The sequence below is a fragment of the Ranitomeya imitator genome, chromosome 4 (genome assembly GCF_032444005.1).
Source record: "Ranitomeya imitator isolate aRanImi1 chromosome 4, aRanImi1.pri, whole genome shotgun sequence".
Lineage (NCBI taxonomy): Eukaryota > Metazoa > Chordata > Amphibia > Anura > Dendrobatidae > Ranitomeya > Ranitomeya imitator.
Genome location: NC_091285.1, coordinates 680,369,440 through 680,441,528, shown reverse-complemented (window position 1 = coordinate 680,441,528; position 72,089 = coordinate 680,369,440). Strand labels below are relative to the sequence as shown.

Sequence of the window (72,089 nt, the reverse complement as noted above, 5' to 3'; positions counted from 1 at the left end):
GGACCAGTAGGCACGAGGTAACCCGGGTAAAGCTGCAGGAGGCCGCAGGATAGAACCAGGCCGAACCGGTTTGAGGCAGTGATCGAAACAGGACTGACCCCAACGAAGGATGTCCCCAGACAGCCAATCCAGGACAGGTTCATGGAGACGCAGCCACGGAAGACCTAGTAGAAATGGTGGAGAAAGATTCGGTAACACATAGAAAGAAATCTTCTCCCTGTGGAGTGCTCCAATTTGAAGTTCCACCTCCTCGGTGATGCCAAGAATGGAATCCTTCAGGGGTCTTCCATCTACAGAGATAATGCACTGGGTCATCTCGGAGAACCGCACCTTTCCGTAGATCAACTGTATGGATATAGTTAGTGGAGGAGAGGAATCATTCTCACCTAGGGAGACCTCTCTTACCTGTCCTAGGCGGAAGAGTTCTTCTGGCCTCTCAGCTCCACTGCATTGCTCGGGAGCGAAGCATCCGCTATAACAATACGGATTTCTAGCGGGCATCTCCTGCAGATTCCTCTTCACCTTTACGCGATCAAGCTCCATGGGTCCATCCCCAGAGACAAGAGCATGAGAAGACGGAAACCGAGGTTTCGGTGAAGAAGATGCTGGATGTGGAAATTGCTTCTCGAAGATCCTCTCTCTGGAGCGCTCCTGAAGACGCAGGTCAATCCGAATGGCGAGGGATATGAGATCATCCAAAGTCTCTTGTAGGTCCCTGACTGCCAACTCATCCTTAATTCTTCCAGATAGCCCTCGTCGGAAGGCTCCGACCAGAGGCTCATTGGTCCACTGGAGCTCCGAAGCTAGGGTGCGGAAACGGATGGTATACTGACCGACCGAGAGCGAGCCCTGTTGCAGATTGAAGAAAGACTCCATGGCAGATGTAGCACGACCAGGCTCGTCAAATATCTTGCGGAACGTGTCCAAGAATACCTGCAGATCAGACACGATGGGATCATTCCGCTCCATTAGGGGGTTGAACCAAGCTAAAGCCTCTCCCTCTAGATGAGAGGCAAGGAAAGCCACCTTGGCCATGTCTGTCTGAAAATGCTGAGGCAAAAAATGAAAATGCAGCAAGCATAGGTTGAGAAATCCTCTGCACAACTTGGGGTCACCATAGTAACGAGGAGGCTTGCAGAGACGAGGACAGGGTCTCATGGTGGGCTCAACCGTCAGATGCTGTACCTTAGTTAACCGGTCATCCACAGAGGTCATGTAGTCCAACAAGCGGGTCTGCGTCTCAAGTTGGCGATTGAATTCCAGACGGAGCTCTGCTAGCTGTGTCATGTTGGTGGACTCGGCAACCTGTACAGTAGATAAGCGGGTATCCAGAGTTTGCATGACGGAAACTAGCTGATCCTGGCCCTGACAAAGCGTAGCCAGCTCTCTCTGAACTGAGTATCGGGTATCAGCAGAGTCCATGGCCTGGACAAACTGTTACGCCCACAGGGCATGGGGAGAGATAAAACATGTGGTGGGAGTGGTAAAGACTCTTCCATATGGGACTGTGATGGGTAGAGACTTGCCATTGTTCTGGTCCCTCTGGGAGACCAGAGTTAACCCTCTCAGGGTAAAAAGCATTCCGGGTGCAGAACCCGAAGATCCCGAGTCAGGGACACCTGCCATAGGGGTCGCCACGATAGGGACAGTGTGTAATCCCGATAGGTTTCCCCTAGAGGTGTTGGCAGGAGAAGTGGAAGAGAATCCACCAATTCCTGAGCTGGAGGTGTCACCTGGTAAGTTTGGGACTGCCCAGCTCCAGGATCCCACTCTGACCCGGGCAAGGGAAAGAGTAATCGAGGTCAATGGGGTGGCACAACAACCTGGTGCAGAAAAGGAGTTTCCCCGGATGATGATCAACCAGGAGTTGCTGTACAGGGTTGATAAAATCCGGGATGAGGTGGTGGAACAACTGGTAGTGCCCCAACCCTATCGTCGGGCGGTGCTCGACATAGGCTCACACTCACATGTTGGGGGGGGCACTTGGGGGCCAAAAGACGTTAGAGCGCATATTACAGAGGTTTTTTTGGCCTGGTGTCTATGCTGAGGTTACAAAGTACTGTGACACATGTCTTGAGTGTCAACTAACCTCACCCACCACAAACTACCGGAGTCCATTAGTGCCTCTGCCCATCATAGAAGTACCCTTCGAGCGGATAGCGATGGATCTGGTGGGACCAATAGTAAAATCCGCCCGGGGCCATCAGCACATATTAGTAGTCGTAGACTACGCCACTGTTACGCCCACAGGGCATGGGGAAATATAGTGGACTCACTAGACCACTGATGGAGCAGTGGTAGCTGTATACCCGGTACACAAGAGACAGGAGAATGGCTTCAAAATGCAAAGGTATTTAATTAAATGAAGTTTTAAACAAACAGAAAGAGGTGCCTGAGAGGAGAACCCTCTGGACCACAACACTGAACCACGTAGTGGAGCACCGGGCAAGGTGTACCCCTATACAGGGATTCCCCCGTCACAACAACAGATGGCCTAAATGCCGCAGTACCCGGACCAGAGGGACGACCCGTACAGACCATATAAACAAGACGGTGGAATTCAAGCTCTATCCGTGAAGAGGATCCTGGAAGCTCTGTGTAGTTTCGGAAAGGCTGATCCAGCCAGCAGCAATATCAGGTTAGGTCTGCGAGGAGCAGCTCAGTCAGCCTGGAGTGGAAACCGGGGAGTCCAGAAGGATCCAGAATAGGGAACTGCCAGCGGAGGATACTGAGGAGACAGAGGGATTAGAAAACCAGAAGTAAACTACACTTTGCAGAGCAGAGCACAGCAGAGTGTGGACTGAGCAGAGGGCCATAAACAATAGAATGAACACATTGTCCAGGCACCTTCCATAATGGGAGGATGCCTTTTATGCACAGAGCATCATAGCACAGAGAGCCTTAATAGAGAACAGGTGTTCTGCTGTTTAAAGTATGTGCAGGAAGCGGGGCGCGCCTCCTAAGAGCATTTCCAGGAGACCTGCCAAGAGGATGCAGGTTCTTAGCAGAGAAAGGAGCCGCTGATCGTCTGGAGCCACGGACAGGGTGAGTAGTACCAGTGGAGCTGTGTGAAAGGTGCCGGTCTCCCTTCACAGCAGAGACCGAACCTGCAGCTGAGGGCATGATAGCCACCCAGTATCCAGAGGCGATACCGCTCCGGCACACTTCGGCTAAACTAATAGCCCGTGAACTGTTTGCCATGTTTTGTCACCTTGGGCTTCCCAAGGAGATCCTTACAGATCAGGGAACCCCCTTTATGTCTAAAGTGACTAGGGAGCTATGTAAATTGCTGCAAATTAAACAGTTGCGTACGTCAGTGTACCATCCACAAACCGATGGGTTAGTCGAGAGGTTTAATAAGACCCTCAAGGCCATGCTCAAAAAGGTGGTCGCCAAGGAAGGGAAGGATTGGGATATGCTATTGCCATATTTAATGTTCGCCATACGCGAGGTACTGCAGGCGTCGACGGGGTTCTCCCCATTTGAGCTACTGTATGGCAGGCACCCGAGGGGACTGCTGGATGTAGCGAAAGAGACGTGGGAACAGGAGCCCACTCCACATAAGAGTGTTATCGAGTATGTGGCAAGTATGCAGGATCGGATTGCAGTCGTGCAACCCATAGTAAAGGAGCATCTGTTGGATGCCCAGGCCGCTCAGAGCCGTACAATACGGTCAGGACCTTTAAAGAAGGAGACCGGGTGTTGGTACTAGTACCCACCCCAGAGAGTAAACTCATGGCCAAGTGGCAAGGGCCTTATGAGATACGGGGGAAGCTAGGGGAAGTGAATTACAAAGTGTACCAACCCGGGAAAAGAAAACCCGAGCAGTTGTACCATGTAAACCTGCTAAAGGCCTGGATGGACCGAGAATGTTTGGTCACAGATGCAACTACGGTCATACCATCGGAGGTCCCTCTGGCCCTGGCCAAGGAACCAGCCAGGTGTGAGGTAAAAGTCAATGATTCCCTCACAAAACAGCAGCGGCGGGAGGCTCGAGCTTTGGTACAGCAGAATATAGATGTATTCTCAGAGCTGCCGGGGCGAACCTCAGTGATTCAGCATGACATTGTCACTGAGCCCCGGGTAAAGGTGCGGATGAAACCGTACAGAGTGCCAGAAGCCCGAAGGCAAGCCATCGCGGCCGAGGTAAAGCAAATGCTTCAGTTGGGAGTCATTGAGGAGTCCCGAAGTGAGTGGGCTAGCCCCATTGTACTAATACCAAAACCTGATGGGTCATTACGCTTCTGTAATGACTTTAGGAAGTTAAATGAAGTGTCAAAATTTGACCTGTACCCCATGCCACGGGTGGACGAGCTAATTGAGAGACTGGGGAAGGCCCAGTACTTCACCACGCTGGATCTCACGAAAGGTTACTGGCAAGTTCCTTTAGCAGAGTCAGCTAAAGAAAAGACTGCTTTTATAACCCCAGAGGGTCTCTATCAATACGTTGTCTTACCTTTTGGGTTACATAGGGCTCCGGCCACATTCCAGAGACTGATGAACATTCTGTTAGCGCCACATAGAGATTACGCGTCGGCCTATTTGGATGACATAGTCATCTTTAGTACCGACTGAGATACCCATCTGTCCCAGGTACAAGCAGTGCTGGAGTCTCTTAGAGCCGCAGGGTTAACAGCAAACCCAAAGAAATGCGCGATAGGTCTCACGGAAGCCCGGTACTTGGGATACGTGATCGGCCGGGGGGTTATCAAACCTCAAGTGAACAAAATTGAGGCCATTCAAAACTGGCCCAAGCCTTTAAGTACCAAACAAGTGAGGGCATTCCTTGGCATCATTGGGTATTACCGTCGATTTATACCCAATTTTGCTGGTAAATCGGCTTCCCTAACGGACCTGTTAAAAGGGAAGAAAACGGTGATGGTCAAGTGGAATCCTCAAGCAGAGGAAGGTTTCCAGTCCCTGAAGTCGGCGTTGTGTGGACAGCCGGTCCTCATCAGCCCCGACTTCAAGAAAACGTTTGTTGTGCAAACCGATGCTTCAGAGGTAGGCTTAGGAACGGTGCTGTCACAAGAGGTGAACGGGGATGAGCATCCAGTCACCTATTTAAGCAGGAAACTGACCCCGGCAGAGAAAAATTATAGCGTAGTGGAGAAGGAGTGCTTGGCGATTAAATGGGGCTTGGAGTCTCTACACTACTATTTGCTCGGGCGTCAGTTTCGGTTGGTAACAGACCATTCACCCCTTGTCTGGATTAGAAATGACAACCAAAAAAGACAAAAAAATGCCCCTAAAATATAACTTTTAATTAATAAAGGTAAAAATGACCTAATAGAGTCAGGAGACCGTATTACTTAACCATATAACTTAATACTAAAAAAGGATAGAGGTATCTAGGTGAGGGGGTGCTCTCTCCCTAACTCACCCTACCTTACCGCGGAGGTTGGCACCCTAAAGTCGACATGGCGCCCCCACTCAACGACGGCTCTCCCTTGAGACCCTAATGGGGACTACTTAAAGAAAACACCACCACCAACACCACAAATATTTAAAGTACTAATGTGCTAAACTGTGAAAGTTGTGTGTGTATTTCACAGTGAGCGGTCAGAGCCAGGTGTAGCTCATTGTAGCAGCCACCAGCTCGGGAAACAAGCCCCCTTTTTTGGTCCCCTGATGAACCCCGGTCCATCTCCCGGGGGGAAACGCGTTGGGACGGGCAGCAAAACGATGAGTACCATTAGTACTATTTTTCTCTGACCATGTCTTGAACTTCTGATCATTTTTATCCTGCAATGTACTACGTAACTGGGCTTGTATTGTCACCCCTTATTTAATATGTGTGAGCAGTTTTTTTACTGTGGCTATTGTCACCTATGAATTGGGGAGTTTTGAGTATATCTTACCAATATCTCTGAATGGGACACTCCACCTCTGTTCGGATGTGAACATATTGATATTGACCAATGTATGTGTGAATACCACATGTTGTGCAGCTGACAACAATATTATCATCCTATAGAGTATATTTTTTTCTTTTGAAGAATCTTTGTATCTTGAGATATCTATATGATAAGATATATTAGTCTATCTGAATGCACTTGTTTGATATAGAGTAGAATTCCATCAATATCTCTACTCACAGCTCGCACCCCCAGTTACCAGGGAGCAGGATTCATACCAAGAGAATCCTGAATAATTAACTGGTATATGACAAACACTGAATATACCCTGCAGGTGTCATTTAAGCACTTTAGCACATTAGTACTTTAAATATTTGTGGTGTTGGTGGTGGTGTTTTCTTTAAGTAGTCCCCATTAGGGTCTCAAGGGAGAGCCGTCGTTGAGTGGGGGCGCCATGTCGACTTTAGGGTGCCAACCTCCGCGGTAAGGTAGGGTGAGTTAGGGAGAGAGCACCCCCTCACCTAGATACCTCTATCCTTTTTTAGTATTAAGTTATATGGTTAAGTAATACTGTCTCCTGACTCTATTAGGTCATTTTTACCTTTATTAATTAAAAGTTATATTTTAGGGGCATTTTTTTGTCTTTTTTGGTTGTCATTAGTTATATGCTCCGATTCTATCTTTTTGCCTGGTTGTTTTTCTGGATGAGAAATGCAAAAGAGAGGAATGCCCCTGTCACCATATGGTTCTTGTCCCTACAAAACTTCAGCTTCTCTGTGGAACATCGGGCTGGGAAGTCACAGGGAAATGCCGATGCCCTGTCACGGGCACCATATATGCTGACAAATGTTCAACCCCACAAGTCTGAACATAGGGGGGGGGGGTATGTAAGGCAGTGACCGGTGTCATATGCGAGGGTCGCTATGTATCCCCCAGGATGTGCTTAGAAGCATATTAGATCCGCTGGAGTGCCCTGTGCTCACAGCAGGTTGCCTGTGAGACACAGGGAAGAAATAAAAGTGAGTGTGAACTGGATCAAGTTATTTGACCCAGAAATTATTCAGGAAAACCCGGTATGGGCTTTTATTTTTGAAACGGACTGCAGGCAGGTAGTGGGGCCGGTCCGTTTCCTCCAGCCCAGATCTTATAGTGGCCCATGGCCATAGAATCTGGAGGATAGAAAAAAAAACCCTGCAAGAGAGTTTGGGTGTGTCAGTGTTGGTCTGGGAGTCAGACCTAGCAGGAGGCTTATGAGGAGCTCTTTCCGTGTGGAGCAACACGGGCCTGGCAGAGCCTAAAAAGCCTGACACCCCAGCGTACACGGGGGTGTAATACGTTCACGGCGACAGATTGTGGACTGTCTTTACTTTTCCCGGCTGCATACCGAAGGACTTGTTTGCTTATGTTTTTGGTTTGTGAGTATGCTGTGAAATAAACAAGACTTATTTTGAACTTTATATGGGTCACTGCCTACTCACTGCACACCAAGGACCTCGCTGCATCACGAGGTGTACAACAACCGAAGGCATAGCACCACCGGCGTGGTGACGCTGGCCCTGGTATCACACATGATAGGACTAGATTCATGGCTTATTGGACAATTACTTTGATCTGAGCAGAAGTGTCACTTCATTTCTGCTGCAACACTCAGATCACAGTGGCGAGTGGTGAGCGCTCACCAGGTTTGGGCACAAGGGCTGCGGCCTGGACTCGGTGAGTGCTCATTGGTTATTACAGTGATCTGAACATCACAATGACATGACGGCTCCACACAGATCACAGCAATAACAAGCGACAAAGAGATATTGTAACTCAGCACATAGGGCTATACTACAATATCATGGTGGCGGGCTTCACCTACAGCTGGTCTGCCGCAGTATCGGACGCCAATCTTGTAACTGGCAGATGTAATGATTAGTTATGTTTATTACTATAGATTGTGATGTTTTACTGCTTTGTACAATTCATGTGCAGGAACGATGTCCCTATCTATTGCTTTTGTAGATAATTACATTTTTTACGTCATTATATAGGCAATTTACATTTAATTTATTACTTTGGCCGACTGTAAAACACGTCTGGTGACCTTCAGTGGTACCATCTGGCTGTTGGCACTGAGTCAGCAGTAGACCGGCTGCAATGTAAACTCGATAATGTCTCCCCAACTGTGCGATTTTCATCTTTTTATGCTTTTCTATTTTTTTTTTTCCGATTCTTCCAAGAGCCACAAGTTATTTATTTTTTTTCTGTTGACATTGCGGGATAAAGGTGTTTGTTTTTTTTAAGGGAGAAGTTGGGAGTTTTGAATGATTTAATTAATTTTGCTTTTCAATGTGTGGGAAAACATGAAAAAATATTCCAAGCGCTGTACAAAAAAAAAAAAGACAACAATTTTTAAGTAGATTTTTGGATTTGCCTTCTACGGCATTCATTTTGGGGTAGAAATGATCCAGTGCAATAATTCTCCAGGTGAGAACGATTACAGCAATAGCAAACTTATTATGTGACTTTTTTTTTTTTTTTTTATTACTATTTAAGTGATTACAAAAAACAAACAAAAACAGAAATGAAAAAAAAAAAATCATATTACCATTTTCTGAGACCTGTGTCTTTATTTTGCTTAGCGAATGGTCGTTTTTTATTGATACTATTCTGGAGTCTATACAAAGTTTTCACCGCTTCTTATTGCATTTATGACGCTGAGCTTAAACCCTTCACTACATGACAATTTTCTTTTTTTTTCTGTTTTCGATTTTTCTTCACATTCTTCTAAGAGCCATAATCTTTTTTTTTTTTTACTTTCTCATCCACATTTTTTGTTTTTTTGCGGGTAAAGTCAGCGGGACAGTACATGTAGAGAGCGCTTCGCACCCAGAGGCAGTTAAAGCCGAGCACTTGCAAAGAAGTGTGGGCAGGACATTAGGCCACGGTACCATAAGCCGGACAGCACGCCTGAGCTCTCGTTTGATTCCAGGATTGGTGCAGCCCTCATTGGTTTGGCTGCACAGCCTCATGGACTAGGGGCTCAACAGGTAAAACGGGAGACCGCCCGTTGCCCCCAAAAGCTGGATCGCCGTCTGTAGGACCCCATATGTGGACACTACTCCCGCCGCTGCCAGTACTACAACCCTCAACGGATCATCTGCGGTGGAGGACCATAAGGACACGATAAGTTTGACAATTGGACTGCTGACATCTTACATTTGCTCTTTTTTTCAAATTTAACTGTTTATTTCCCTACGAGGAGTTTTCCCATACCTCCCAACTTTTGAAGCTGTGAAAGAGGGATAAAGTTTGCGGCGCGTTGCGCGCCATGGCAAATTTTAGGCCACGCCTCTGACCACACCCATTCACTAGTCACACCCATATCCACGTCCCAACCACACCCATTTAGCATTGCTGATCACACTGTTCATAAAGAATAATTATAAACAAAAAAATATGGCCACACAGTGCTCCATACTGTATAATGGTCACACATGATGCTCCATACTGTATAATGACTGCACATGATGCTCCATACTGTATAATGGCCGCACATGATGCTCCATACTGTATAATGGCCCCACATGATGCTCCATACTGTATAATGGCCCCACATGATGCTGCATATAGTATAATGGCCACACAGTGCTCTATACTGTATATTGGCCACAGTGCTCCATACTGTATAATGGCCCCACATGATGCTCAATACTGTATAATGACTGCACATGATGCTCCATACTGTATAATGACCGCACATGATGCTCCATACTGTATAATGGCCGCACATGATGCTCCATACTGTATAATGGCCACACATGATGCTCAATACTGTATAATGACCGCACATGATGCTCCATACTGTATATTGGCCGCACATGATGCTCCATACTGTATAATGACCGCACATGATGCTCCATACGGTATAATGACCGCACATGATGCTCCATACTGTATAATGGCCGCACATGATGCTCCATACTGTATAATGGCCCCACATGATGCTGCATATAGTATAATGGCCACACAGTGCTCTATACTGTATATTGGCCACAGTGCTCCATACTGTATAATGGCCCCACATGATGCTCAATACTGTATAATGACTGCACATGATGCTCCATACTGTATAATGACCGCACATGATGCTCCATACTGTATAATGGCCACACATGATGCTCAATACTGTATAATGGCCGCACATGATGCTCCATACTGTATATTGGCCGCACATGATGCTCCATACTGTATATTGGCCGCACATGATGCTCCATACTGTATAATGACCCCACATGATGCTCAATATTGTATAATGGCCACACATGATGCTCCATACTGTATAATGACTGCACATGATGCTCCATACTGTATAATGGCCACACATGATGCTCCATACTGTATAATGACTGCACATGTTGCTCCATACTGTATAATGACCGCACATGATGCTCCATACTGTATATTGGCTGCACATGATGCTCCATACTGTATAATGACTGCACATGATGCTGCATACTGTATAATGGCCACACATGATGCTTCATACTGTATAATGGCCACACATGATGCTCCATACTGTATAATGGCCGCACATGATGCTCCATACTGTATAATGACCGCACATGATGCTCCATACTGTATAATGACTGCACATGATGCTCCATACTGTATAATGACTGCACATGATGCTCCATACTGTATATTGGCCGCACATGATGCTCCATACTGTATAATGACCGCACATGATGCTCCATACTGTATATTGGCCGCACATGATGCTCCATACTGTATAATGGCCCCACATGATGCTCCATACTGTATAATGGCCCCACATGATGCTGCATATAGTATAATGGCCACACAGTGCTCTATACTGTATATTGGCCACAGTGCTCCATACTGTATAATGGCCCCACATGATGCTCAATACTGTATAATGACTGCACATGATGCTCCATACTGTATAATGACCGCACATGATGCTCCATACTGTATAATGGCCGCACATGATGCTCCATACTGTATAATGGCCACACATGATGCTCAATACTGTATAATGACCGCACATGATGCTCCATACTGTATATTGGCCGCACATGATGCTCCATACTGTATAATGACCGCACATGATGCTCCATACGGTATAATGACCGCACATGATGCTCCATACTGTATAATGGCCGCACATGATGCTCCATACTGTATAATGGCCCCACATGATGCTGCATATAGTATAATGGCCACACAGTGCTCTATACTGTATATTGGCCACAGTGCTCCATACTGTATAATGGCCCCACATGATGCTCAATACTGTATAATGACTGCACATGATGCTCCATACTGTATAATGACCGCACATGATGCTCCATACTGTATAATGGCCACACATGATGCTCAATACTGTATAATGGCCGCACATGATGCTCCATACTGTATATTGGCCGCACATGATGCTCCATACTGTATATTGGCCGCACATGATGCTCCATACTGTATAATGACCCCACATGATGCTCAATATTGTATAATGGCCACACATGATGCTCCATACTGTATAATGACTGCACATGATGCTCCATACTGTATAATGGCCACACATGATGCTCCATACTGTATAATGACTGCACATGTTGCTCCATACTGTATAATGACCGCACATGATGCTCCATACTGTATATTGGCTGCACATGATGCTCCATACTGTATAATGACTGCACATGATGCTCCATACTGTATAATGGCCACACATGATGCTTCATACTGTATAATGGCCACACATGATGCTCCATACTGTATAATGGCCGCACATGATGCTCCATACTGTATAATGACCGCACATGATGCTCCATACTGTATAATGACTGCACATGATGCTCCATACTGTATAATGACTGCACATGATGCTCCATACTGTATATTGGCCGCACATGATGCTCCATACTGTATAATGACCGCACATGATGCTCCATACTGTATATTGGCCGCACATGATGCTCCATACTGTATATTGGCTGCACATGATACTTTGTACCGTATAATGGCCACACATAGCTACTCCTACACACGCAGCTGCGCGCTGTACACTTTGCACATACGGCTCCACTCTGTACACACGGCTCCACTGCATACACCTCATACACACACGGCTCCACTCCATACACCTCGTACACACACAGCTTCACTCCATACACCTTGTACACACACGGCTCCGCTCCATACACCTCATGCACACACAGCTCCGCTCCATACACACACGGCTCCGCTCCATACACCTCATACACACACGGCTCCACTCCGTACACCTTATACACTCGGCTCTGCTCCATACACATTGCACATGCTGCTCCGCTCCGTATACCTTGCACACACACGGCTGTGCTCTGTACACCTCACTCACACACATGGCTCCTCTCCATACATCTCGTACACGCATGGCACCACTCCGTACACCTCATACACACACAGCTCCTCTCCATACATCTCGTACACACATGGCACCACTCCGTACACCTCATACACACACAGCACCACTCCGTACACCTCATACACACACGGCTCCTCTCCATACATCTCGTACACACGGCACTACTCCGTACAACTCGTACTCACACCGCTCCGCTCCATACACATTGCACATGCTGCTCCGCTCCGTATACCTTGCACACACACGGCTCCGCTGCGTACACCTCATACCCATACGGCTCCTCTCCATACATCTCGTACACACACGGCACCACTCCGTACAGCTCGTACACACACGGCTCCGCTCTATACACATTGCACACGCTGCTCAGCTCTGTATACCTTGTACATGCATGGCTCTGCTCCGCACACCTCGTACACACGTGGCTCTGCTCTGTACACCTCGTACACACGTCGCTCCGCTCCGTACACCTCGTACACACACGACTCTGCTCCATACACCTTTCACACTCTGCTCTCATCCGCACACCTCTTACACACATGGCTCCTCTCCGTACACCTTTCACACGCTGCTCCGCTCCGTACACACGCGGCTGTGCTCCGTACACCTCGTACACATGGCTCCGTACACCTCTTACACGCGACTCCACTCCGTACACCTTTCACATGCTGCTCCGCTCCGTACACCTCGTACACACACGGCTGCACTCTGTACACCTCGTACACACGGCTCTGTACACCTCTTACACAGACTTCGCTCCATACACCTTTCACATACTGCTCCGATCCATACACCTCATACACACACGGCTCTGCTACATCCACACTGTAAACACCTCCTGACCTTACACATACACTTACCCTTGTCCGGCGCCATGGCAACGAACCAGCAGAGTCCTGTACACGGAGGTCCTCCCGATCTATCATGTGATCCCCGACTCCTCCCATCCTGTGACCTCATCACAGGTCCTGTGCGCACAGAGCAGCCATTATGTGGTGTGCTGCTCTGCAGGACTCAGGGAGCTCTCAGCTGACCGGGTGATATACACACCTCCCAACCAGTGCAGGACAATTAATGTCCCGCCCGGGATCGCGGGGCTGACTGTCAAAATCAGGACAGTCCCACTGGATCCGGGACAGTTGGGAGGTATGGTTTTCCTCTTTGTGTTAATTAAATTGTTATATTGTTAACCCTTGCTGTTCCTCCCTTGCGTCCCTGCATTCCACACCCTGCCTACATACACACATGGGACAGATTATTTTCATAAGATACTTGAAAGTACAGTCACCCTTTAACTGCATCCCCCAAAAATCTGTAATTTGTTAAAAAAGGACAAGGTCTCAAATAATAGCATAGTTATAATAATAAAAAGCTATACAATTGCTCATTTTCCCTTTCTACCCAGATAATTCCTCCCTTTTCTCTATGTAGAAACAGGAAGTCTCTTGTCCCTGCATTTATCATTCCCTTCAACTTTTGACCCAGCTGCTCCCTCCTCCTCCTGCCAGGGACTTTTGCAGTGACGACTCATGCAAGGAAAATTGACTTCCTGTTTTTATATAGAATTTAGAGGGATTCAGCTAGTCAATGGAAAAGAGAAGAATTTGTCAGGTAGAAAGACAAAATGAGCAATTGTCAGTACACAGTGCTGTATAATATTATGATAGTAAAATATTAAGAGTATAAAAACTTTGATGGAAGGTGGAGGATGAAGAAGAGGAGAAGGGCTTCCTTAAGCAAAACAGAAGACACCCATGATTTTTTTATAAGTTTATTCATAATTTGCAAACATTGTAATGTTTCGTGCACCATTTTTCCCACATTTTCATACCTGAAATAGATAATTATTGACTCTTTCCACACCCACTTGCATGTAATAAACTCGTGATCTGAGCCGCATCTGTAGTATTTTATTGCTGTGTACTCTGTGCTGCAAAGAGCCCTCTGATAATCGCTCACTGTCCTGGCATTATGACCATGAAGCAGAGATGGGTCGTGGTGGTTTTTGGTTGTGTATCTGTTGGAGGGGTGAGTACAAGACATTATTACCTTTATATCCTGCATAGGGGATCTTGGTGTGTCATTGTAGACCCCTGTAGGGACCCCAGTTACATAAGGAATGAGCAGTGTCACTAATGTTTTAGGTCTGGATGTTGATTGCGTTGAGAAGTCTTCTGGCTTTGAGTGAGATTCTTGGTTTAGAAACAATGATGTTCTCCTTACAGAATAACATAGATGTATATGTGTATATCTATTACAAATAATTGAGGCTTTTGAAATTCAAATTCGCCAGATTCTTAGAAATATATATATAAAAAAATTGCTATCTAGCAAATGCAACTACTGTAAGCCTATAATTTCCCATTAAGAAGATGCGCAACCAACTGAGGTCTCCTACAACCATATTGAATCCCATTAAGGATTTTTTTAATAGAGGTCCTTTCACCATTTTTAGCAGGTGATAATGGCCACACATGGTGGAAAAATGGCTGCAGAGCAGAGTAAAATGTGTGTTTTATTTTTTAATTACTCTGATGCATAGATATTAGCTTGCAAACTTTAGATTCCAATTTTTGCTAAGTCCATGGGGGCATTAGCAGAGATTCTTATCTGCAGGCGGTTACTTTTTTCCACCCTGTCTGACCTTACCAGTCATAAACAGGAGGTATTTTGAAGAAAAAAAAGAAAACGACCACAGAAAAGGTTAGACTTGGCTTTTTGTGTGTGATGTGGAAAGACATACTGTAATAACTCACAGCTCTGCTCTCGTCGCCGATCTCACTGTCAGCATCTACTGGGATTACAAGCAGGGAAGGGAGGCAGAGCAAGATGTATGTATCTACAAACACCTCTGCATTTGCCGCTCTTGTCTTAGAGCACTGTCAGCAGAGGCGTAACTAGGGTTTTAGTTCCGGGGGCGAAGCTTCTGAGTGGGCCCCTAACGAGGTAACCTTGATTATAACTGGGTGACGCACCCTAATATTGGAGGAGATCCTCAGAAGATGACCGCGCTGTTACTGAAAATAATCTAATATATAATTGCAACTAGGCTCTGTCACAGCTCCCGGCGATTGGTAGCTGCACCTCCACAACCCTATTAAGGTCAGCTGCTCGCATCGAACTATGCTGACCGCCATATTGAAACACCCAAATTATGGGTGTTGCGATATGATGGCTGGGATTCATATCCCCTGCCAAGCCGCGCTGCACCGCTCATTGGCTGAGTGGCAAGGGACTCAAATCCCCCGCCAAGCCACGCGGCTCCGCTCATTGCCTAAGCAGCCCGCCGGCTGAGGCTTGGCGGGGGATTGAAATCCTGCACGGCGCCGCTCATTGGCTAAGCTGGCGGGCGGCTCAGCCAATGAGCCGTGCCGCGTGGAGGTCTGCGGCTATGCCTGCTACAGTGACAGTGATTAACACATTAGCCAATGATGGGACAGTAGTAGTTTCATCATCCGGCTAATGTGTTGAATGTAAAAAAAAACATGCATATAAACTACATACAGTACATACAACATACGGTACATACAGAACATACAACATACGGAACATACAACATACAGTACATACAACAAACAGTACATACAACATACAGTTCGTACGGCGCATACAACATACAGTGCATGCAACATACAGTGCATGCAACATACAGTGCATGCAACATACAGTGCATACAACATACAGTGCATACAACATAGAGTGCATACAACATACAGTACATACAGTGCATACAACATACAGTACATACAACATACAGTACTTACAACATAGAGTATATACAATGTACAGTTCATACAACATACTGTGCATACAACATACAGTATGTAGAGTGCATACAACATACAGTACATACAGTATATACAACATAGAGTGCATACTGACCAATCACCTTCATCCCGAAGCCATTGATGTCCTGTAAAAAAAATTAAAATAATAAACCAACAATATACTCCGATTCCCAGAAATCCACTTAATATGAGTGTCCCACAATGCTCTCCCGTGGAGAGCTGCCACATCAGCTGATGCGACTGCTCTCCAGGGGCCCCGGGATACAATGACAGAAGGTATTCTTATGCACTGTATCCTGGAGCCACTGTGAGTATAGTTCATACTCTCACTTGCGGCACTGTTGTGTGGGAAAATTCCCAAGCAGCATTGCCATAAAGTGAGAGCAATGAACTCAGGTAACCTCTTCAGTGATGCACTGCAGGAGCCATTGTCTCCTGTCAGTGTGTCACTGAAGGTCTATAGAGCTGTCACATCTCCTGATGTGACTGCTCTATAGAGGAGATCATCATGAGACACTCACTATTAATTGGACTGCGTTGGACAGGGAGTATACAGTTGGTTTATTATTTTTTAGTTTTTGCAGGCAATCGAGGGCGTCGCAGGAATTAGGTGTTGTTGTAAGTATGGTGAAATTAACCCCTTAATCCCATATGACGTACTATCCCGTCGAGGTGACCTGGGACTTAATTCCCAGTGACGGAATAGTACGTCATATGCAATCGGCCGCACTCTCGGGGGAGCGTGGCCGATCGCGGCTGGGTGTCAGCTGACTATCGCAGCTGACATCCGGCACTATGTGCCAGGAGCGGTCACGGACCGCTCCCGGAACATTAACTCCCGAAACACTGCGATCAAACATGATCGCAGTGTTCCGGGGGCATAGGGAAGCATTGTGCAGGGAGGGGGCTCCCTGCGTGCTTCCCTGAGACCCTCGATACAAGACGATGTGCTCACCTTATACCGAGTGTCTCCTCCCTGCAGGCCCCGGATCAAAAATGGCCACGGGGCTACTTCCGGGTCCTGCAGGGAGTTGGCTTACAAGCGCTTGCTCAGAGCAGGCACTGGTAAGCCTGCAGCCCTGCTTGTCAGATTCCCATATGTAGTTATGTATGTAGTATGTATGTATGTTGTATGCATGTAGTATGTATGTAGTATGTGCCATGTATGTAGTATGTATGTAGTATGTAGCATGTATGTAGCATGTATGTATGTAGCATGTATGTAGCATGTGTGTAGTATGTAGCATGTATGTAGTATGTAGCATGTATGTAGTATGTATGTAGTATGTATGTATATAGTATGTACTGTATGTTGTATGTAAGTTGTATGTATGTAGCATGTTGTATGTATGTAGTATGTATGTAGTATGTTGTATGTATGTAGCATGTATGTAGTATGTATGTAGTATGTCTGCATGTAGTATGTATGTAGTACGTGTGTATGTAGTATATATGTATCTAGTATGTTGTATGTATGTTGTATGTATGTAGTATGTAGTATGTATGTAGTATGTATGTAGTATGTTGTATGTATGTAGCATGTATGTAGTATGTATGTAGTATGTATGTAGCATGTATGTTTGTCTTTTTTTAGCGGGGGCCCACGCCAATTGTTTCCACCATTTAACCCTTTAATTTAATAGCTAGACAGCCCAAATTTTGCACATACACACTACTAACATTAGTAGTGTGGAATCTGCAAAAAAAAAAATGGGGATATGAGATGGTTTACTGTAGGGTTAAAGGGTCAAATGGCGGAAAAAAATTGGCGTGGGCTCCCGCGCAAATTTCTCCGCCAGAGTAGTAAAGCCAGTGACTGAGGGCAGATATTAATAGCCTGGAGAGGGTCCACAGTTATTGCCCCCCCCCCTGGCTAAAAACATCTGCCCCCAGCCACCCCAGAAAAGGCACATCTGGAAGATGGGCCTATTCTGGCACTTGGCCACTCTCTTCCCATTCCCGTGTAGCGGTGGGATATGGGGTAATGAAGGGTTAATGTCACCTTGCTATTGTAAGGTGACATTAAGCCAGATTAATAATGTAGAGGCGTCAATTATGACACCTATCCATTATTAATACAATAGTATGAAATGGTTTAAAAAACACACACACAATTTTGCAAAGTATTTTAATGAAATAAACACACAGGTTGTTGTAATATTTTATTCCACTCTCAATCCACCTGAAGACCCTCGACCTGTAACAAAATAAAAATAATAAACCAACAATATCTCATACCTTCCGTCGATATGTCCCACGATGTAAATCCATCTGAAGGAGTTAAAATATTTTACAGGCAGGAGCTCTGCTATAATGCAGCTGTGCTCGTGCCTGTAAAACCCCGGGGAATGAAGGTAATGTAGGTCAATGACCTGTAGTTACCTTCAGTCGTGGTGATGCGCCCTCTGCTGGATGTCCTCATATGACCTCGAGCGTGGGAACTTTTCTGAATATTTTCCCAGCCTCGAGGTCATATGAGGACATCCAGCAGAGGGCGCATCACCGCGAATTAAGGTAACTACAGGTCATTGACCTACTTTCCATTCATTCGCTGGGGTTTTACTGGCACGAGCACAGCTGAATTAGCAGAGCTCCTGCCTATAAAATAATTTAACCCCTTCAGATGGATTTACATCATGGGACGTGACAGATCATCGGAAGGTATGGGATATTGTTGGTTTATTATTTTTAATTTGTTACAGGTTGAGGGTCATCAGGTGGATTGAGAGTGGAATAAAATATTACAACAACCTGTGTGTTTATTTCATTAAAATACTTTGCAATATTGTGTGTGTGTTTTTTTAACCATTTCATACTATTGTATTAATAATGGATATGTGTCAGAATTGACACCTCTCCACTATTAATCTGGCTTAATCTCACCTTACAATAGCAAGGTGACATTAACCCTTCATTACCCCATATCCCACCGCTACACGGGACTGGGAAGAGAGTTGCCAAGTGCCAGAATAGGCGCATCTTCCAGATGTGCCTTTTCTGGGGTGGCTGGGGGCAGATGTTTTTAGCCAGGGGGGGGGCAATAACCGTGGACCCTCTCTAGGCTATTAATATCTGCCCTCAGTCACTGGCTTTACCACTTTTCTGCGATTTAACCCTTAAATTTAATAGCTACAGCGCCCAAATTTTGCACATACACACTACTAACATTAGTAGTGTGTAATATGCAAAAAAAAGGGAATATGACATGGTTTACTGTATGTAAACCATGTCTCATATCATGTTGGGTTTAGGAAGAAGAAATGAAAAGCCGGCAATTGAATTACCGGCTTTTCTGCATTATCGCGCTGAAGTAAATATAAATATATATATATATATATATCTACTATATAAAGCTGAATGTGTGTATGTGTGTATGTGTGTATGTGTGTATGTGTGTGTGTGTGTGTGTGTGTGTATGTGTGTATGTCCGGGATTGGCATCTGCACCGTCGCAGTTACAGCCACAAAATTTTGCACAGTCACACATCTGGATCCCGAGAGCGTCATAGGCTATGTTATGAGGCGAAATTTTAACCCCGCGCGTTCCAATTCACCAAACAATTTTGCCCCTATCTACATAATGGGGAAAAAAGTGAAAGGAAAAGTGTTGGAAGCGTCGCAGCTACAGCAACAAAATTTTGCACAGTCACAAGTCTGGACCCTGAGAGCGTCATAGGCTATGTTGTGAGGTGAAATTTTAACTCCGCGCTTTCCAATTCACCAAACTATTTTTCCCCTATCTACATAATGGGGAAAAGTGTTGGAGGCAAATTGACAGCTGCCAGATGTGAACAAGGGGGACTTAAAGAATGAGAGCGATGGCGCAAAAGAGTATATACCGTACAGTTGCTAAGGTGGGGCCCCGACATGAGATACTCACCACACATGGGGATATGAACACACACACAAAATGCGCCACACACTACCACGTGCTTGAACACATATACCACCCTCAGCACACATTTCACCACACATACACCAACCTCGCCACATAAAAGTCGAAACACAAAAGTCGCCGCTCAAAACTCGCCACGCGCAAAACTCGCCACATGCAAAAACTAGGCTCACGCAAAACTCGCCACAAGTGCAAAACTCACCTCATGGAAAACTCGCCACACGCAAAACTTGCACACGCGGAAAAATTGCCACATGCACAAAATTTGCAACACATGCAAAAGTTGCCTCACACAAAACTTGCACATACTCAAAAGGCACCACACATAAAACTCACCACGCGCAAAACTCGCCATGCGCAAAACTTGCTGCACACAACTTGCTACACTAACCTGTCACATGCAACTCGACACACAAAAAGTTGCTACACGCATGTTGTCACACAAAACTCATCTCACAAAAGTCGCTACATGCATGTCGCCACACACAACTCAACACACACAACTTGACAAACGAAACTCACCCTAAAACACACACAAGTCTGGTATTAGCCTTCAAAAATAAAAATCTGATTAATAAGCAGACAAACTACAAGAGCAACAAATGTACCATATAGGAAATACAGCAGCTGTCAGTCACATGACCTGTCTATTATGTGTATGTGTGAGCTCATATATACTGCCAAGGGGAGGGCTTCCTGTTGGCTGGGGATTTATCAGGCTGCAAATTTATCTTACAAATACTGAGGTAAAAATACTGAGCAAATAACGTGTTAACGAGGTCTAATACAGGAGATCACACAGGTATATACTATATACAGGGGAGATGACACACAGATATATACTATATACAGGAGAGATGACACACAGGTATATACTATATAAAGGAGGAGATGACATACAGGTACATACTATATACAGGAGGAGATGACATACAGGTATATACTATATACAGGAGGAGATGACACACAGGTATATACTATATACAGGAGCAGATTACCTACAGGTATATACTATATACAGGAGGAGATGACATACAGGTATATGCTATATATAGAAGATGACATACAGGTATATACTATATACAGGATGAGATGACACACAGATATATACTATATACAGGGGAGATGACACACAGATATATACTATATACAGGAGGAGATGACATACAGGTATATACTATATATAGAAGGAGATGACATACAGGTATATACTATATATAGGAGGAGATGACATACAGGTATATACTATACGTATATAGGAGGAGATGACATACAGGTATATACTATATATAGGAGGAGATGACATACAGGTATATACTATATATAGGAGGAGATGACATACAGGTATATACTATATACAGGGGAGATGACACACAGCAGGAATATACTATATACAGGGGAGATGACACACAGGTATATACTATATACAGGAGATGACATACAGGTGTATACTATATATAAGGGAGATGACAAACATGTATATACTGAGGTGAAAATGAGAGGTGTGAGGTGAAAATGAAAAGGTGTGAGTGCAAAATGAGAGAAGTGAGGGAAAATAGTGTAGTGATCGGAAAATGACAGATGTGAGGTCGAAATGACAAGTGTTAGGGGGGAATGAGAGGAGTGAGGGAGAAAATGAGAGGTGTGAGGGAGAAAATGAGAGATGTGAGGGGGAAAATTAAAGATGTGATTGGGAAAATGAGAGGCGTGATGGGAAAATAAGAGAAGCACATGAAGAAAAGGACAGCACCACAGCAATTGTGAAAAGACAGCTCCAAAGTTTATTCTGCCATCTGCTAACGTTTCGGTCCGTGGACCTTTTTCAAGCATAGTGAAAAGACAATACAACCACCATTATATACCCTTAGGCCAAACCCATTAATTAACAAACAACCAATGGTGTGGCTCCATATAACTGGAAAAAATACATCATAGTGCAACATACATATATACATATAAAAACAGTCCCACATTGCCAGCCCCCTATATATACTAGCCGCTAACATAGTCCAACTACCTCTGATCGCTCGCCACTATTGTGTGACACTCGTAAATCCCCAATAAGTCCCCAAAGTCCACAATGTAAACAAATATCACTCGCACCAATCCGGGTACTGCATCCACGATCGTCATGGCATTGTGGGCGTGTTCAGAACAGGAGCAGTCCAATCAGCTCCTAAATCTTAAATCATGTGATCGACATACGCCCAGCATGCAGTGCTCCTCACCGCACTAGTTCATAGGCTGCTGGACCACATGTCAGTAGTAAACAAACACCGCCCACTCTTGTCCAATGGTGCACATTGTATTGTACATGTCCGTGACATTATCCCTGTCCGTAGCTTATATGCGCATGTCGCAGTCCCGGACTCCAGTACAATCAGCACACTGAGTCCATATAGTCAGCGACTGCGCATGACAGAGGAATTCTCCATAAATCTCTTCATGACAGATGGTTCCAGTGAGCGGTCCCATAGCGCTATAATGACGGACTCCAACATAGTCAGCACACTGAGTCTATTTAATCGGCAACTGCAAAGTAATGCTCCATAGACTTCTTCATAATAGATGACTCCAGTGAGCGGTCACATAGCGCTACAATCAGCGTGCAAAAGTACATCCAGGCTCATAGCTAGGTATAGTGTTTTTTCACCCCAGGTCCATAGTATACAATGGTATACAATATGACATTTCTCCACTGGACACCTTATATATTTATCCCCAATATCGACTATTCATATATTATGTGATCCGTCATTTTAAATATTTACATCTATTCATACGGGCCTGTAATGAAAAACGACATATACCGAAAAAACAACCATCATAATAGCTTAAACTCAGTCCGTATAAAACTCCTTGCAAGGACATACATACATTACAAACACCTTTGGTACCAGGGATTCCCAGCCCGTCTCCCATATTGGTAATTGCCCAGCCTCAAGCTGCTTAGCATTTGCGATCTGACGAGAGCAGGCACATTAACTCCATAGACATCTAAATTTTTTTATCCTGGAAAAAATACATCCAAGCATAAAAAGGAAAAAGGAGGGGAAAAAAAACACAATATATAAAAAAACGGATTAAGGTAGATATCAGGCAAATAGCCACACTCTCCTCAGATCAAATTGATCAAGAGGCTACATTTGTATATAGATTCAAGATTCAAAGAAGCTTTATTGGCAGGACCAAATACACATCAGTTTTGCCAAAGCAAGTGTATAGAGGCAATAGGGATAGGGACTGTGGGGATGTTGGGTAGGAGCTGTAGGGGAGGTGGATGGGGCAGATCTAGGGTGGGGGCTATAATCCATGGCATAGGGGAGGTGGATGGGGCAGGTCCAGTTTGGGGGCTATAGTCCATGGCATAGGGGAGGTGGATGGGGCAGGTCCAGGTTGGGGGCTATAGTCCATGGCATCATAGTTCTCTTTCTCGCAGTCTATGACATTCGCTCACATACCGCGCTGCTATCTCCACTGCTCTCTCTTCTTCTCCCAGCAAGATATATGTTTTCTCTTCCTCCTTCATGGTGATGAAGTCTGGGAAGAGATGTGAGAGTCTCCTGAAGTGAGTGTCCCTCACTGCTGAGTATTTGGAGCAGTGTAGCAGGAAGTGGGTTTCGTCCTCTATGGCCTCCTGATCACAGTGTTGGCACAGTCTTTCCTCCCTGGGCTTGTAGCTCTGCCTGTGTCGGCCACATTCGATGGCCAGACTGTGGGCACTGAGTCTATATCGGCTCAGGATCTGGCGGTCTCTGGGGTCCGGGAGTTTCTCCAGATATGGGGCCAGTCTGTAGTCTCTCTGTAGGCTCCTGTACATGGTCAGTTTCTGTGAGCTGATGATATCATTCTTCCAGTCACTGACATACCTCTCCTGGCCTTCATCTGCCATCTTCCTATAGGACAGATCTAAAAAGCAACTGTTAATGAGACCACCCCTAACAAAAATAAACAGTATATAATAGAATTAAAAACAATAATACACCGATAAGGTACCACAAATGACCAAAAGGACCTTACAGGAGACAACTTTGTTGATAATCAATATTTAAGCCTTTTGGAGAGAGAGTATCAAGCTCATAGATCCATTTCAATTCTTTTCTCTTCAGAAGAGAGACCCGATTGCCACCCCGTCTTGGCATAGGTACATCATCAATGACTCGGTATCTGAGCTGATTAACCGAGTGCCCGAACTCATGGAAGTGCCTAGGTACTGGAAGGTCAATCAAATTCGTTCTAATAGTACTCATGCTTTGAAATTCTCGCTTTGACCTCCATTGTGGTGTCCCCTACATAGTAGAGACCACACGGGCAGCTAAGGATGTAGACCACAAAACTACTTCTGCATGTATATCGTTTCCATATCGTATACTTTTTTCCAGTGTGGGGATGATAAAAACATGCCCCTTTGATTAAATTATTGCAGCTTGCACATCCGAGACAGGGAAAATTACCCAGGCTCGGACGGCTTAAAGTAGTCTGCGGATCCCTCCTTGAGCTGCCCACATCAGACACCACCAACTCGTCCTTCAGATTTCTATTTCTCCTATATGAGAATAATGGGGGCGACTGAAACTCACTCACATTGTCATGTCCCCTCCCCAAAAGTGACCAGTGCCTTCGAATCACATCCGAGATCTGGCCACTCAAACCATTAAATGCTGTCACAAATGGTATCCTCTTATCAGATTCTATAGCAACCTTGGGAGTAAGGAGCTCATCTCTTCCTTTAGACAATGCTTTAGTTTTGAATGTATCTAGGTCCTCCTTAGGATATCCTCTCGCCAGAAATTTTTGGCACATCTCATTAAGCCTCAAATCTATAAGAGAGTCACTCGAGACAATCCTCCTGACTCTTAGGAGTTGGCTCCATGGGAGGGACTCCACCATTCTCCGTGGATGTTCACTGGAAAAATGTAAAACATTATTCCTGTCTGTCTTTTTGACAAACAGGTCAGTATATAAAAAACCTTCACTCTTATAGACGCATGTATCCAGAAATTGCATCCTGGTCTGAGAGCACTCCATTGTGAAACCCAACCCAGGGTAGATATTATTCAAAAAAGGTGGAATTGTACGAGCTCATCATAATCACCATCCCAAACCAGGAAGATGTCGTCGATGTAGCGCCGCCAGCCCCTAACACGGCCCCAAAACTGCGACTTGTACACGTGTTCGCCCTCCAGGACAGCCATATAGATGTTAGCATACGTAGGGGCCACATTGGACCCCATGGCTGTCCCGCGGCGCTGCAGGAAGAAATCATCCCCAAAGAGAAAAAAATTCCTCTCGAGAATGAACTCCAGCAGCGCCAGGGCGAACCGTGCACAGTCCGGGGCCATGTCGGAGCCGGCCAGCGCCACACCGACAGCAGACAACCCCCTGGCATGCTCGATGGAAGTGTATAGAGATGTAACATCAAATGACACCAACCATGTGGTATCCCCGACCTGCACACCCTCCAAGGACCTAATGAAATCACTAGTATCCTTCACATAGGAAGGTGTAGTAACCGCAAATTTTCTCAGTAAATCAGGGGTCCCCAACCTGTAGCTCGGGAGCAACATGTGGCTCGCGGTCCCATGAATTGTTGCTCGCGGCTGTCTGTCAGCTTGGTGCATTAGCTCCAGTTGTAGCAAACAGTTATGAAGAGCACATCTGAAAATACTGAATTTTGTGAGCAGCCCTGCACAAAAGAGCAGATTTGGATGCACATATACTGGTCTTAGGGGTTTTGAGATGATTTAAGTATGGTACGCTGGAGACAAGATGACACCACCTGTCAGAGGAGGTGCTTGAAGCTGGATGTGACATTGTCTTGGGAGTGCTTTATAGGAGAATACTGAATGGGGGTATTGTAGAAACCCATGGATCTTTGTATACTGCTTTGGGATGATTGATTTTTGTGGAAAAGCTTTGGTTACCATTATGTGAGGGGGGCGGGAGCTGAATGTGGCTCGCGACCCTCTCAAGGCTGGATGTGGCTCGCGACCCTCTCTCAGAGCTGAATGTGGCTCTCAAGGTCGGAAATGTTGGGGACCTCTGCAGTAAATGATCCAAAAAGATTGCCACTTTATTACACAGAGACCCCCTGCCCGACACAATCGGGCGGCCAGGGGGCCTCTGAAGATCCTTATGAATTTTTGGGAGGGTGTACAGGACGGGAACCACTGGGTGTTCAACTGTAAGATATTTGGCCAACTTAGCATCAATTAGGCCACTATTCAATGCCTCCTCAATTATTGTATCCAATTCTGATTTAAACCTCTGGGTTGGGTTCACCTGTAGCCTCTCGTAGACCTCTGTATCTGAAAGCTGCGACCTTATCTCATCCAAATACTGGGCCGTGTCCATCACCACCAAGGCTCCACCTTTATCGGCTGCCTTGATGGTGATGGATTTATTACTTTTTAGAATCCCAATCTCCTTACGCTCTGCATATGTTAGGTTCCAGCGACTCGATCTCTTCCCCTTTTGTTTCAATTTAGCCAAATCGGCCTTTACTAGTTTACAAAAGGTCTCCACAACAGGATCCTGTGTTGGAGGCACAAAATCACTTTTATTGTGGAGGCCAAACATATCAAGGGAGAGATGTGTCTGGGGATTCAAGGATACAGTCCTTTCTTTATCTGCAAAAAATACAGCCAACTTTAAACGTCTGAAAAACATGTACAAATCATTATCAATGTTAAACCAATTAGCTCTACTCGTAGGGCAAAAAGAAAGCCCTCTAGAGAGCACCTTAATTTGTAAGTCTGTGAGAGTTAATGAAGAGATATTTACCACCAAAGAGGGAATCTCACTTATTTCTTCCTCATTTTGGACCTCGTCACCGAGCCTTGGTCCCCTCTTCCTGTGTTTCCTGCCACCCCTGTGGCTCCTCCGCCTTCTTGGGATGTCACCGTCTCCTTGGCTAAAAAATGAGTTGTATCCAAAATCGTTACACCGCCTTCATCCGTAGAGTCAGACTCACCACCTGTAAAGCCAAAAGCCGCTTGCGCATTTGCCCCTCTCTGAGGCCTCCTCGGTCTTTTGGGAGCACTTCTAGGGCGTCCATGCCCTGTTGTAGATCTATTCAGCGCAGGGTTCCTGAATTGCCAGCCGTAAATTCTGCCATTGCTATAATCGTCCATATCTCTAAACCATTTAGATCTTTTAACATCCTCCAGTCCTGTTTTAAATTTGGACAGATTTTCTTCCATCTTGGAGTTAATGTGACTCAAGTCATCAGCTGAGGTGATTGACAGGATAGCGTTTTTTGTCTCATCCTGCTTAGTTTTTAAAGTCTCAATCTCTTTCCTCAGGAATTCTATATTCAATAGCATGATGTCAAAGGCATATTTGTTGCCAATCGCTTCAAACTTAGCGCAGAATTGCACATTGCCTGGCATCAGGGTAGGTCTCAAATTAGGCCTTAATCCCCTAGGAATTCTCTTGGCCTTAAAGTACTCTACCAACGTTCCAGCATGCAACTCTAACGAGATGATTTTCTTCCTTTCAGCCTCCCATCTTTTTTTCAGCATTTCAATAGAGGGCTGTTTTAAATATGAGTTGTCAGCCTCAGCGTCCAATATGATCCTTGCAGCATCCTCATCGGTGTAATAAAAACAGGCAGACGCTGGTTCACCATTGCTCATACCAGCACATATATCCATATTTAAAAATAGCAAAAAATGCAAAAAAATGCAAAAGAAGGATGCAGGCCAAACAGGACCCAAACAATGCAAGTATCAAATATAAATAGTAAAGCCGCACCCTATAATGGCAATGTCTCTATGGACAGCAGAGTGCACGTCCTCACCAGGGGATCCATCCCAGTAGGTAAATCCAGAAGCACATGAAGAAAAGGACAGCACCACAGCAATTGTGAAAAGACAGCTCCAGCTCTGCAGATGGCAGAATAAACTTTGGAGCTGTCTTTTCACAATTGCTGTGGTGCTGTCCTTTTCTTCACGTGCTTCTGGATTTACCTACTGGGATGGATCCCCTGGTGAGGACGTGCACTCTGCTGTCCATAGAGACATTGCCATTATAGGGTGCGGCTTTACTATTTATATGGGAAAATAAGAGAAGTGACGTGCTATAACTAACCACAGATATTTACTATGCCCAGGCAACGCCGGGCTCTTCAGCTAGTATATATATATATATATATATATATGTGTGGCTCAAATATATATATATATATATATATATATATATATATATATATACGGATTACATATTTCCCATTGACTTGCATTGGGTTTCGTGTTTCGGTCGATCCCCGACCCGACTTTTCGCGATAATCGGCCAATTTCACTTGACTCGACTTTTGAGAAAGTCGGGTTTCGCGAAACCCGACTCGACCTTAAAAAAGTAAAAGTCGCTCAACCCTAGTTGTGGGCAATGACACGACACCTTTCTTCCCGATCTCTTCAGGGTCTGAAAGAGAATTCACATGGGAGGTAGAAGTACATGACCTTCTATTATCAGCCAGAGTCACTTGAACAACTTCTTTGTGGCTTTTGCTCCTCCGGCGACTGGAGGACTTGCTCTTCTTGTGGGGCTCTTCTTTACTGAATGCCCTTACTTTTTCAGAGTCACAGTCACCCCCGGACTCTGTGTCACAGCTTGGTGAACCCACAAGTCACTCTCTATCTGGGTGTCAACTCCACTCGTTTTATCTACCACATCATTATCAGTCACATTGTGGTACACTTCAGGGGACCTCAGGTCAGTGATTTGGGCAAACGCATCTTTTCAACTGGTCACCTGTATGTCTGACCCAACAGTTTTGGAAGGTGCTACTGCCACCGTCGTGTCACTAAGTTGGGCCTGTCCACCACTTTCCTTGGTCATGCCTACCTTAGGACTGTCAACTCTAGGGGGCACATTCTCCACATTACTACCTCCCATACACATTTCTACTGAGACTTTCCCTTTAATCCACCAATCCCATAGAGCTTCCAAGTCCCGCCCTATTACCATCCTGTATAGTAAGTCCGGGACTACCATCACTTCCTTGTACGTGAACCCCTCAGTCGCGTCAATGTAGAGGTAGGCTGTCAAACGTCCTTTAACGTCCCCACCGGAGCCATTCACTCTCGACCCCATTCCAGGCAACACAGAACGTTCAGGAGGGATCCTCAGCAAAGACACTCTACTCCCAGGGTCTATCAGCCCCATCACAATTTCCCCATCTAGCCAGAAGGGACAGTGATGTGTCAGTTCACTGACCAAGCTATCCACTGTATAGAATGGTCCTGCATAGCAGGAGCTTTGATGCTCCTGGCTACAGTCCAATGGAGTATTCGCTGCTGCCTCTTTTTGGACTCCGCCCCTTTTGGGCAACTGCTCTGTTTTTGGACATCACCCCCTTTTGGGACTCCACCCATTCTTGGGCAACTATCCCTGTTCGGGTTACCACCCCCTTTTGGGTTCCACCCCTTTTTGGGCAACTATCCCTGTTCACGTTACCACCCCCTTCTGGGACTCCACCCCACCCTGGGCAACCATCCCTGTTCGTTTACAGCCCCCTTTTGGGATTCCACCCCTTTTTGGGCAACTATCCCTTTTCGGGTGACCGCCCCCTTTTGGGACTCCACCCCTTTTTGGGCAACCATGGGAGACCACACAGTTCCCCATGCTCTGGGTTACCTTACAGGAGCTCCTGCTCCACACGCTGACTCCTGTCAGTACTCTCTCTCTCAGGGAAGCTGCCGAACTGGGATCATCGTCCTGGGCAACGCCTTGCTCACCAGGCCACCTGACAGTCCAGATCCTCAGAGGGGTTGTAGCTCCCCCAAATGCAGTGCCATCACGGACTCTGCACACACAGCCTCTCTGTGTGCTATTCAGGATGTCCATCCCCACCTTGGACCATCCAACACACAGGTCCCCAGGTCCAAGGCCTCCCCATGTGCTCTTCAGGGATCCGGTCCTACTCCTAAGACCTCCCAACACAAAGGCCTCCCAGGAATTGGCACACAGACCACTCAGGTCCATACAGAGGAACCATGTGACCTACACCCTGGTCACATTATCAAGCTGTAACCACTCTCATAGATGGGTTGTGTGTGTGTGGCTAGTTCGACCCACCCAGCTCTCAAACTAGCCCTGCCAGCCTCCCTCTAAAACAACACAATTACTTGTTGGACTACAGGTCCTGGAACAACCTTACTTCAGGCTGACAGTGCAGAGTATCTTCCTCTGTGACACACATATCGGCCATTCACAATAATGCCAGACTTTGTCTCATCACCACAGTTATGCCTGCGATTGCCATGCATTCCTATGGCCTCAGTACACCTCCATGCGTATTCAGGGGAGACCATGCAGTGCCCCTTACCTGTAACAGGGGAAACTGCACAACAACTTACATAGATGGCAGCATCGGGACCAAGACAGTAGCACCAAGAACAGGACGGCAGGGCCTGGACCAAGACGGTGGTACTGGGACCAAGACGGAGGCACTGGGACCAAGACAACAGCACCTAATCTACAAGGAATTAAAAAAAAATCTGCACAGAGTACAGAGTGTAAAGACAGAATGACATTTCCACATCTTCTATACTTACATATAGACGGCAGCACTGGGACCAAGACAGCAGCACTGGGACCAAGTCGGCAGCACTGGGACCAAGACGGCAGCACTGGGACCAAGAGAGCAGCACCTAATCTACAAGGAATGGAAAAAAATCTGTATAGAGTACAGAGTGCAAAGACAGAAAGACATTTTCAATGCTACTATACTTACATATAGATAGCAGCAGTGGGACCAAGACAGCAGCAGTGGGACCAAGACAGCAGCAGTGGGACCAAGACGGCAGCACTGGGACCAAGACGGCAGCACTGGGACCAAGATGGCAGCACTAGGACCAAGACGGCAGCACTGGGACCAAGACGGCAGCACCTAATCTACAAGGAATGGAAAAAAATCTGTATAGAGTACAGAGTGCAAAGACAGAAAGACATTTTCACATCTTGTATACTTACATATAGATGGCAGCACTGGGACCAAGACAGCAGCACCGGGATGGCAGCAACAAACAGTCTAGAAGCAACAGAAAAAAAACGTAAGTACAGAGTACAGAATGCAGTGAGAGACAGACATTTTCAAAGCTTCTATACTTACATCCAGAGTCTTCTGCCTTCATCCAATGTCCTATGTCCGCATCCAGAGGCTTCTGCCTTCATCAAATGTCCTGTGCTCGCATCCAGAGTCTTCTGCCTTCTTCCAATGTCCTGTGGCCGCATCACGAGTCTTGAGAGTAATGGACTTCCTGTCTCCAGGCCACCTTTTACACATAGTAATTTTCAGGTGATTACATAATTTCCAAGGTAAAATTAGTCAGAAGTACGCATGAGTATCGAACGCAAGCGTACGCATGTCCTTGCGTAACAATAAGTTCCCATAGACTGTAATGCGTTTTTTGACGCAATCATCCACAATCGTCAGCATGCGATTGAGCAATATTTGCCACCTCAAAAAATGCAACATGTTGCGTTCGCTGGACCCCGCCGCACACCTCCAAATGACGCACGCTAACGCATGCGTAAGTGAACTCATGCAAATCCATGTCACTGCTTACACAATGTTAAAGATATGTACGCGTGATGCATGTGGATCGATGCGGATCATGCGCTGCGCACACAGATGCAAATGTGAACCCGGCCTAAGACCTCCCACTTTGGTGACCTCACATAAGGGCTGTTTTCTGGGAGTTACACATAGATTGGAAAGTTATGGATAACTCCTTTTCTTCATATCTTTGGCCTAGAAGCCTAGAGGCCAACGATATTGGCATTATTTTTTCCCCTGCAATTTTATCATTCTTTAGAGTCCAAACACAGTATGTCTGTGATTTGCTGATGGGCAGAAATTAATTTCCCAGGTTTCTGATGGCCCTAAATGCCACAAAACGCTGCTCTGCGTAACCCCAAGTGCCCAGATCCTGGAAATCCAATCTTCATATTTCTGGGATTAATGTGTCTAATTCAATTTGACTATAAATATTTTGCTTAGACAAAGGAATCTTTGGAGGGAAAACACAGAAATGATGGTACCTTTAACTAAATATTTTGTTGCACAACCTTTTGAGGCAATCACTGCAATCAAATGATTCTTGTAACTGTCAATGAGACGTCTGCACCTCTCGACACATATTTGGCCAACTCCTCAAGAGCAATCAGCTCCAGTTGTCTCATGTTTGAAGGTTGCCTTTTCCAGACGGCATGTTTCAGCTCTTTCCAAAGATGCTCAATAGGATTTAGGTGAGGGCTCATTGAAGGCCACTTAAGAATAGTCCAATATTTTCCTCTTAACCTTTCTTGGGTGTTTTTAGCTGTGTGTTTGGGTCAGTTTCCTGTTTCAAGACCAATGGCCTGCGACTGAGATCAAGTTTTCTGACACTGTGCAGCACATTTCTCTCTAGAATCCCTTGATAGTTTTGAGATTTCATTGTACCCTGCACAGATTCTACAGGCAGCAAAGCAACTCCAGAGCGTCCTCCATGTTTCACAGTAGGGACAGTGTTCTTTTCTTGATATACTTCATTTTTCCATCTATAAACATAGATCTGATATGCCTTGCCAAAAAGTTCTTTTTTTGTCTCATTTATCCACAGGACATTCTCCCAGAAGCTTTGTGGCTTGTCAAAGTGTAGTTTCGCAAATTCCAGTCTGGCTTTTTTATGAATTGTTTTCAACAATGGTGTCATCTTTGGTCATCTCCCATGAAGTCCACTTTGGCTCATACAACAACGGATGGTGCGATATGACACTGATGTTGCTTGAGCTTGAAGTTCACCTTTAATCTGTTTAGAAGTTTTTCTATGCTCTTTTGTTACCATTCGTATTATCCGTTTCTTTGATTTGTCATCAATTTTCCTACTGTGGCCACGTCCAGGGAGGTTGACTTTGTGACACCCCAAGGTCCGGGTTGTCACAGTGGCATTGCTTTCCTCACAGGGAGAGTGATGTCCTGCTTGGTGTGATCTGACACTGATGTTGATTGAGATTGAAGTTCACCTTTAATCTGTTTAGAAGTTTTTCTGGGCTCTTTTGTTACCATTCGTATTATCTGTCTCTTGGATTTGTCACCAATTTTCCTTCTGTGGCCACGTCCAGGGAAGTTGACTATGTGACACCCCAGGGTCCTGGTTGTCACAGTGGCATTGCTTTCCTCACGGGGTGAGTGATGTCACCCTTGGAAGCGAAGGAAGATCTTCTCTATCAGGTAACCGCAATTAATTACAAGTGACAATTAATAAAGAAAATTAAAGATCCATAATAACGATGAGGCTAAGAGACATTTGTATATAGTCCATAGGAAAGATGTAGCCAATTGGCCAATAATTCCAGGTAAGAGATGGAGTTCGTTCTGTGTTAGAAATGAATGTCCATTGCAAGGCCCTTTGTGCAGTATAGGCATATACTTTTCACCATGCAGAAAGCAAATAATTGCAGACAAATTAATAAGGCTGAAATGCACTATGAGACTGAGATGCACTAATATAATGATATAAAAACAGGAAAATAATTAGCAAAAGAACAATGCAAACATATATAAATAAAAACACCCAAAACCCATAAAACAATATCGGATAAACAGATGTCAAAATATCTACAAAAAGGCACCAAAGCCTAAGCTTTCATTTAACCCCTGGGGGCCATGGTACCCAACCCATATATCCAGCGACTTTCGATCTGTGCTAGGAGTCTACTTAAGTTGCCACCCCCATGGAAACCGAATCAATACCCCTCACCACAAGACCCACAGTACTACAATTTTGAAACATCTTGAAGTGGTGGGGTAGAGTTTTTGAACTAAAGTCGTCCTCACTGGTTCTAGCCTTCTCAATGTCTCTGCAATGTTCTCTAATCCGGACCTTGAGTTCACGAGTAGTGAGGCCGATATAAATTTTACCACAGGGGCAGGTGGCATGGTAAATGACACCTCTGGTAGAAAAATTGATATATTTCCTGATATCACATTTTTTTTAATAATTGTCAAAGCCAAGAAAACGTTGAATGGCTTTTACCCCAACGGGCCGTGGCCAGTCGAGAATGGCTGACACCTTTGGAGTATCCATCTTCAGACCAGAATTCGAGACTATAAACCCAAGGAAGGGTATACTGGACTGCTCAAAGACACACTTCTCAATCTAGTTGATTCTCACTTATACATTGTAGAACCAGATGGATGTCAAGTCGATGAGTGGAGAGATCAGGAGAGAAGACGAGGATGTCGTCAAGGTAGACTACGCCACTAGAATAGAGGCTATCTCGGAAGACATCGTTTACGAATTCTTGAAATACAGCAGGAGCGTTACAAAGGCCGAAAGGCATAGCCAGATATTTGTAGTGACCGTCGTGGGTGTTTAATGCGGTCTTCCACTCATCCCCTGCATGGATACGAACCAGGTTATAGGCTCCTCGAAGATCAAGCTTAGTAAATATTCCTGCTCCTCTAAGATGATCAAAGAGCTCTGGAATAAGTGGCAACGGGTATTTGTTCTTCACCGTAATGTTGTTTAGACCTTTATAATCAATGCATGGACGAAGAGAGCCATCCTTCTTCTTAAGGAAAAAGAAGCCTGCTCCGGCAGTGGAAGAGGATTTCCAGATGAAACCTCTAGCAAGACTTTCTCGAACATACTCCGACATGGCTTGAGTTTCTTCATGAGAGAGAGGATAGATTCTTCCTCAAGATGGCATGGTGTCAGGAATGAGATCTATTGTAGGGTCGATGCAGAGGAAGATTCTCCATCTCCCTCTTGTCGAAGACAACTGAGAAAGAACTGTATACTGAGGGCAAGCCAGAAGGAATGGGGGAAGAATGAAGAACACCAACAGGACGCACCGGCAGCAGACACGGAGCCTGACAGGAATCCCCCCAATGTAGAATGTTGCCATTATGCCAGTCCACGGTGGGCTCGTGGGTCCGCAACCAAGGTAGACCGAGAAGAACTGAATGTGAAATACTGGCTAAAACATAAAACACAATTTTTTCCTTATGCAGGACCCCTACCTGGAGCTCCACTATCTGCGTGACTTGAGTTATAGTCTCCTGCAGGGGCTTGCCATCCACAGAGGCGAGGAAGAGGGGTTTTTCTAAAGTCCTAACGGGGACAGAAAATTTACTAACCTCTTCTAAACTAAGAAAATTTCCCGCAGCACCGAAGTCAATATAGGCTAGTAAAGAAAAGGGTTTGCCAGAAGCATGCAACAAAACTGAAAGAGTGAGGGGTAGAGAGGTATCACATGCACCTAGGGAGGGCTCTCTTAGCTGGCTTAGGCGGAGGAGTTTTCCTGCCGTTCCGGACAAGCGCGAAGAAGATGAGAGGCACTTATGCAGTAAAAACAAAGACCTTGGGTGCGTCTCTCTTGGCGACGTTGTTCAGACATTTTGAGCTGATCGATTTGCATCGGCTCCGGTGCCAGTACTGAGGTGGTCAACCTGAGACGAGGACTAGGTGGTCTACGTGAAGACAGTGAAGGCCGAGGAAACCTTCTTTCATGGGCTCTCTCCTGAAAACGAAGATCAATACGGGTAGCCAAAGAAATCTGATCCTCCAAAATGGTTGGGGCATCGCGACCCGCTAGCTCATCCTTAATACGCCCAGATAAACCTCGCCAGAATGCTCCCACCAGAGCTTCATTATTCCAACCTAAATCGGAGGACAGGGTACGGAACTGAATAGTGTACTGACCTACAGTTAGAGACCCCTGATGCAAATTAAATAAAGACTCAGTGGTAGAGGCCAGGCGACCTGGCTTGTCGAATAATCGATGAAAAGTCTCTAAAAAATTAGCTAGTTGCGAGACCACAGGGTCGTCACGCTCCCAAAGAGGATTTACCCAGGCCTACGCATCTCCCTCCAGGTGAGAAATTATGAAGGCTACCTTGGCAAGATCAGTAGGGTATGGTAAAGGCAAAAGCTCAAAATGGAGGTGACATTGATTTAAGAATCCCCGACATAATTTGGGATCACCGTTATAACGTGGTGGTTTAGCCAGACGGGGATGAGGATGAGGAGCCGAGGCTGGAACAGGAGCTGATGCGGCAGACTGCAAGAAGAGAAGCCGAGTGTCCACAGAGGCCATGTAACTTAGGATATGGGCTTGAGTGTTTCGCTGTTGAGCCAGTTCTTGTTACAGACTGGCCAACTGGGAGGCATTCCCGGGATCGGCTGTCGTCTGTCACAATTCACATTCTCCCCTGCTGAAGATTCTTCCGTTTCAATGAAGGACTAATTTTTAGGATGGTGAGTGCTCTCATTTTTCTTATTCCATTGGGATTTTTTTGCATGCCCTTGTTAAACTTTACTGTATCTTAACCTTTGCTCTGCCGCCTATTCGTTACTGCATCCTGCTCACATGAGAATAAAGATGATCCTTCTACAATGTGACAGGCCTTGAGATATTTGTAGACAGCTATGTCTTTTCTCAATCTTCTTTTTTGCAAGGTAAACATTTCCAAATCCTGTAGCCGTTCCTCATAGGACATAGTTTGCAGACCGGTCAGCATTGTGGTTGCTCTTCTCTGAACTTGCTCGAGTTTGTTGATGTATTTTTTAAAATGTTGTGCCCAATAATGACTTCACGTGATCTAGACTGTATGCTTCTGTTATAACATCCCAGAATTGCATTTGCCTTTTTTGCTGCTGCATCATGTTGACTCATGCTCAGTCTGTGATCTGTTAGTATACCCAAGTCTTTTTCACTTGTGCTGTTGCTTAGCCCTATTCTTCCCATTCTGTATATGCTTTTTCATTTTTATTGCCCAGATGTAGTACTTTGCATTTTTCCATGTTAAAAACCATTCTGTTAGTTGCTTCCCACTGCTCCAGTTTATTTACAGTATATATTTTTGAATCCTCTCTCTCTCCTCTTTAGTATTAGCTATCCCTAATTTAATCAGTGTACCCTCAATTCCTTCATTTAAAACATTGACAAAGATGTTGAACAATACAGGGCCCATGACACAACCCTGTGGTACCCCACTTGAGACATTCTTCCAACTGGATGTGCAGCCGTTTACGACCACTCTTTGGGTCCAATCACTAAGCCAGTTATGGATCCACCTAACAGTTGCCTTGTCCATTCCATACTTAGTCATTTTTTCAATAAGGATGGTGTGAGATACTTTGTCAAATGCTTTGCTGAAGTCAACATATACTATATCTACAGCATTTCCCTGATCCACCCAGTCAGTGATTTTGTCATAGAAGGAAAATTAAGTTAGTCTGACATGACTTATTAGTTACAAACCCATTAGTTAAAAAACCCATAAGTAAGACGCTGGGTGAGAAGGAGACAACTGTTAGTGCAATAGTAAAAATTGTAAGAAAATGGACGAAATACAAAATGACTGTAAATCGACATTGATCTGGGGCACCATGCAAATTCTCTCCTCGTGGGGTATCCTTGATCATGAGGAAGGTGAGAGATCAGCCTAATACTACACGGGGAAATTTGTTAATGATCTCAAGGCAGCTAGGACTACAGTCAAAAAGAAAACCATTGGTAACACATTACACCATAAATGTTTAAGATCCTGCAGTGCCCACAAGGTCCCCCTGCTCAAGAAGGCACATGTGCAGGCCCATCTGAAGTTTGCCAATCAACACCTGGATGATTCTGTAATTGGGAGAAGGTGCTGTGGTCAGATGAGACAAAAATTAAGCTCTTTGACATTAACTCAACTTGCCGTGTTTGGAGGAAGAGAAATGCTGCCTATGACCCAAAGAACACCATCCCCACTGTCAATCATGGAGGTGGAAACATTAATTTTTGGGGGTGTTTCTCTGCTAAGGGCACAGGACTACTTCACCGCATCAGTGGGAGAATGAATGGAGTCATGTACCGTAAAATCCTGAGTGACAACCTTCTTCCCTCCGCCAGGATACAGGATATTAAAAATGGGTCATGGCTCAATCTTCCAGCAAGACAATGACCCAAAACATACAGCCAAGGCAATAAAGGAGTGGCTCAAAAAGAAGCACATTAAGGTCATGGAGTGGCCTAGCCAATCTCCAGACCTTAATCCTATAGAAAACTTATGGAGGGAGTTGAAGCTCCCAAGTTGCCAAACGAGAGCCTCAACATCTTAATGATTTAGAGATGATCTGCAAAGAGGAGTGGACCAAAATTCCTCATTATCAACTACAAAAAATGTCTGACTGCTGTGCTTGCCAAAAAGTTTTGTGCCACCAAGTACTAAGTCTTGTTTGCCAGAGGGATCAAATAATTATTTCTCACTGCAAAATGCCAATAAATTTATATAATTTATACAATGTGATTTTCTGGATTTTATTTTTGATATTCTATCTCTCAATGTTAAAATTAACCTACCCTTAAAATTATACACTATTCATGTCTTTGTCAATGGCCAAACTTACAAAATCAACAAGAGATCAATTATTTCCCCCACTGTATGATGCTCAAGTGTATAATGGACCCGTATATAATGCTCTAGTGTATGATGGGCCCCATATATGATGTTCAAGTGGATAATGGGCCCCATATATGATGCTCCAAACATAAAAAAAAGAAATACTCACCTCTGCTTGCTGGCCGCTGCACTTCTCCGGACTCTCCCCACTCCACCGCGTTGCCATCTTCCGGCTTTCTGCACTGTGACTGCTCAGGCAGAGAGAGCACAATAGTAATGTCATCGAGGCCTCTGACCTGAATGTCACAGTCAGAAGATGCAGAAGACGCCGCAGTGGGGCAGCGGTAAGTATAGCAAGTGTCAGGACCCTGATCAATCGAGGGGGGGGCATTGGCTTATGCCGGCACTGGCATTAGCACAGGGCCCCCATGGTGCGCCGGGTGTTGATGCCGGACCTGCACACCGATACAGTTAAGGGTAGAGCACCCAAAGTCAGGGGCCAAGGGATACTGCTCTCTCTGCAGTCTTCCAATTTCAGCTCTACTGAATACAGTACTAGGAGACCTCAGAGTGTTACACGTCTTTACAGGAAAATTAGAGGTTTTGAACTATTGTGATTTGCGATGATTTGGGATTCATTTACTGGAAATCAAATTTTTGGGGAAAATTTGCTGAACCTGGAATTGTTTTTTTTTTTTTTAAATGTGATCATCTCTGGGATACACACATGGAACTGGCAGAGAGACACATATACTGTTGATACTTGTTACTCCAGTGCTGGATTCACAGCTACACTGCTCAGTACTTCTGTATAATGCCATCTATGCTGCTGTTCCATGTTATAGATGAGGAAAATATCAGTAGATTGCTATGTTTGTTTGTGGGAAAAGGTTTGGTTGAACGCAAACTTTATTCTCCTAAAGACTTGATCTTTCTAGGGCTAGCAGCCCAATGGGTGGTTCTAATCAGTGATTAACAAGCATTGTCTGCATCAGTTGGTCTTTAACATGTTTTTCAGAATTTTCTAATGTATAAACTTTTTAGTTTATTTTCAGCTTCCTAAATATGGATGCTATGAAAAAATATAAACTACCATCCCCTAAGAAGCAGATTCCTATCAGCATCCACCAAACTACAACTGTGTCTACGCACACCATTAACCCCAAGTTCAAAAATGTATTAAAGCTTATTGATTGGCCTGGACCCCCATCTCCTGTCAGACATTATAACTTCTCTACCAGTCCTAATAAATGTAATTATAAACTACTGAGTCCACGGGAAGTATATAGAGTTGGGGAGAAACTGGAAGTGATCATCACAGCTCGGGATCACAATGGTCAACAAAAGCAATATGGTGGAGACTTCTTCAGGGCAAAGCTCCACTCACCAGCGCTTAAAGCTGGAGTGACCGGACAAGTCAAGGACTATAATAATGGAAGATATTTGGCGACATTCCTTTTTCCATGGCCAGGGAAAGCTCAAGTGCAGATCAGACTGATTCATTCCAGTGAAGCTGCTGATGTTCTGAAGAAGAAAAGAGAGGAATTTCCAGAAAAGGTAATGTACAAGAGAGGAAGCCCAGCAGATTCATAAACAGTAACAGGATTCACAAACATTTAGTCTTTTGGTTTAGTAAAATTTCCTTCTCCTCTTACCTCAGAATGTATCACAGAGGTCATCAAGCATGAAAATTAAGGAAATAATTTGTTTTTACATATTTCTACTTCTCCAAAGCCTGTATAAATAAATGCAGCATAATTATTAACCTGCCCATTATGTGAAAAGGAAAAACTATGTTAGGGGTCGAGTTCCCGCCTCTGCACAGGGGGAATCTCGGGCCATCTCCGCTGCGGTCTCCCATTCTTCTCCTGCCGCAGTGGAGCCTGCTCAGCGGAGACACCAGTCCCAGCGTCTCGCTCAGTCTGACTCTGTACAAAGAGTTACTGCTGCTTTTCCTGCTTCTGCCATTGAAGTCAGTGCTGGGCAGTGGCGAGCAGATACTTCTGGGATTAAGTCCTGCTTTTCTTGTTCTGAGCATGCCCAGAGTAAGATCTCTCAGTGGAGATCGAGGGTCACATGTTCAGATACTGCAGCTAAAGCCATTGGTCCTTCAGGAAGGTCCTGTAGGTGCTCAGGCTCTGTGGCAGCCTCTCATTGGTCCTTCTAGGAAGGTCCTGTACGTGCTGCAACTATTTAAGGCTCGCATGGCCGCACGGCCATGCGCTAGTATCTTTCTATGTTATAGGCTTTGCGCCAGTGTGGTCATGTAAGATTGTGTTCAGGGACCCGGCTGAAATAAGCCCCTAGAATGCTGGCAACTCCGGCGAAGAGATTGTGTTTGTATGTATTCAGGCACCTGGCTGAAATAAGCCCCTAGAATGCTGGCACCTCCAGCGAGTAGTTTTGTGTGCATGCATGACCACTGACTGCTCTCAGTTGGGTAGTTAGCCTGTGCCTCTGTGAAGTCTAACAAGGCGCAGTGCTTTGCTTTCACGGCTACTCTGTGAAATAACAGAGCTAGTTCATACCGCCATATAGTTCTGCCGTTTGCTAGCAGCAGGTTCTCCTGCATGGTGGAACCCGGGCTGCGAACGCATCAATTTCAATAAAACATCTATATTTACTCAGTGCTTTCCGTTAGCCCTAACAGACTACAATCATTCTGTCCACTACAGCATGTACAAGATTATTACTATCATCATTTGGCCACCAACAGTGGGTACGGAAAGTATTCAGACCCCTTTACATTTTTCACTCTTTGTTTCATTGCTGCCATTTGGTAAATTCGAATTAGTTCTTTTTTTTCATTACTGTACACTCTGCACCCCATCTTGACTGAAAAAAAACAGAAATGTTGAAATTTTTGCAAATTTATTAAAAAAAAGAAAAACGGAAATAACACATGGTAATAAGTATTCAGACCCTTTGCTCAGTATTGAGTAGAAGCCCCTTTTGAGCTAGTACAGCCATGAGTCTTCTTGGGAATGATGCAACATGTTTTTCACCCCTGGATTTGGGGATCCTCGGCCATTCTTCCTTGCAGATCCTCTCCAGTTCCGTTAGGTTGGATGATGAACGTTGGTGGACGCCATTTTCAGGTCTCTCCAGAGATGCTCAGTTGGGTTTAGGTCAGGGCTCTGGCTGGTCCAGTCAAGAATGGTCACAGAGTTGTTCTGAAGCCACTCTTTTGTTATTTTAGCTGTGTGCTTAGTGTCATTGTGTTATGACCAGGCCGAATGTTCCCTGCTATCCACCACCACACGGTGTCCTCAGCCGAAGGAATTATAACACACACACCGGTCTTGGGGATAACAGTTGCTTTTACTTCAGCGGGAACGGGAATTATAACTTGGAACAAATAAAGAACAGTCTCTCATGGGTAGTCCACGGCAATTACAGTTCACACTTAGATGCTGAGATGTGATTGGGGTCTGGAGCTTTAAGAGCACTGGACAGTGTCTTTTGATAACTTACAGGAGGAGGTAGACGCAGCAATGAGAGGTTACAGACCTGTACTCGTGGTTAACGCCACAGTGTGTCACGGCAGGTGCACAAGTACTTATAGGTAAATGTAAAATCTGAGGTGATTCCAGTCAGAAAGCCTTTAGCATGATGTCACTTATAGGTAATTGTAAAATCTGAGGTGATTCCAGTCAAAAAGCCTTTAGCATGATGACACTTTTAGGTAATTGTAAAATCTGAGCTGATTCCAGTCAGAAAGACTTTAGCATGATGTCACTTATAGGTAAATGTAAAATCTGAGCTGATTCCAGTCAGAAAGACTTTAGCATGATGTCACTTATAGGTAAATGTAAAATCTGAGCTGATTCCAGTCAGAAAGCCTTTAGCATGATGTCACTTATAGGTAAATGTAAAATCTGAGCTGATTCCAGTCAGAAAGACTTTAGCATGATGACACTTATAGGTAAATGTAAAATCTGAGCTGATTCCAGTCAGAAAGACTTTAGCATGATGACACTTATAGGTAATTGTAAAATCTGAGGTGATTCCAGTCAGAAAGACTTTAGCATGATGACACTTATAGGTAATTGTAAAATCTGAGGTGATTCCAGTCAGAAAGACTTTAGCATGATGACACTTATAGGTAATTGTAAAATCTGAGGTGATTCCAGTCAGAAAGACTTTAGAATGATGTCTGTAGAGGTTTATAGGGAACCCAGGCTCTTAGGCCTGCAGGAGATCTTGTAGTGAAAACAGCCTCCGCGTGTGTTCTGCTCTCCCTGTGGGCATCTCTCAGACTAAAGAACATTCTAGACTTTCCTGGAAAACAGCTCCTCCTATTGACCATGTGACTAGGAGATGGCCAATAGGACACCGGATTCACATCTCCGATCCTTACAAAACAATAATTATGAGTCATTGTACACTTTCACAATTAAATGACACCAGAACACAGCAAATGAGAAAGGCCTTGCATCTAAAATGGAGGTGACTAGAAATGGAGAATTACTGCTCACAAATGCAGGGAACAATGTAGAGGGGCAGTTAGAGAGTGAGCTGTAGTGTACAGAAGCTACTCACAATGCAGGATTACTTAAAGGGAAGGACACACTCTGGACTGGGTCACTACTATTGTCTTGTTGGAAAGTTAACTCTGGAAGAGGTTTTCATCTCTGTTCTTGGCCGTATTCATGTTTCCTTCAATGACAACCAGTCATCCTGTCCCTGCAGATAAAAAACACCCCCATAGCATGATGCTGCCACCACGTTTCCCTGTTGGGATTGTATTGGGCAGGAGATGAGCAGTGCCTTTTATTTTCTCCACACATAGCACTCAGATTAATCACTAAAAAGGTCTATCTTCATCTCATCAGACCAGAGAATTTTATTTCTCATAGTCTAGGAGTCCTTCATGTGTGTTGAGTCCTTCAAGGCTGTTCTCCCACGATTGCTCAGTTTGGCTGGACGGCCATGTCTGGAAAGACTTCTGATGGTCCCAAACTTCTTCCATTTAAGGATTATGGAGGCCACTGTGCTCTTAGGAGTACTGCAGAAATTCTGTTGTAACCTTGGCCAGCTCTGAGCCTTGCCACAATTCTGTCTCTGAGCTCCTTGGCCAGTTCCTTTGACCTCATGATTCTCATTTGGTCTAACATGCACTGTGAGCTGTGAGGTCTTATATAGACTGGTGTGCGCCAGCTGGACTCCAATGAAGGAGTAGAACCATCTCAAGGAGGATCACAAGGAAATGGACAGCATGAGACTTAAATATGAGTGTCTGAGCAAAGGTTCTCAATACTTATGACAATGTGATATTTCAGTTTTTCTTTTTTATTAAATTTGCAAACATTTCTACATTTCTGTTTTTTTCAGTCAATATATGGTGCAGAGAGTACATTAATGGGAAAAAAATGAAATTTTTTAAATTTACCAAATGGCTGCAATGAAACAAAGAGACAAATATTTAAAGGGGTCCGAATACTTTCCGTACTCACTGTATATACAAGAATACAAATGCTATAGTAATATCTACTATGTACAATAATATAACTACTTTAATCCTGCCCCTATGTACAAGAATATTACTACTATAATACTGCCTTTATTTACAAGAATATAACTACTTTAATACTGCCCCCTATGTACAACAATATAACTACTATAATACTGACACTATGTACAAGAAAATAACTACTATAATATTGCTCCTTATGTACAGAATATAACTACTGTGATACTGCTCCTATGTACAAGAATATAACTGCTATAATACTAATCCTATGTACAAGAATATAACTACTATAATACTGCCCCTATCTATGTACAAGAATATAACTACTATAATACTGCTCCTATGTACAAGAATATGAATACAATACTGCTCCCTATGTACAAGAATATAACTACTATAATACTGCTTCTATGTACAAGAATATAACTACTATAATACTGCCCCTATGTACAAGAATATAACTACTATAATACTGCTCCTATATACAAGAATATAACTACTATAATACTGCTCCTATGTACAAGAATATAACTACTATAATACTGCTCCTATGTACAAGAATATAACTACTATAATACTGCTCCTATGTACGAGAATATAACTACTATAATACTGCTCCTTATGGACAAGAATATAACTACTATAATACTGCTTCTATGTACAAGAATATAACTACTATAATACTGCCCCTATGTACAAGAATATAACTACTATAATACTGCTCCTATGTACAAGAATATAACTACTATAATACAGCTCCTATGTATAAGAATATAACTACTATAATACTGCTCCTATGTACAAGAATATAACTACTATAATACTGCTCCTATGTACAAGAATATAACTACTATAATACTACTATGTACAAGAATATAACTACTATAATACTGCCCCTATGTACAAGAATATGACTACAATACTGCTCCCTATGTACAAGAATATAACTACTATAATTCTGCCCCTATGTACAAGAATATAACTACTATAATACTGCTCCTATGTACAAGAATATAACTACTATAATACTGCTCCTATGTACAAGAATATAACTACTATAATACTGCTCATATGTACAAGAATATAACTGCTATAATAGTGCTCCTATGTACGAGAATATAACTACTATAATACTGCTCCTTATGGACAAGAATATAACTACTATAATACTACTATGTACAAGAATATAACTACTATAATACTGCTCCTATGTACAAGAATATAACTACTATAATACTGCTCCTATGTACAATAATATAATTACTATAATACAGCTTCTATGTACAAGAATATAACTACTATAATACTGCCCCCTATGTACAAGAATATAACTACTATAATACTGCTGCTATGTACAAGAATATAACTACTATAATATTGCTCCTTATGGACAAGAATATAGCTACTATAATACTGCTCCTATGTACAAGAATATAACTATTATAATACTGCTCCTATGTACAAGAATATAACTACTATAATAGTGCTCCTATGTACAAGAATATAACTACTATAATACAGCTCCTATGTACAAGAATATAACTACTATAATACTGCTCCTATGTACAAGAATATAACTACTATAATACAGCTCCTATGTATAAGAATATAACTACTATAATTCTGCTCCTATGTACGAGAATATAACTACTATAATACTGCTCCTTATGGACAAGAATATAACTACTATAATACTACTATGTACAAGAATATAACTACTATAATACTGCTCCTATGTACAATAATATAATTACTATAATACTGCTTCTATGTACAAGAATATAACTACTATAATACTGCCCCCTATGTACAAGAATATAACTACTATAATACTGCTGCTATGTACAAGAATATAACTACTATAATATTGCTCCTTATGGACAAGAATATAGCTACTATAATACTGCTCCTATGTACAAGAATATAACTATTATAATACTGCTCCTATGTACAAGAATATAACTACTATAATACTGCTCCTATGTACAAGAATATAACTACTATAATACAGCTCCTATGTATAAGAATATAACTACTATAATACTGCTCCTATGTACAAGAATATAACTACTATAATACTACTATGTACAAGAATATAACTACTATAATACTGCTCCTATGTACAAGAATATAACTACTATAATACTGCTCCTATGTACAAGAATATAACTACTATAATACAGCTCCTATGTATAAGAATATAACTACTATAATACTGCTCCTATGTACAAGAATATAACTACTATAATACTGCTCCTATGTACAAGAATATAACTACTATAATACTACTATGTACAAGAATATAACTACTATAATACTGCCCCTATGTACAAGAATATAACTACTATAATACTGCTCCTATGTACAAGAATATAACTACTATAATACAGCTCCTATGTACAAGAATATAACTACTATAATACTGCTCCTACGTACAAGAATATTCCGACTTTAATACTGGCACTATGTACAAGAATATAACTACTATAATACTGCTCCTATGTACAAGAATATAACGACATTAATACTGCTCATATGTACAAGAATATAGCTACAATAATACTGCTCCTATGTACAAGAATAATACTGCTCCTATGAACAAGAATATAACTACTATAATACTGCTCCTATGTACAAGAATATAACTACTATAATACTGCTCCTATGTACAAGAATATAACTACTATAATATTGCTCCTTATGGACAAGAATATAGCTACTATAATACTGCTCCTATGTACAAGAATATAACTATTATAATACTGCTCCTATGTACAAGAATATAACTACTATAATACTGCTCCTATGTACAAGAATATAACTACTATAATACAGCTCCTATGTATAAGAATATAACTACTATAATACTGCTCCTATGTACAAGAATATAACTACTATAATACTACTATGTACAAGAATATAACTACTATAATACTGCTCCTATGTACAAGAATATAACTACTATAATACTGCTCCTATGTACAAGAATATAACTACTATAATACAGCTCCTATGTATAAGAATATAACTACTATAATACTGCTCCTATGTACAAGAATATAACTACTATAATACTGCTCCTATGTACAAGAATATAACTACTATAATACTACTATGTACAAGAATATAACTACTATAATACTGCCCCTATGTACAAGAATATAACTACTATAATACTGCTCCTATGTACAAGAATATAACTACTATAATACAGCTCCTATGTACAAGAATATAACTACTATAATACTGCTCCTACGTACAAGAATATTCCGACTTTAATACTGGCACTATGTACAAGAATATAACTACTATAATACTGCTCCTATGTACAAGAATATAACTACATTAATACTGCTCATATGTACAAGAATATAGCTACAATAATACTGCTCCTATGTACAAGAATAATACTGCTCCTATGAACAAGAATATAACTACTATAATACTGCTCCTATGTACAAGAATATAACTACTATAATACTGCTCCTATGTACAAGAATATAACTACTATAATACTGCTCCTATGTACAAGAATATAACTACTATAATACTGCTTCTATGTACAAGAATATAACTACTATAATTCTGCCCCTATGTACAAGAATGTTACTACTATAATACTGCTCCTATGTACAAGAATATAACTACTATAATACTGCTCCTATGTACAAGAATATAACTACTATAATACTGCTCATATGTACAAGAATATAACTACTATAATACTGCTCATATGTACAAGAATATAACTACTATAATACTGCTCATATGTACAAGAATATAACTACTATAATACTGCTCCTTATGGACAAGAATATAACTACTATAATACTACTATGTACAAGAATATAACTACTATAATACTGCTCCTATGTACAAGATTATAATTACTATAATACTGCTTCTATGTACAAGAATATAACTACTATAATACTGCCCCCTATGTACAAGAATATAACTACTATAATACTGCTGCTATGTACAAGAATATAACTACAATAATATTGTTCCTTATGGACAAGAATATAGCTACTATAATACTGCTCCTATGTACAAGAATATAACTATTATAATACTGCTCCTATGTACAAGAATATAACTACTATAATACTGCTCCTATGTACAAGAATATAACTACTATAATACAGCTCCTATGTATAAGAATATAACTACTATAATACTGCTCCTATGTACAAGAATATAACTACTATAATACTACTATGTACAAGAATATAATTACTATAATACTGCTTCTATGTACAAGAATATAACTACTATAATACTGCCCCCTATGTACAAGAATATAACTACTATAATACTGCTGCTATGTACAAGAATATAACTACTATGATATTGCTCCTTATGGACAAGAATATAGCTACTATAATACTGCTCCTATGTACAAGAATATAACTATTATAATTCTGCTCCTATGTAGAAGAATATAACGACTATAATACTGCTCCTATGTACAAGAATATAACTACTATAATACAGCTCCTATGTATAAGAATATAACTACTATAATGCTGCCCCTATGTACAAAAATATAACTACTATAATACTGCTCCTATGTACAAGAATATAACTACATTAATACTGCTCATATGTACAAGAATATAGCTACAATAATACTGCTCCTATGTACAAGAATAATACTGCTCCTATGAACAAGAATATAACTACTATAATTCTGCCCCTATGTACAAGAATGTTACTACTATAATACTGCTCCTATGTACAAGAATATAACTACTATAATACTGCTCCTATGTACAAGAATATAACTACTATAATACTGCTCATATGTACAAGAATATAACTACTATAATACTGCTCATATGTACAAGAATATAACTACTATAATACTGCTCATATGTACAAGAATATAACTACTATAATACTGCTCCTTATGGACAAGAATATAACTACTATAATACTACTATGTACAAGAATATAACTACTATAATACTGCTCCTATGTACAAGATTATAATTACTATAATACTGCTTCTATGTACAAGAATATAACTACTATAATACTGCCCCCTATGTACAAGAATATAACTACTATAATACTGCTGCTATGTACAAGAATATAACTACAATAATATTGTTCCTTATGGACAAGAATATAGCTACTATAATACTGCTCCTATGTACAAGAATATAACTATTATAATACTGCTCCTATGTACAAGAATATAACTACTATAATACTGCTCCTATGTACAAGAATATAACTACTATAATACAGCTCCTATGTATAAGAATATAACTACTATAATACTGCTCCTATGTACAAGAATATAACTACTATAATACTACTATGTACAAGAATATAATTACTATAATACTGCTTCTATGTACAAGAATATAACTACTATAATACTGCCCCCTATGTACAAGAATATAACTACTATAATACTGCTGCTATGTACAAGAATATAACTACTATGATATTGCTCCTTATGGACAAGAATATAGCTACTATAATACTGCTCCTATGTACAAGAATATAACTATTATAATTCTGCTCCTATGTAGAAGAATATAACGACTATAATACTGCTCCTATGTACAAGAATATAACTACTATAATACAGCTCCTATGTATAAGAATATAACTACTATAATGCTGCCCCTATGTACAAAAATATAACTACTATAATACTGCTCCTATGTACAAGAATATAACTACTATAATACAGCTCCTATGTATAAGAATATAACTACTATAATACTGCTCCTATGTACAAGAATATAACTACTATAATACTGCTCCTATGTACAAGAATATAACTACTATAATACAGCGCCTATGTAGAAGAATATAACTACTATAATACTGCTCCTATGTACAAGAATATTCCGACTTTAATACTGGCACTATGTACAAGAATATAACTACTATAATACTGCTCCTATGTACAAGAATATAACTACATTAATACTGCTCATATGTACAAGAATATAGCTACAATAATACTGCTCCTATGTACAAGAATAATACTGCTCCTATGAGCAAGAATATAACTACTATAATACTGCTCCTATGTACAAGAATATAACTGCTATAATACTGCTCACTATGTACAAGAATATAACTACTACTAGATTGTGGCCCGATTCTAACGCATCGGGTATTCTAGAATATGCATGTCCCCGTAGTATATGGACAATGATGATTCCAGAATTCGTGGCAGACTGTGCCCGTCGCTGATTGGTCGAGCCAACCTTTATGACATCATCGTCGCCATGGCAACCATTATAACATCTACGTCGATACTGTGCCCGTCGCTGAATCAGAAACGTGGGATTTCTACGTCCTTTATGACATCATCGTCGCTGTGCTCGTCACTGATTGGTCGAGGCCTCACGGCCTCGACCAATCAGAGACGCGGGATTTCCAGGACAGACAGACAGACAGACAGACGGAAAAACCCTTAGGCAATTATATATATAGATAATACTGCTCTTGTGTACAAGAATATAACTACTATAATACTGCCCCTTTGTACAAGAATATAGCTACTATAATACTGCTCATATGTACAAGAATATAACTACTATAATACTGCTCCTATGTACAAGAATATAACTACTATAATACTGCCCCCTATGTACAAGAATATAACTACTATAATACTGCCCCTTTGTACAAGAATATAGCTACTATAATACTGCTCATATGTACAAGAATATAACTACTATAATACTGCTCCTATGTACAAGAATATAACTACTATAATACTGCCCTTATGTACAAGAATATAACTACTATGATACTGCCCCTATGTACAAGAATATAACTAGTATAATACTGCCCCTATGTACAAGAATATAACTACTATAATGCTGCCTCTATGTACAAGAATATAACTACTATAATACTGCTCCTATGTACAAGAATATAACTACTATAATACTGCCCCTTTGTACAAGAATATAGCTACTATAATACTGCTCCTATGTACAACAATATAACTACTATAATACTGCCCCTACAGACAAAGTACATTGTATTTTGTTCAATGTGACTTCTCATCCATTATCACGCATTGCATATTGTGTGACTTTCTAGAGCGACTGGATGGAGATTGATATTATTTTTCTATTTCCCCCATCCTCCTCTCTTCCACCTTTCTGCTTCTGCTTTTCAGGTATCTTTTAATGGGTATTTCCAATTTAATGGCAGCAGTGAAGTGATGGAGTGTAATCTGGAGGTGTCAGGAAAAGATGTATGCACATATAAGGACCCCATTAGTGGAGGCATCTGGCAGTGTGTGAGACCACGGATGCTCCCGTGTAACTCCTTGGTCTATCACTCTATGGGTAGATATCACAAAGTTACAAACCGGCTGGAGGACTTTTTACTGAGTGGGTGAGTGAAGGAAATAATGTCCCAAAATAATATTGTCATTTTTTATTGTTATTGTGTGCTGACATGCAACTTTATGCCCTTGGCTTTGATATCTTAAGGTCCTACAGTTACATTTAGCAGGAAGTGGCCTAAGAAATTCTCGCCATGGCTGCCTTAAGTATCTGCATATTAGACTGTGCCTTAGGTCTGGCCTAACAGAGGAGCCTTTCACCACTTCCTATCTGTATTCTGACTTTCTTACATTTGCTGCAGTAAACACTGGAGCTTTCTATCAGTTTGGTCTTCTGTGAGGCAGGTGACACCAACTATGGTCCACAAAGGAACAACATATTTGTTGGAGTCCAGTGTGATTGAGGCCCTCAGTCTTGGGTTACGGCCAGTTGTAATACAATGAAAAAATGGAAAAAAATATATGGAGAGGGGCGAGAAACTCATCTCTTACATTTCCGCATATTATATGAAGGTGGGGGCAGGGGTGGATTAAGGGTAGCCAGGGCCCCGGGCTGTTCAGACCGGTGACGGGGGTCATCTGATGGGGGTCATGTGACGGGAGGTCATGTGACGGGGGTCATGTGACGGGGGTCATGTGACGGGGGTCATGATATACCCGAACCAGATTATTCCAGAAAAATGGCCGGGCCCTACTCTACTGTAACCTATTAAATATTTGTTAAAATCTGCAATACAATTTAGGTATATTTTGACCAATAATATCACATACAAGGAACAAATACCACCGCACCATGACCAGACCACAAATTACAACCACAGTGATCGAATAATATCACATACAAGGAACAAATACCACCGCACCATGTCAAGACCACATATTACCACCACTTGGTGACCAAATAGCACATACAAGGGACAAATACCACAACACCATTTCCAGACCACATATTACCACCACATAGTGACTGAATAATACAATACTGATCAGTAATAAAAAAAAAATAAAAACACAATACTATCACCATAAGTGCCAGTATTCACAGGAGATCTGTAGTTAGTATGCAGTGTTTGTGTAGAGGTAATACAGAGATCACTGGTGGTATTATACACAGGAGCTCTGTATATAATGTATAGGTAATACAGTGATCACTGGTGACATTGTACACAGGACCTCTGTATATAGTATACAGTGTATAGTGTCAGTGTATAGGTAACACTGACTCACCAGTGACGTCTCTAGGTGAAGTCCTTCATCTTTCATCCAGCACAGACCGCCATCATTTCTTCCAGCCAGGACTCATTTCTGCAGGAAATAACACAGTTATCTCGAGCTCCGCTTGCAGAACACATTACTTAATTTTTCACAACTTCTACATTACGCCACATGAAGAAAAGAAGGCGATATAGTGTCACTCTGCACAGTAACAGTACCCCCCCCCCCATTTAAAACAGTATACTCAAAAAATAAAATAAGTACATCACTGCAGTAATAATATCCCTTAATTAGCCCCTATGGTAATAATATTCCACACCCTGGCCCCGTTTATCTCATTCCTGACTTCAGCCATATGTTCTCGCATCCTGCACTCATGAGTATCCATTCTACCCCATATGATCTCCCCATCCTGCCCCATCTGTCTCCATCGTATCCATCCTGCCCCATGATCCAATCCTGCCCCATGTCTTTCATTCTGCCCCGTGTCTCCAATCATGCCCCGTGTCTACATTCTGCCCATGCCTCCAGTCCTGCCCCAAGTGTGTACAGCAATCTGCCCCAGTGTGTCCAGCATATTACCCCCAGTGTGTCCAGCAATCTGCCCCAGTATGTCCAGCATATTGCCCCAGTGTCCAGCAATCTGCCCCAGTGTGTCCAGCATTGCCCCCAGACAGTGTCTCCAGCAATCTGCCCCAGTGTCTGACTCCAGCATATTGCCCCCAGTGTGTCCAGCAATCTGCCCCAGTGTGTCCAGCATTGCCCCCAGACAGTGTGTCCAGCAATCTGCCCGTGTGTCCAGCAATCTGCCCCAGTGTGACCAGCATATTACCCCCAGTGTGTCCAGCAATCTGCCCCAGTATGTCCAGCATTGCCCCCAGTGTGTCCAGCAATCTGTCCCAGTATGTCCAATTGTCCAGCATTGCCCGCAGTGTGTCCAGCAATCTGCCCCAGTGTGTCCAGCATTGCCCCAGTGTCTCCAGCATTGCCCCAGTGTATCCAGCATTGCCCCCAGACAGTGTGTTCAACAATCTGCCCCAGTATGTCCAGCATATTGCCCCAGAGTATCCAGCATTGTCCCCAGTGTGTCCAGCAATCTGCCCCAGTGTCCAGCAATCTGCCCCAGTGTCTCCAGCATTTCCCCAGTGTGTTCAGCATATTACCCCCAGTGTCCAGCAATCTGCCCCAGTATGTCAGGCATTGCCGTCAGTGTGTCCAGCAATCTGCCCCAGTGTCTCCAGCATTGCCCCAGTGTCTCCAGCATTGCCCCAGTGTCTCCAGCATTGACCCAGTGTCTCCAGCAATCATCTGCCCCAGTGTGTCCAGCAATCTGCCACTGTGTGTCCTCCAGCATTGCCCCAGTGTGTCCAGCAATCTGCCCCAGTGTCTCCAGCATTGCTCCAGTGTCTCCAGCTTTGCCCCAGTTTCTCCAGCAATCATCTACCCCTGTGTGTCCTCCAGCATTGCCCCCAGTGTGTCCAGCAATCTGCCCCAGTGTCTCCAGCATTGCCCCAGTGTCTCCAGCATTGCCCCAGTGTGTCCTCCAGCATTGCCCCCAGTGTGTCCACCGTTAGGTTATAAAAAAACAAAACAAAAAAAAGCAAACCGAGTTCTCCTCACCTGACCAGCGCTCCAGGCGGCGAGCTCCCTCCAGCAGCGCACACTCGCCGGCGACTGACAATGACGTCAGACACCGGTGACGTGTGCGCTGCGGCCGACTTCAACTGCCAGCCTCCAATTGGCTGGCGGCTGTTAACTATTGACGTGCGTCAATAGGAAACTGCCGCAGCTCCGGAAGGGTCCTGGTGAGCAGATGAGAAGGGGCCATATGCGGGCCCCCTCTCTCTGCCCACCGGGTCCGGGGGCCCATAAATGCCGGCGGGCATTCACAGTCACACTCAGGGGTGGATTATCAGAGGGTCAATCTGTGTGGTAGCCCAGGGCTCCCCCACACCACTGGGCCCTGGGCTACCACCCATATTGACCCTCTGATAATCCGCCCCTGGGTGGGGGTTCTAGCTGGGTGTGTGGACCTGTGCTACGGGGACACTACGTCTGTGCAGGCCGCATGTTACCAATGACTGGAGTTAGCCAGAACCAGATGTTTGAGAGTTCAATGAGGGAAACCAGCAGTCAAAGATAAGATTTTTACTAAACGATAACTTGGTGGGAATTACATACAGTAGATAGTGGGAACAGAGTTTTACGATAATTTCTTTCACAATACGGGGCATTTTTTACACACAGTTCCAATTCCTTCCTCTTTACTCACTTGTCCTTTATCTTCACCGTTACTCTCTACTTCCCCACAGCACAGCTCAGTACTTCAGTCCAGTTAGCAAGAGGTCTATTCTCAATCCACGGTTCCATGACTTCTTTCCCTTTTAGGGTACTACAGTGGCATGTAAAAGTCTGAGCACCCCTGATCAAAATTACTGTTATTTCCGAATAGTTAAGCAAGTTGAAGATGATATGATCTCTAAAAGGGCTAAAGTTACAGATGACACATTTCCTTTCTATTTTAGGCAAAAAAAGATTTTTACATTTTAATAATCACAAAAAGGAATATGGGCAGATGCAAAAGTTTGGGTACCCTTGGAGATTTGTATGCTCAGAAAACTTTGACCAAAGTTTCAGACCTTAGTTAGACTTATAGGGTTATGGCTTATTCACTATCATCATTAGGAAAGTCCAGGTGATGCAAATTTCCCAGCATTATGAAAACCCAGCCTCCTCTAACCTTGTGCTAAAAAACAGCAGCCATGCGTTCTTCTAAGCAGCTGCCTACTGCACTCTGAAAATGAAAATGGTGGAGGCCTATAAAGTAGGAGAAGGCTGTAAAAAGATAGCAAAGCATTGTCAAGTTGCCGTTTCCATAGTTCGAAATAAGCTTATCGGGCTTTGTGTGCCCTGGCCTCCCTTTACATAAAAATCATGTTTCCCTGGTAGCTTACTTACCTCTCCATTTTCAGCGCTGGCAGGACTTTTCCTCTGTTCCTGTAGGTCTCCTACAGTCGCTTGTGAATAAACAGAGACACAGTCCAGGTACTACTCAAAGCACAAAACTTTACTCTCACTTATTTGCAGCACATCCAGATCCGTTACATCGTTAACATCAGATTTCACAATACAAGTCACTTCAGCTTTCCCTTCACTCCTCTCCTTGTCACACGACTCGAGACTGGGTCCTACCGTGTCACACGGTATCTCAGCATCCTACCTGTCCAGATTTCCCGCACTTGGGAGTTCCCTCAGCCGTTTTGCAAACGGTTCTGAGGGCATCAGCCCATGCTATCATCTGCCACATGGCGAGCGACCTGCCCATGTTTCCTGCCGTATCCTTTCACTGTAGCTTTCGTTCCTGAAGCTGCTGGTGCTACTGTTGCTGGGGCTATGCTATGCTGGGGCCAGGCAGGCGCGAAACAGCTGTCGTCAGGCTTGCCGCACTCTGTATAATTGCACCCCCGGCCGTGAAGATGTTTTTGTAAGCAAATAAAGAATACTGACTCGAAGGATTGGTGAGTGCTGCCTCTTCTGTTTTTGTGCTCCTACGCTGGAATTGTTCACTGGCTCTTCAGGCACGAGCACCCAAGATCCGGCTGTTTAACTTCAGACGCAGGAGAGCAGGCGTCGCTATACCCATAAGCAGTGATGCGGTCTGCTTTATCTCTACTTAGACAATATAATTTTATACTTATTTCAAGGGGTTCCATGGGCAGTATGTCCATCTCCTTCAATTTATATAGAGGACAAGTCATTTTATGTAATCATAAGCTATAATAAAATTCCATTTGTTTAATTTTTTAGCATATAGTTTCTTGTTTTATGTATACCTCTTATTGTATTGACCTAGTTCCTTCACCAACAAGATTATCCAGGGATCAGTACCTACAATCAACGTTATACCTGACAACAGCTCAGTAGGTAACATCCTGCAAGAGAAAAGATTACACAACTGTGAAAAGGGGAAAATCATCAACACTTACCATTAACTAGATTAGGATTTATTTTATCTCTCCCCTTTTCTCCCCCATGGATCAGAATATAACAGCTATAATATATCCTATGTTCAAAAAAATAATTTCTGTAACTTTTCTGTAACTCTGTCTACTATATTCATGAATGTAACTATTATATTACTGCTCCCATAATAAAAAAAATAATTACTATAATACTGCCCCTATGTGCAAGAATATAACTACTATAATACTGCTCCTATGTACAAGAGTATACAGTGCCTTGTGAAAGTATTCGGTCCCCTGGAACATTTCAACCTTTTCCCACATATCATGCTTCAAACATAAAGATACCAAATATAAATTTTTGGTGAAGAATCAACAACAAGTGGAACACAATTGTGAAGTTGAACGAAATTTATTGGTTATTTTAAATTTTTTGTGGAAATTCAAAAACTGAAAAGTGAGGCGTGCAATATTATTCGGCCCCTTTACTTTCAGTGCAGCAAACTCACTCCAGAAGTTCATTGTGGATCTCTGAATGATCCAATGTCGTCCTTAATGCCTAATGATGATAAATATAATCCACCGGTGTGTAATCAAGTCTCTGTATAAATGCACCTGCTCTGTGATAGTCTCAGGGTTCTGTTTGAAGCACAGAGAGCATCATGAAGACCAAGGAACACAACAGGCAGGTCCGTGATACTGTTGTGGAGAAGTTTAAAGCCGGATTAGGATACATAATGATTTCCAAAACTTTAAACATCCCAAGGATCACTGTGCAAGTGATCATATTGAAATGGAAGGAGTATCATACCACTGGAAATCTACCAAGACCCGGCCGTCCCTCTAAACTTTCATCTCAAACAGGGAGAAGACTGATCAGAGATGCAGCCAAGAGGCCCATGATCACTCTGGATGAACTGCGGAGATCTACAGCTGAGGTGGGACAGTCTGTCCATAGGACAACAATCAGTCGTACACTGCACAAATCTGGCCGTTATGGAAGAGTGGCAAGAAGAAAGCCATTTCTCAAAGATATAAAAAGTGTTGCTTAAAGTTAGAAACAAGCCACCTGGGAGACACACCGAACATGTGGTAGAAGGTGCTCTGGTCAGATGAAACCAAAATCAAACTTTTTGGCAACAATGCCAAACGATATGTTTGGCTTAAAGGCAACACAGCTGATCACCCTGAACACATCATCCCCTCTGTCAAACATGGTGGTGGCAGCATCATGGTTTGGGCCTGCTTTTCTTCAGCAGGGACAGGGAACATGGTTAAAATTGATGGGAAGATGGATGGAGCCAAATATAGGACCATTTTTGAAGAAAACCTGTTGGAGTCTGCAAAAGACCTGAGACTGGGACGGAGATTTGTCTTCCAACAAGATAATGATCCAAAACATAAAGCAAAATCTACAATGGAATGGTTCACAAATAAATGTGTCCAGGTGTTAGAATGGCCAAGTCAGAGTCCAGACCTCAATCCAATCGAGAATCTGTGGAAAGAGCCGAAAACTGCTGTTCACAAACGATCTCCATCCAACCTCACTGAGCTCGAGCTGTTTGCCAAGGAAGAATGGGCAAGAATTTCAGTCTCTCGATGTACAAAACTGATAGAGACAGACCACAAGCGACTGCACCTGTAATCACAGCAAAAGGTGGCGCAACAAAGTATTAAGTTAAAGGGGCCGAATACTATTGCACGCCCCACTTTTCAGTTTTTAAATTTCCACAAAAATGTAAAATAACCAAGAAATTTCATTCAACTTCACAATTGTGTTCCACTTGTTGTTGATTCTTCACCAAAAATTTAAATTTGGTATCTTTATGTTTGAAGCATGATATGTGGGAAAAGGTTGAACAGTTCCAGGGAGCTGAATACTTTCGCAAGGCATTGTAACTACTATAATACTGCCCCTATGTACAAGAATATAACTACTATAATATTGCCCCTATGTACTAGAATATAACTACTATAATACTGCCCCCTGTGTACAAGAATAGAACTACTATAATACTGCCCCTATGTACAAGAATATAACTACTATAATACTGCTCCTATGTACAAGAATATAACTACTATAATACTGCCTCCTATGTACAAGAATATAACTACTATAATAATGCTCCTATGTACAAGAATATAACTACTATAATATTGCTCCTATGTACAAGAATATAACTACTATAATAATGCTCCTATGTACAAGAATATAACTACTATAATATTGCCCCTATGTACAAGAATATAACTACTATAATACTGCTCCTATGTACAAGAATATAACTACTATAATATTGCTCCTATGTACAAGAATATAACTACTATAACACTGCCCCTATATACAAGAATATAACTACTATAATATTGCCCCTATGTACAAGAATATTACTACTATAATACTGCCCCTACATACAAGAATATAACTACTATAATATTGCCCCTATGTACAAGAATATAACTACTATAATGCTGCCCCTATGTACAAGAATATAACTACTATAATACTGCTCCTATGTACAAGAATATAATTACTATAATACTGCCCCTATGTACAAGAATATAACTGCTATAATACTGCCCCTATATACAAGACTATAACTACTATAATACTGCTCCTATGCACAAGAATATAACTACTATAATACTGCCCCCTATGTACAAGAATATAACTACTATAATACTGTCCTCTATGTACAAGAATATACCTACTATAATACTGCCCCTATGTACAAGAATATAACTACTATAATACTGCTCCTATGTACAAGAATATAACTACTATAATACTGCCCCTATGTACAAGAATATAACTACTATAATACTGCCCTTATGTACAAGAATATAACTACTATAATGCTCACTATATACAGTAATAATATCTGCTATCTACAAGTACAGTATATAGTTACTACTTTTTTCCTGAATGTATTAGAATATCTTCAATAAGAGGGAGATCTCTTTTAAGACCTATTTCCAGTCATGCTCTTACAATAGACTCTGCACCTTGTGGTATCTATTAGCAGTAAGGTCCACAGCACTAAGGCAACGTTCACATTAGCGTTTCCCGACGCTGCGTGGGGAAACGCTGCGGCAACGCATGCGTCATGCGCCCCTATATTTAACATGGGGGCGCATGGACATGCGTTGTGCTGCGTTGTGCAACGCATGCGTTTTTTTTGCCGCATGCGTTGGGCGCAGAAAATGCAACAAGTTGCATTTTTCTTGCGTCCAAATTTGGGCAAAAAAGGACGCATGCGTCGCAAAATGCAGCATTTTTGTGTGCGTTTTGGTGCGTTTTTATTTGCGTTGTGCGTTGCGTCGCCAGCGCAGCGGCGCACAACGCAAATCTGAGCGTAGCCATAATCCGAGGTGCTAGACACTACAAAGAATAATCCACACAAAGTCCCAAATAACGATAATTTATCGCCTGAGGACATAGAGAGATTCCAGCATTAGTTTCTTAAAAACTTGAAGTTTATTAATACATAATTAAAAGAATATACAAAAAATACAAGAATAGGGAAAAAGGGAATGAAAAAACAGGGTGGGAATAAACCTCCAAAATGGGGATGTGTTTAACCAATAGTGAGGCTGTGACTCCCAGGTGCTTTAGCATACATCTCGTTTTCCACACAGTAGTCTTGATTAGCCAGGGTTTGTACAGGGGCTCCAGATGTTTTTTCTTGTTTCAGCCTTCATCCGTTAATCATTTTATTGATCTTTCCTCGAATCTCTCTCTGTTCTTTACTACGTTGTCTCGTAGGACTCACCTCCAACCTCTCCATCTGCAGACCTGGTCAAGACTCTCCGCAGCCTTCTGGGTTCTATTATGGTGATATTTAGACATCGCTTTCTTGCTTGGGCCGTCACTTCCCTCTGCCTGCGGATGCTCTCGCCTGCCTGAAAGGGAAAAACATCTACATGTTTGGAGACTCAACTCTACGTCAGTGGTTCGAATATTTGGAGAAATTTATTCCAAGTGAGAAGTTCATGAAATGAGACATTTTTTCTATGTTACAAACTTTTTATTTCCTTAAAGGGTCTCTGTTAGCAGTTTTTACTGTATAATCTTATAGAAGCATGATGTAGGCACAGAGACCTTGTTTCCCGCCCTATGAGACTTGGCATATTGGGTGCAGCAGTTATGATAAAGTCATAGTTATCTCGGCTGCAGATCTAGAAGAGCTGAGATGTTGAGCTTTGTCCTACCCCGACCACACTGCAGCTTTCTGTGTACATTGCATAGTGACAGAGCTACTAATTAGGCTTGGTTGGACTAGAAGGCACAGGTGCAGTTGTCCTGTGTTGATGATTTCCTGCTGATACTGATTCCATGGAGCTGTACATGAGAAGGGGTTACGTACAAAATACAGTATAAATACAGAGAAAGAACAAACTAACAATGACATACTGGTACAGAGTGTGAGGATCCGGACCTTGCGGGAATAAAGTCTACAGGATAATGAGAAGGAGACAGTAGGTTGGGGTTTGTGGCAGCTTCGGCGGTGGTGAGTTGGCAACCGGGTCATTGCAGGCTGTAGCTTTCTTGAATAGATGGGTTTTCAGATTCTGTCTGAAAGTTTCAAAAAAGTGGTGGATAATTGGACACCTTGAGACACAGTATTCCAAAGGATGGGGGATAATCGAAAGTCTTGGAGGCGATTGAATGAGGAACGTAAGAGTGTGAGGGAGAGAAAGAGGTCTTGGGAGGACCGGAGATTAGGGATGGGAAGATATCGGGAGATTAGCTTAGAGATAAAAGTAGGAGATAGATTATTGTCGGTTTTGTAGGCCAATGTTCGCATTTTGAACTGGTTATGCTGAGTAATTGGGAGCCAGTGAAGTGATTTGCAGAGGGGTCAAGCGGAGGAGTTGTGAGGAGAGAGGTGGATTAGTCGGGCAGCAGAGTTAAACACAAGCTGCAGAGCTGTGAATTTATTAGCAAGAAGGCCACAGAGGAGGATATCGCAGTAGTCGAGGCAGGAGATGATGCGTGTACGCACTAACATTTTAGTAGATTCTGGGTTAAGGAAATATGGATTCTGGAAATATTAATGGTGGCAGCATCATGCTGTGGTGAGGCTTTTCTTTAGCAGGGACAGGGAAGCTGGTCAGAGAAGATGCGAAGATGGATGGAGCAAAATACAAGGAAAATCTGGTGGAAAACCTGATAGAGGCTGAAAAAGACTTGAGACTGGAGCATAAGTTCACCTTCCAGCAGGACGATAACCCTAAATATACTGCCAGAACTCTCAACTCCTGAATATACAGTGCCAACCTGAAGTACATCACTCATCTCATTTCTTCTGTATACCCTCCCATTCTACAGTGCATGACTCCTCCTCTATACAGTGGGTAAAAAAGTATTTAGTCAGCCACCAATTGTGTAAGTTCTCCCACTTAATAAGATGAGAGGCCTGTAATTGGCATCATAGGTAGACCACAACTATGAGAGTCAAAATGAGAAAACAAATCCAGAAAATCACCTTGTCTGAGTTGGCAAGATTTATATAGCAAATTATGGTGGAAAATACTATAAATATTTGTTCATTAACAAACGTTCATCTCAATATTTTGTTATATATCCTTTGCTGGCAATGACAGAGGTCAAACATTTTCTGTAAGTCTTCACAAGGTTGGTGGTATGTTGGCCCATTCCTCCATGCAGATCTCCTCTAGAGCAGTGATGTTTTGGGCCTGTCGCTGGGCAACACAGACTTTCAACTACATCCAAAGGTTTTCTATGGGGTTGAGATCTGGAGACTGGCTAGGCCACTCCAGGACCTTCATATACTTCTTATGAAGGCACGCCTTTGTTGCTCTGGCGGTGTGCTTTGGATCGTTATCATGCTGAAAGACCCATCCACGTTTCATCTTCAATGCCCTTGCTGGTAGAAGGAGGTTTGTACTCAAAATCCCACAATACATGGCTCCATTCATTCTTTCATGTACACGGATCAGTTGTCCTGGTCTCTTTGCAGAGAAACAGCCCCAAAGCATGATGTTGCCACCCCCATGCTTCACAGTAGGTATGGTGTTCTTTGGATGCAACTCAGAATTCTGTCTCCTCCAAACACAACGAGTTTTGTTTCTACCAAACAGTTCTACTTTGGTTTCATCAGACCATATGACACTCTCCCAATACTCTTCTGGATAATCCGAATGCTCTCTGGCAAACTTCTGACGGGCTCGGACATGCACTGGTTTAAGCAGGGGACACATCTGGCACTGCAGGATCTGAGTCCCTGGCATCATAGTGTGTTACTGATGGTAGCCTTTTTTGTTACAGTGGTAAAAAACACCAAGAAAAAAGGCAGAAATGCTTACCTGCCCTGGCCTCAAAACAAATGACTAACAGGGCGCAGTGGACCCATTTAAAGATGGCGGCTACACAGGTGCAGTAATACCAATGAGACAGACAGCCTACAATCAGGGGATTGGTAGTTTGGAACACCAGTACAAACAAATACAGTCTGTATGTGGCAATGTTCACACAGAAAATGCAGAGCATCTGGCTCACAGCCTATTAATGACGCCCTTAGATCAGGCGGGCTGCCCAGTGCTAACTAGAATGCATCCTGTATGAACAGAGGCCACAGTTTACAGAGCCATCTGGGCCCAACTGCACCCTGAAAAGATATAAAGTGCAAAAAACACATAGCAATATATGATGTGAGGTATTAGTTGATATTCTGGCCAAAATACGGAAGCTCACAACCCACGTCACGGGTCCTCACGCTTGGGAGTCCAACTCTAAGATCAAAACCACAAAAAGAGGAAGTGAGAATCCTCCAAAAATCTGTAAAAAACTCTAAGAAAAAAGGCAGAGACGCTTACCTGCCCAGGCCCCAAAACAAATGCACTAACAGGGCACAGTGGACCCATTTAAAGGTGGCGGCACTTTATACCTTTTCAGGGTGCAGTTGAGGCCAGATGACTCTGTAAACTGTGGCCTCTGTTTACACAGGATGCATTCTAGTTAGCACTGGGCAGCCCGCCTGATCTAAGAGTGTGGGCGTCATTAATATTAATTAATTAATGTGAGCCAGATGCTCTGCATTTTCTGTGTGAACATTGCCACATACAGACTGTATTTGTTTGCACTTGTGTTCCAAATGGCCAATCCCCTGATTGTAGGCTGGCTGTCTCAATGGTATTACTGAACCTGTGTAGCCGCCATCTTTAAATGCGTTCACTGCGCCTTGTTAGTGCATTTGTTTTGAGGCCTGGGCAGGTAAGCGTCTCTGCCTTTTTTCTTGTTGTTTTTTAGAGATTTTTAGAGGATTCTCACGTCCTCTTTTTTTTTTTTTTTTTTGTTACAGTGGTCCCAGCTCTATGCAGGTCATTCACTAGGTCCCCCGTGTGGTTCTTTTGATCCTTTTGACCCCACAGGTCGAGGGAGATTATCAGTGGTCTTGTATGTCTTACATTTTCTTATTATTGCTCCCACAGTTGATTTCATCACACCAAGCTGCTTCCCTATTGCAGATTCAGTCTTCCCAGCCTGGTGCAGGGCTACAATTTTGTTTCTGGTGTCCTTCGACAGCTCTTTGGTCTTCACCATAGTGCAGTTTGGAGTGTGACTGTTTGAAGTTGTGGACAAGGGTCTTTTATACTGCTAACAAGTTCAAACAGGTGCCATTACTACAGGTAATGAGTGGAGGACAGAGGAGCCTCTTAAAGAAGTTACAGGTCTGTGAGAGCCAGAAATCTTGCATGTTTTTAGGTGACCATATACTTATTTTCCACCATAATTTGAAAAACAAATCTTGCCAAATCAGACAAGGTGATTTTCTGGATTTGTTTTCTCATTTTGACTCTCATAGTTGTGGTCTACATGTCAATTACAGGCCTCTCTCATCTTTTTAAGTGGGAGAACTTGCTTAATTGGTGGCTCACTAAATACTTTTTTCCCCACTCTATATACAACCCCACCCATCCTGCAGTACATCACTTCTCTCAGCTCCTCAATGTATTGCTCTATGCTCTTCTATATCGAGCCCATCCTGAAGTCCATCATTACTTTCAGCCCCTTCATACATCTTTATCCTGTAGCACGTCTGCTCTCTGCATTTCTATATAAAGCCCCATCCTGCAGTACATCATACCTTTTGGATACCAGCATTCACATTTGGTGCTTACTGTTATGAACTCTCCATCCTAATGGAGAAGGCTCCACATCTTCTCAAGACATCACAATTCACAGAAGCCACTCCATTCTAAACACCACGAAGAATCAGCATCCCGGTGCCAGCGTGCTGCCTATGCTGGTACACTCCCTGAGCAGCCATGCTGATGTCCCGTGTGCCCTTTTGCTATTCTATAAGCAGGGAAGTCAAGGCTTCTTGATGTAACACAGGGTTTAATGCCACCAATGTCCTATTTGAGAGTGGAAGTACATGGAGATCCATGTGGGCTCCAATGCGTAAGTGGATCCTTGGCAACAGCCCTTTCTACTTTTCCTAGTAGTTAAGATACAGTATGGACCCCAAAGAACCCCAATCTTAACATCGAGTCTGTTTGGGATTATATGAGCAGACAGATGGATTTGCAGAAGTGACATCCACAGAAGACCTGTGGTTATAAGAACTTTGATGATATGCACAATTGAGTGGATTATGTTTGAATATTAGACTGATCATTGTGATTACTGAGGAAGATGAGGGAATAATACACTGTTCAATAATAAAGGGAACACTTAAACAGCATAATGTAATTCCAAGTCAGTCACACTTCTGTGAAATCATCCTGTTCGGTTATGAAGGAACACTGAATGTGAAGTAATTTCTCCTGCTGTTGTGCAAATGGAACAGACAACAGGTAGAAATGATCGGCAATTAGCAAGACAACCCCTATAAAGGAGCGGTTCTGCAGGGGGTGACTACAGACTAATTCTCTGTTCTCATCCTTTTTGGCTGTTTTGGTCACTTTTGCATTTTGTCATTGCTCTTGCCCTAGAGGTACTGTACAGTAGCATGAGGCATGAATAGATGTGTCGTTCAGTCGTTCAGCACAGTGTCCAGAACATGGAGCAGATACCAGGAGAAAGGCCAGTACACCAGGAGATGGGGAATGGGCCATAGGAGGGCAACAACTCAGCAGCAGGACCGTTACCTCCTCCTTTGTGCAAGGAGTAACAGGAGCACTGCCAGAGCCCTGCAAATTGACCTCCAGCAGGCCACTAATATCCATGTGTCTGTTCAGACTGTCAGAAACAGACTCTATGAGGGTGGTATGAGGTCCCTACATCAACAAGTGGGTGTTGGGCTTGTAGCCCAACACTGTGCAGGTCAATTTGCAGATTTGACATTGGCGCCCTGTACATTAATTTTGATTTACATTGATCAGTTTTATGTTTTATGGTTCTCAACAAATTCCACTATGTAATCAATAAAGATTTGCAACTGGAATATTTCATTCAGTGATATCTAGGATGTGGGATTTTAGTGTTCCCTTTATTTTTTTGAGAAGTGTTCTCGTTATTAAGGTAATTTTCTATCTATAGTTACTATTATAGCATATTGTATAAGCTTGACAAAGAACAAATAGGTTAAAACCTTGCTTCTTTATGTGGATAGTGGAATAACTTTTTTTTTCCTTCTTTGGTCAGTGTTGAAATTTTTCATTAACCTTAAATTATGACCATCAAAGTTTGGTGCAGTAGAACCCAGGAAGAGTGCGAATTATAGAATTATGGCCATCTGAAAAAGGTGTTACATGCAAAACTGGGAATACTAAGAGGAACATTAGTTAAATATGACTATTGCTTAAAATTAATATGTGGTGTATATAAGCAAAAAGTGATATTAAATATTCTTCTTTTGAAGGTCTCAACAGAATAGACCTGCATGCTAATTACAAGTCAGGACCTTTGATAGCTGTAGAAACCAATGCAGGTCTGGTCATGCGATGGCGAGCTCATGGACTGCCCTTGAGGGCCAGCAAGACCATGATGTCTGACCTCCACTATGAAGTGTCTGACTTGGCTGGGATCGGTGGAGGACCCCACACTGTGATCATGCTCACCCTATGGGCTCACTTTACCACCTTCCCTGTGAGAGTTTATCTAGAACGTCTGGAGAAAGTCCAGCAGGCGATCTCATCTCTGCTTTTCCGAAGCCCGGAGACCACGGTGATCATCAAATCGGCCAATACTGGTTATAAGTCAATATACGGCAGTGACTGGTTGTCTCTTCAGCTGGACATTTTGCTTAGGGCAACCTTCAAGGGAATGGGGGTGATAATCCTGGATGTCTGGGACATGACATCCTGCCACTATCTTCCCGACAACATCCACCCAGGACCCCCAGTCATCAAGAACACGGTGGACCTCGTGTTGTCTTATATATGTCCAAAATGATGGACAGGACAATTATCTGTTATTAGCTAAGAATGACATAATCCTATGCTTTAGTAGGAACAATTATGGAAACCTGGCACCATTATACCGTAATTGGTTTCAAGCATATCTCTACTCCATTGTACAGTAAACATAAACAATTTATCTACATAAACGACAAACTCTCTTTTGTATACATACATTATGGTGATCATCCTGTACTTACCACAAATTACATCCTAAATTATACTCCAGAGCTGCAAATTGTCTCTTCAGAGATGAGGAGCGCTAGAGCTCTACTGCAACCTATAGGAAGTAGCGATCCTACAAGTCAATATCGACCCTTTATGGAGCCTTGTCACATGACTTAGGGTAAAAGAGAAAACTAAAATCTCAATTTGCAGACACTGTGCAGGGCCAGACTGGGACTAAAATTCAGCCCTGGCATTTGAAGTTACACAGGCCCACTTGTGAGGGTAGAGTAATACGAATATATAACATATAATCACAGCTGTATCCAGCATTACAGCTCAGTTCTATTTATTGCTTTTAGTTGCAGTACCAAGAAAAGCCGCTACTTTACCTACATAACTGGATCTCGTAGATAATGAAGGGATGAGACGACCAAAGGCTATGGAACCTCATTCTGATGCTCCATAAACTTTGCCTACAGCCACTTTTGGTTCTGCTGCGCAGCACGAGACCCAGTGACTCTGAAGAGCGGTGACATCAGTAACTCAGTAACGCCACTGCTCTTCAGATATTCCGGGTCTTGCGCTGAGCTCGGCAACTGTGAAGAGCGGTATTGTTACTACTGTCACCGCTCTTCACAGTCGCTGGATTTCGCCAGGTCTGGGCTAGTAGTGGGGGTATCTGATAGACACCTCTCCATTACTTACACCAGTGATTGATAGTGGATCGCCCCCAAAGGGCCGTGGGGTACTCGGTACCGGGTCCTGCAGTTCACAGGGGGGATGTCACGGTGGCTGACCCGGTCCGTGGCCCTGGGACGTCCGTATAAAAGGGAAAGGTCTTTAAAGAGATAAAGTTTGTGTTCGTGATGCCACCTGTGGTATTCGGTCAGGGTGACCGACGCTGCTTTAAGGGGTCCGCTTGGGTGATGTTATGGCAGCTAGATGGTATACCTTCCCACAGGTGAAGTATGTCCCCAGGGCTTCCCGGTGTGTAGATTGTTGTGGATTCTGTTTTTGGGCTCCCTCTGGTGGTTACAGATGGTACTGGGTGACTTGTGTTCTCTGCGGTCTCTGGTGTCCACCTGTTCTATCAGGATATGGGAGTTTCCTATTTAATCTGGCTTTCTTGTCATTTCCTCGCCGGCTATCAATGTAATCAGTGTGTCTTGTTACCTCTGCTTCCCGCTTCTGTAATCTTCAGGACAAGCTAAGTTTTTGATTTTCCTGTTCCACGTTTTGCTTAATTTTTGTCTTAGTCCAGCTTGCAGATATGTGATTCCTTTTTGCTGGTTGCTCTAGTGGGCTGATATTACTCCTCATGTTCCATGAGTTGGCACATGAGTCCAAGTAATTTCAGGATGGTTTTTTGTAGGGTTTTTCGCTGACCGCGCGGTTCACTTTTGTATCCTCTGCTATCTAGCTTTAGCTGGCCTCATTTTGCTGAATCTGTTTTCATAACTGCGTGTGTGCTTTCCTCTTATTTCGCCGTCGTTGCGTGTGGGGGGCTGCTGTTTCTGTGGGGTGTTTCTCAGGAGGCAAGAGAGGTCTGTGTTTCTTCTAATGGGGGAGGTTGGTCCTTCGGCTGGCGCGAGACGTCTGGGAATCATCGTGGGCACGTTCCCCGGCTACAGCTGGTTGTGTGTTTGGGTTCGGGATCGCGGTCAGCTCAGTTTCCATCTCCCTAGAGCTTGTTTTGTTTTTTGTGCTTGTCCTTTTGTGATCCCCTGCCATTGGGATCATGACAGTAGATGGTGGTATGGTGAGAGGTGCAGTGAAGAATGAGGACACAAGGTTGCAGTCTCTTTACCTTTACTGAAGACTTGAGCATCCACAGTCCAGGGCACTAGATCACAGGGCAGGCAGAGTCCGGCCGGGTTGGAGACAAGTCCAGAGTCCCCTTGTCCAGGTGGAAATCAGTAGCCTTCGCTTGCGCTGCGATGGTGTAGTCCCTTACTGCCTATGGTGTTATGAATTGGTAATTCAGAACCACAATGGACCTGGTGGTTAAGAGCACACAAGTGACCTGATAGTTACAAAAAACATAGGACAAGCTCTGAGACGTGGGAACTCTGCTGACCGAAATCCCTAATCCTATCATACCACACTAGAGGTAGCTGTGGATTGCTCCTGACGCTCCCTATGCAACTCGGCACAGCCTGAGAAACTAGCTAGCCCTGAAGACAGAAAAATAAGCCTACCTTGCCTCAGAGAAATTCCCCAAAGGAAAAGGCAGCCCCCCACATATAATGACTGTGAGTTAAGATGAAAATACAAACACAGAGATGAAATAGATTTAGCAAAGTGAGGCCCGACTTACTGAATAGACCGAGGAAAGGAAAGAGAGCTTTGCGGTCAACACAAAAACCTACAAACAACCACGCAGAGGGGCAAAAAGACCCTCAGAACCGACTAACGGTACGGAGGTGCTCCCTCTGCGTCTCAGAGCTTCCAGCAAGCAAGAAAAACCAAAATAGCAAGCTGGGCAGAAAATATAGCAACAAAAGTAACACAAGCAGAACTTAGCTTATGCTGGGCAGACAGGCCACAGGAACGATCCAGGAGAAAGCAAGACCAATACTGGAACATTGACTGGAGGCCAGGATCAAAGCACTAGGTGGAGTTAAATAGAGCAGCACCTAACGACTTAACCTCATCACCTGAGGAGGGAAACTCAGAAGCCGCAGTACCACTCACATCCACCAACGAAAGCCCATAGACAGAATCAGCCGAAGTACCACTTATGACCACAGGAGGGAGCTTGACCACAGAATTCACAACAGTACCCCCCCCCTTGAGGAGGGGTCACCGAACCCTCACCAGAGCCCCCAGGCCGACCAGGATGAGCCATATGAAAGGCACGAACAAGATCAGCAGCATGGACATCAGAGGCAAAGACCCAGGAATTATCTTCCTGACCATAACCCTTCCACTTAACCAGATACTGGAGTTTCCGTCTCGAAACACGAGAATCCAAAATCTTCTCCACTATATACTCCAACTCCCCCTCCACCAAAACCGGGGCAGGAGGATCAACAGATGGAACCATAGGTGCCACGTATCTCCGCAACAACGACCTATGGAATACGTTATGGATGGAAAAAGAATCTGGAAGGGTCAAACGAAAAGACACAGGATTAAGAACGTCAGAAATCCTATACGGACCAATGAAACGAGGCTTAAATTTAGGAGAGGAAACCTTCATAGGAATATAACGAGATAACAACCAAACCAAATCCCCAACACGAAGTCGGGGACCCACACAGCGTCTGCGATTAGCGAAACGTTGAGCCTTCTCCTGGGACAAGGTCAAATTGTCCACTACATGAGTCCAAATCTGCTGCAACCTGTCCACCACAGTATCCACACCAGGACAGTCCGAAGACTCAACCTGCCCTGAAGAGAAACGAGGATGGAACCCAGAATTGCAGAAAAACGGTGAAACCAAGGTAGCCGAGCTGGCCCGATTATTAAGGGCGAACTCAGCCAACGGCAAAAAGGACACCCAATCATCCTGATCAGCAGAAACAAAGCATCTCAGATATGTTTCCAAGGTCTGATTGGTTCGTTCAGTCTGGCCATTTGTCTGAGGATGGAAAGCCGAGGAAAAAGACAAATCAATGCCCATCCTACCACAAAAGGCTCGCCAAAACCTCGAAACAAACTGGGAACCTCTGTCAGAAACGATGTTCTCTGGAATGCCATGTAAACGAACCACATGCTGGAAGAACAATGGCACCAAATCAGATGAGGAAGGTAATTTAGACAAGGGTACCAAATGGACCATCTTAGAGAAGCGATCACATACCACCCAAATGACCGACATTTTTTGAGAGGGAGAGGGAGATCCGAAATAAAATCCATAGAGATATGTGTCCAAGGCCTCTTCGGGACCGGCAAGGGCAAAAGCAACCCACTGGCACGAGAACAGCAGGGCTTAGCCCGAGCACAAATCCCACAGGACTGCACAAAAGAACGCACATCCCGCGACAGAGACGGCCACCAAAAGGATCTAGCCACTAAATCTCTGGTACCAAAGATTCCAGGATGACCAGCCAACACCGAACAATGAACCTCAGAGATAACCTTATTCGTCCACCTATCAGGGACAAAGAGTTTCTCCGCTGGGCAACGATCAGGTTTATTAGCCTGAAATTTTTGCAGCACCCGCCGCAAATCAGGGGAGATGGCAGACACAATTACTCCCTCTTTGAGAATACCCTCCGGCTCAGGCAAACCCGGAGAGTCGGGCACAAAACTCCTAGACAGGGCATTCGCCTTCACATTTTTAGAGCCCGGAAGGTACGAAACCACAAAGTCAAAACGGGAGAAAAACAGCGACCAACGAGCCTGTCTAGGATTCAACCGTTTGGCAGACTCGAGATAAGTCAAGTTCTTGTGATCAGTCAAGACCACCACGCGATGCTTAGCTCCTTCAAGCCAATGACGCCACTCTTCGAATGCCCACTTCATGGCCAGCAACTATCGATTACCAACATCATAATTTCGCTCAGCAGGCGAAAACTTCCTGGAAAAGAAGGCGCATGGCTTCATCACCGAGCAATCAGAACCTCTTTGCGACAAAACAGCCCCCGCTCCAATTTCAGAAGCATCAACCTCGACCTGGAACGGAAGCGAAACATCTGGTTGACACAACACAGGGGCAGAAGAAAAACGACGCTTTAACTCTTGAAAAGCTTCCACAGCAGCAGAAGACCAATTGACCACATCAGCACCCTTCTTGGTCAAATCGGTCAATGGTTTAGCAATACTAGAAAAATTACAGATGAAGCGACGATAGAAATTAGCAAAGCCCAGGAACTTTTGCAGACTCTTCAGAGATGTCGGCTGAGTCCAATCATAAATGGCCTGTACCTTAACATGGTCCATCTCGATAGTAGAAGGGGAAAAAATGAACCCCAAAAATGAAAGCTTCTGAACACAAAAGAGACACTTTGATCCCTTCACAAACAAAGAATTAGCACGCAGGACCTGGAACACCATTCTGACCTGCTTCACATGAGACTCCCAATCATCCGAGAAGACCAAAATATCATCCAAGTATACAATCAGGAATTTATCCAGGTACTCTCGGAAGATGTCATGCATAAAGGACTGAAATACCGATGGAGCATTGGCAAGTCCGAATGGCATAACTAGGTACTCAAAATGGCCCTCTGGCGTATTAAATGCAGTTTTCCATTCATCGCCCCGTTTAATACGCACAAGATTATATGCACCA

The 72,089-nt window shown here is 43.3% G+C and overlaps 1 pseudogene; it reads left to right on the top strand.

Moving 5' to 3' along the window:
- Window positions 1-14,194: 14,194 nt before the first annotated feature.
- LOC138677328 (NXPE family member 3-like) lies at window positions 14,195-66,842 on the top strand (annotated as a pseudogene).
- The last annotated feature ends 5,247 nt before the right edge of the window (window positions 66,843-72,089 follow it).